Source organism: Spermophilus citellus (genome assembly GCF_964194105.1).
Source record: "Spermophilus citellus genome assembly, chromosome: 4".
In the NCBI taxonomy this organism is placed as follows: Eukaryota; Metazoa; Chordata; class Mammalia; order Rodentia; family Sciuridae; genus Spermophilus; species Spermophilus citellus.
In genome coordinates, this window is record NC_138185.1 from 228,208,734 (window position 1) to 228,280,822 (window position 72,089).

The 72,089-nt window shown below is 41.7% G+C and overlaps 2 pseudogenes across 2 annotated transcripts; both read right to left on the reverse strand.

Annotated features, from left to right (window-relative positions):
- Positions 1 to 39,776: 39,776 nt before the first annotated feature.
- Positions 39,777 to 40,237, reverse strand: LOC308647813 (putative ribosome biogenesis protein RLP24; annotated as a pseudogene). The gene has a single exon. The product of its transcript is annotated as a putative ribosome biogenesis protein RLP24 (transcript).
- Positions 40,238 to 49,983: 9,746 nt separating this feature from the next.
- LOC308648318 (regucalcin-like) lies at positions 49,984 to 55,030 on the reverse strand (annotated as a pseudogene). The gene is made up of 6 exons: positions 54,869 to 55,030; positions 52,789 to 52,971; positions 52,051 to 52,265; positions 51,484 to 51,615; positions 50,299 to 50,459; positions 49,984 to 50,034 (listed from the first exon to the last, which is right to left on the reverse strand). The product of its transcript is annotated as a regucalcin-like (transcript).
- Between the last annotated feature and the right edge of the window lie 17,059 nt (positions 55,031 to 72,089).

A 72,089-nucleotide genomic window follows, 5' to 3' on the forward strand; every position in this document is an offset into this window, starting at 1 on the left:
ACACATTCAATGCCTCCAGCTAAGCCTCTTGCAGTCAGATGTTTTCCTCACTGAGGATGTTCATAGTCATGTAATAGTGTGATTGAGGGATCTGAAACATATTATATACATTGAGTTCTTGGACATATGTATTCAACTCACTGAGAACTCAGAGACAATACCCTAGCTGATGCTCTGTATCCTTCCACTCACATTCCCCACTAGTCATTGCTATGCCAGGTTTGTATCTCCATGTAAAACACTGCAATGTATTTTACTCAATGTAGGAATGGATACTCTCAGGTGACCATCACATAACCTCCAAATCAGGACATCAGCAAGCTTATCCATGGCAATCAATCCTCACTTTCACTACCTGCTCAACTGGGGAAAAAAAGCACTCCTTTTTTACTCATACATAAAATTCTTTTCCTAAAACTCCTTTTGAGCCTGTCCCTCATTCTCATGACTTTAACAGATGGAAAGTATATACATGTACTTTTCTTTTAATACCTCCTTTCAGTTCTTAGGGGTTAAATACATAGAAATGGAGTTGTTGAGTAGTATGATAATTCTATTTTACTTTTTGAGGGAATAGCAAACTATTCCACACACAAGCTTCACATTATTTATCGTTACAGGTATATAAAAGAGTGCTGATTTCTCTTCATCCTTACCCAAAAGTAGAGCTTATCTTGGAAGAAAATCAGTAGGAAAAGTAGAGCTCATCTTAGAAGAAAATCAGACCTTCCACAATTAGAAATTAAATAGTATAATAGCATGTTGCCCCAGTGGTTGCAGGAGCTGTTGCTGAGGACCTCTGGAGTATATGTGTAGGAGGCTAGCTTGGGGGACACAACAAGAACTCCATGGATAAAAATAGACAGAGGATTGAAAATTCATGGAAGAAACAGAGAAGGAAAAGTAGAGCTTACCTTTGGATTGCCTTTTTTCTTGGAATATTTTTATGAAATATTCACAAGGTTGCCCCGAATCACTTGTTATTTTTAAATATTTTTATTATGGCTTTATTAGTAAAAGTGAGGAAATTTCACTGCAGTTTTAACTTGCATGTCTATAATGACACTAATACAATATCCTGTTAATCATCTTTCATGTTTACTAGTAAAAAGTGTATATTCAAGTTCTTTGTCAATTTGAAGCTACTTTGTGGCTTGTTGTGCCAAGAAATACATTCTTGGTTTCTGCTTCAGTTTCCTGTCTCTTAGCTCCTCATTCTTCAATCTATGAAGCAATGTGTCTGTCTGATACCAGTGAGGTGATTAATGGTCTAGGGCTCCTGGGCAACACAGGATGACCATGTTCAGTGGGAAAAAGAAAACCATCATTACAGAGTTTGAACTTGAGCCTTCCCACATATATAAGGAGAACAGAGGAACTGAAGGCTAAACTGGTAACAAATGATCAATGATTTAATGAATCATGGGTACTTAATGAAGCATCCAAAAAAAGAAAAAGATAGAGTTTTAGGACTCTCTGTTGTTGAAGGTGCTGGCAGGATGCTGCCTGGGGAGGGCATAACAGCTATAGGCCCTTTACCACTTACCTTTCCCTGTGTGTGTGGTCATATGCTTGCTCAAATATATTATTTAAAATATGTTTGAAAGATATGCTTTATGGTGAATTGATAGTACTAAATAGTTTTCTGGCTTCTGTGAGCCACTACAGCAAATGATTCAAAGAAGAGGGTCATGGAATGTCTCATTTGTGTCCATGTTAGAAGTTGTAAGCCACCTGGGCACTTGCTGCTTCCATAAGTTCAAGTGGGAACTCTGCCATATTCAGGTAGGTAGTGTTAGAGTTTATATTAAGATTGGGGTTAGGGGTTGGATTAGGGGTTTGCTGTTGGGAAAAGGGTTGGGGCTAGGTTAGGGACATGGTTAGAGGTTTATGGTGAGAATTAGACTTAAGGTTTAGGGTTAGACTTAGGGGTTAGAGTTAGAGGATTAAGGTTAATGGTTGGCTTTGTGGTTAGGATTAGCAATATGGTTAGGGATAGGGTTAAGTTAGGGTTTATGGCATGGGATAGAGGTTTAAGGTTAGTGTTAAGAGTTAAGGTTTGATTTTTATTTTTTAATTTTTTTTAAAGAGAGAGTGAGATAGAGAGAGAGAGAGAGAGAGAGAGAGAGAGAGAGAGAGAATTTTTAATATTTTATTTTTTAGTTATCGGTGGACACAACATCTTTGTTTGTATGTGGTACTGAGGATCGAACCCGGGCCGCACGCATGCCAGGCGAGCGCGCTACCGCTTAAGCCACATCCCCAGCCCAAGGTTTGATTTTTATTGCATGAAGAAAGGCATCAGGATAGAGAAATATGGAAAGTGAATGGATGGGAGAAGGAATAAAGCACCAATTGATTTGAGATACTATTAACCTGTAAAAACATTTTACAGTAAAGTGTTTCAAAATGGTTGGTGCCCCATTATTATCCAAAGTACATGTATGAAGACACAAGTTGGTGTGGATAAACTTTGTATACAACCAGACACATGAAAAATTGTGCTCTTTATGTGTAATAAGAATTGTAATGCATTCTGCTGTCTTATACAAATTTTTAAAAAATTTAAAGAATGGTGTCAGAATAAATATCAAAAGGTAATTAAGATGACAGAAATCAGGGCTGGGATTGTAGCTTGGTGCCTAGCATGTGTGAGGCCCTATGTTAGATCCTCAGCACCACATAAAAATAAAATAAAGATATTTTTAAAAAGATGACAGAAATAAAATTTTGAAAAGAAATATCATTTATGGTCAAGAAAAACAATTTAGAAGAAAATCAGACCTTTCACAAATAAAAATTAAATTGTATGTTGTTCTAGTGGTTGCAGGAGCTGTTACTGAGGACCTCTGGAGTATATTTGTAGGAGGCTAGTTTGGGGGACACAACAGGGACTCCTTGGATAAAAAAAGACAGAGAATTGAAAATTAATGGAAAAAAACAGAGAAGGAAAAGTAGAGCTTTTTGTGTTGCCATTTTTCCTGGAATATTTTCATGAAATGTTCACAAGGTTGCCCCAAATCACAATGCACATAGCATGCTCCCATTCTCCATCCTTAACGTCCCTGTCACTGAGCAGAGTTTATTTTATATAATACATGGGTAGCAAAGGAATCTAGGCTCCCTCTTTAAGCAAGATAAATTCTATGTGCCTCATGCTGTCTTTCCTTGGCTCACCTCCAGGGCTGGGAATGGAGTTCAGTTAGAACATTACCTGGCATGTGTGTTGCCTAGGAAATGATTCTGAGAAATGTAATGTAAATGTGTGAGTGAATGAACAGCAACCAAAAATAAAGTTAGGCCAAAAAAAAATATTTACAGTATGCTAGTAACATATGAACTTTTTTTTCTAATGGAGATTTTAATATTTTGATGGCATAAGAAATATCACAAAGTATTCAAGTGGACACAAGTTAAATCTTTGAAGATAAATTTTGTGCATGATTCTGACCCTCCAAAAATAAACATGGATAATTGTGGTAGCCTATGTTACAGTGATTCCAGAAGAATAGGCTGTAGGTTCACACAAGTATAGGTATACCAGGCAGCCCTGAGTGAATAGTCAGGACCATGAGGAGAGGAATAGAAAGTCATAGAAGGAACAGAGAAAAGTTGAGTTTCTCCAGAAAATAAAAGCAGCACAAAGGAGAGACATAAGAAAAAGGAGAATGAAATGATTTATTTCATGTCTATGATTGGACATAAATGCATGATACTTCACAGCCTTTGCCTGTTTTGTTTTATTTTTTTAAGAGAGAGAGAGAGAGAGAGAGAGAGAGAGAGAGAGAGAGAGAGAGAGAATTCTTTTTTTAATATTTATTTTTTAGTTCTCGGGGGACACAACATCTTTGTTGGTATGAGGTGCTGAGGATCGAACCTGGGCCTCATGCATGCCAGGTGAGCATGCTACCACTTGAGCCATATCCCCAGCCCTGTTTTGTTTTATTTTGAGATGGGTTCTGGCATTGCTTCCCTGGATCACTTTAAACATGCCATTTACGTATTCTCCAGCCTTAGCCTCTCTAGTCACTGGGCCAATTCTTTAATTACTAATGTGGGAATTAACAAAATCTGTTTCATCTTTAAGTTAAATAAACAAATTCAGTATGCATCTGGTTGTCTATCATCAGCTTATCTTTGTAGGGAAACATTGAGTACTATTAACTTAAAATGCTAATTTCCCAGGAATTGGAAGAGGACTCAGGGTAAATGACTATCTTTGGAAAGTGTCATGCCTGGGATTGGATTCCCAAGGTGCAATATAAATGAGTAAATGAATGGCAACCAAAAAACAACAGAAAAATAATAAGGCAAAACAAAAACATTTATGGGATGCTTGTAGCCTGCAACATTTTTTTTTCTAGCAGAGAAGTTAACTGTGGTTGGTATCAAAAGAAATATCAAAGTAAAAATTAGAATATAATCTGTTAATAATCAGATTAAGGCATGAGGAGAAGCTTGTGGTATCAGCAATTCCAGAAGGTTGAACTAGGAGAGTGCATGAATGCAAGTATAGAAGACTAGCTCAGAGGAACACAGCCAGGACATTGAGGAGAAAAGGAAAAGCTGAGAAGAATGGAAAGTCATGGAAGATATCATGAAGGAAAAGTTGAGGATCTCTCATGCTGATTTTCACCCTGGAAGCTTTACATTGTTGGGGAACATGGAGTCTCCTCTACCTTGAGGTGCAAAACTCCAATGGCTGAGGATGGAGCTCAGTGATAGAGCCATTCCCTGGGATTTGTTTTGCCTAGGAATAGATTTTCAGGACTGCAGTATAAATTAGTAGATGTATGAATAACAACCAGAAAACAATATAAGGCAAAAAAAATATGGGATGGGATTAACCTACAAAATTTTTTGATAGTGGAGAATTTAACGGAAGTTAGTGCCAGAAGAAATGTCTGTGTGGTAGCCTGTGGTGCCAGCAACTTCAGCCTGTGCACCAGCTTTTCCAGAAACTGAGGTTGGGGGTCATGTGAGTGCAGAAGGATAAGCCTATGATCATCCAACACAGTAGAAAACTGAGGAGAAAAAGGAGAGAAAGGAACAGAAAATCATGGACAGAGAAGAAAGTCGTTTCTCTTTCTTTTAGAATAAATACAGCATTAAACAGGGAAATAAAAGAGAGAGAAAAAGCACAAAATAATTTTATTTTTTATGAAGCTAAGAAGTGAACCCAAGTAAACAGTACCTGCAGCCCCAGCCTCTTTAATGTTTAATTTTGAGACAGGGTTTCATGAGGCTTCCCAGTGTAATATTCTCCCATCTCAGCCACCCTAGTCAAAGGAAAATTTCTTAAAAAATGAACATGGAAATCAAAGAATTCTATGATTCCTGTTTAAAGAAGAAAAACAAAATTTTTGTTCCTCAGCCTGTATTTTCTAGGGTTAGAGTTGTTGGGAAACCCAAATCCTTCTGTACCTTGAACTGTGTACTCTCCAGTGCTGGAGACCCGGAGTGTGTGATGCCTGAAGTTGAATTCCCAGAAGTGTGAAATAAATAAGTGAATGAGTGAAAGAGTAAATGGCAACCATAGAAACAAAATCAGTCAAAACAAAAACATGTATGGGATGCTAGTAACAAAAAAAAAATGTTTTCTAACTGAGATATTTACTATGGTTGGTGTCAAAAGAAACATCAAAATGCTTTCAAAAAGACAGTCAAATCTTTAACTAGAAAGTTCTTATGGATTCAGGAGGAACAACTTCCAAATCTGAAACAGGTAGGTATGGCAGCCTGTGATACCCACAAATCCAGAAGCCTAGGCTGGAATTTGACCTGAGTGCAGATGTTCTGGCCCATCCTCGGGGAACACAGCTGGGACACTGGAGAAAAGAAGGCCTGAGAGGAATTGAGATTATGGAAGAAACAGAGAAGAAAAAGTCAGGTTTCTCTCTTTAAGAAAGGCAGCACAGTATTGATAACTAAGGAAAAGATATGAGGATGGAAACCAGGGGCATGCCACTTCAGAGCCCCAGACTCTTTTTGCTTTTTTGTAAGTTGAATACTTTGTTTCTTATCTTGCTGCAAAGCTGTTCCTTTAGTATATTAAAAAAAACACCAACAAATACAGTATATTATACAATTAGGACAGTATTTTCTTCTGACACTGCATGACAAACACTTTCTTCCACTCCTAGTTTTTTCCAGTGGGAAGATAATGAAGTCTATTCACTCCAATGTAGGAATGGTTGTAAGCAAATTACAATATTACATAAGACTTATATCAAGACTCATAATTGGATTACATAATTTTTAAAAAATAGTTTTTACCACGGATAATTCCACCAGAGCCTAAAACTTACTCTAAAAATCATAAGGAATTGTAAAAATAATGCATATTATGTTTATCTGCAATTTCTGAAAAGATAAGGGGTATTTTTCTCCAGTAGCAGTATTGAAAGTAGTGTCTTTTTACTTAAGACAGCTGTGTTGAATGAGTGTACTTAGAGTGCCATTTTTACTCCCCAACAGATTTCACATACTTCTCAAATTCTTCTTCTCTCAGTGTCATCTTCCTCAACCACCCATTTTCATAACAGAATTTGTCACAAGCACTGGATTTTCTGCAAAGTGCCTCATTAATTTCACTTACTTTTCCTGATAGAAGAGAATAGAGTTCACTGGCAGCTTCACACTTTCCAAACAACCAAATTCATCTTGTTTTTTCAATTTTGTCACAACTTCAGGCAGACTACAGTAAACAATATTTCCCAGAGCTTCCTATGCAAAAGCACTGATTCCCAGTGTTCCAATACCATTTTCTTCTATTATCCACTAATGTGTCTGTGTTAATTTATGCACCAAAAACAGATTGGGTCCCATGCAAATCTGCCAGGGCACAGTGGGCATAGTTCTGCAGAAACAGAGAAGGAAAAGCTGAGTTTCTTTTTTTCTTGCTGATACTAATAGCAGTTGGAATGCTCATTGCTACTTCCACTGCCATGTTTGCAGGGTTACTGAGTGTCAGCATGCCATAATGAGTCCTTTTTATGAGACATGGTCTCATGAGTTTTCCCAGAATCATTTGCAACATGCCATCTTCCCATTCTCCAGCCTCAGCTTCCCAGGTGATTAGTTAGAGTATCCTTTGTGTTACACATGAAATAAACACACACACACACACACACACACACACACTGGTACCACAGGAAATCTGGGCTTTCTCTTGAGGCTAGCTAAATGAATTCTGTATGCCTCAGGCTTTCTCTCCTAGTCTTAGTGAAAATAAGTATTTCATAATCAATTGCTCAACTTCTAGGGCTGTGTATGGAGCTTAGTGGTGGAGGCTTTCTCTGGAATAAGTGATGCCTGGGTTGGTTTCCCTGAACTGCAGTATACATGAGTGAATGAATGATGAATGAATGGCAACCAAGGAACAAAATCAATCTAAACAAAAATGTTTATATGATGCTATAACCTACAAAATTCTTTTTCTACTTCAGAAGTTAACTACAACAAAAATATCAAAATGAATATAAAAATGTGTTCAAGGGACACAATTCAAATCTTCAAAGAAAATTTTCATGAAGAATCAGGAGGAACAAGGTAGAAGATAATTCAGATCTTCCATATCAGAAATGGTAAGTAAGGTAGCCTGAGGTACCAGCAATTTTAGAGTTAAAGGCTGAGGTTTGATGTGGATGCAAGTGCATCAGCCCAGACTCTGAAAACACATCCAGGACACCATGGAGAAAAAGAGAGTTTAATGAGGAGGGTAGAGTCATGGAAGAAAGGGTAGAAAAATCAGGTTTTCCATTTTCATGCTGCATTTATTCACCATGAAAGAGATAGATAAGGAAATAGAGAGAGTAGAAGAGAGAATAAAGGAGAAGTAAGTGAAGGACAACCAAAGAAACAATATCAAGTAAAACATAAACCCTTAAAGGAAATGAGTAACATATAAAATGTTTCTTCTGGCTGAGAAGTTAACCACAAGAGGCTACACATAAAATCTATGAAGATAAATTCTTTATGGAATCTGGAGAAACAAATTAGAAGATAATCCAGAACTTCCAAAATTATAAACAGGTGTGGAGGCCTGTGGTACCAGTGATTCCAGACTCTGAGGCTTATGGATTACATGAGCACATATTCTAGCCTAGCCAGATTTAACACAGGCTGCTGAGGAGAGAAAGAAGGCTGAGAGTAATGGAAAGTCATCAAAGAAACAGAGAAGGAAAAGCTGAGTTTCTTTTTTTCTTGCTGATACTAATAGCAGCAGCACAAATGAGAGAAACGAGGAAAGGAATGGAGACTGACTTCCATCTGCATAGGTTAATCTCTAAGTGTCCCAAGAGGCTCTGGACCTGGCAAAACCCCACATGTTCAGAGTCCTGTGCCAAGTTCTGGTTGCACTTTTATGCTCTGTGCAACTTTAAGCCAAATATACAGGTATAAAAACCCTTGCCACAAGAGCACTGGGTTTCCCCATTTGTCCAGTTGGGGCCTTAGTAACTCCAGTGGACCAGCAGAGTTGGCTTCCATCTCCTCTTTTCCTGGGATATAGGTAAGGCTGAATGATGCCAACAGTCTCCAGACACCTCTTTGCCTGATCTGCAAAGGACAACTTCTGTTCTGTCCTGCAAAGATGACTGGCCAGGTTGGACTTTGGCCATTCTGGGCAGAAAAGAAGCTATGTTTGGAATCTGGGATGAGACAGGACACAACTGGAGGGTCTGATGAAGGCCACTTCTGGCTCCCAGGAGGCTGGAAAATGAGTTTGAAGTTACCAGATGCTCTTGGTTAAGAAAGCAGCCTCCATTGTTTGGGGAGTGTGCAGCCTGACCTCAAACCCTTCCAGGCCAGGATTCTTGTGGTTAGAGCTCATAGGGATTGAAATTGATGTGGGATCCAGGCCAAAACTGAGGATCAGGTAAAGCTGAGTGAACACCCCCTCACCCTTCTTCATCACTCATCCACCACTTCTAGGACAGTATCACCTGCAACACCTGCCCCAGAGAACACTGTCTGGTCAGGGACTGAGATTCTTCCTTCCTTGTTTTGGAGATAGTGAAGATGTTAGGAGAGCTGGGTGTGAGGCTGGGGGTTGTGCACAGGACTCTAACTCTACCACTTACAAGCATATGGCACAAGGCAACCACCTCAATACACAGAGCCTGTTTTAATACCATTAATGGTATAAAAATGTCCCAGTACAATGCTGGTGTGACACTTGTGTGCAGTATTCACAATGACTGTGAAAAAGTGGCTTGATTGTCATAGGTCAAGTTCATATTAAGGGGAAGCAGGACTTGCATCTCTCCAACCTAGTCCAGAAGAATATACTCCAAGAAATGAGCAAATGTGACCAAGGTGAAGATCAGAAACAAAAATTATATGGTGAGCATTAGGGTTTGGGCAGGAATTATGGTTGGGGTTGGGCCTGAACAAATTTGTGGTCTGGGTTGGGTAGCAAATTTGTGGTCTGGGTTGTGGTCAGGTGTTGGGTACAGGATAGGTGGGGATGATTTACACAATAGATGATAAACCAGAAGTACATAGTTTGTGGACTTAGATGCAGGATTTCTTGGGTGATTAAAGAGCTAAGAAATAGGGAATAGAGTTATTGTTTTAGAGTTACAGGTAGGCAATAGAGGTCAGGATCAGGGTCAAACCAGACTTCTTAGAATTTAGCATTTCTTAGATAGCATCCTCCATACTGTGGTGTCCTTGACCACCACATTTTATGACCTACTCTGTGGTCCTACACCACTTCTCTCACAGCTTCATGTGTAGCCCTGTATTACTTCCCATATGGCTTCTAGTGTGCCCTCCACTGTCTGCTTTTACTGACCCTGTGTAGCTCTCAACCTTCTCCTCTTATCTCCTCCTGTGTAACACTCCACCAGAACATTTCATCTCTGTGTAACCTTCCACCACCTCCTCTCACAAATTTCTGTGTAGCCTTCCATCTTCTCCTCTCATCTCACCATTTAGCCCTCCACCACTTCCTTTTATCCTCTCCTATGTACTCTCTTGTCACCTCCTCTCAAGGGCTCATGTGTAGCCCTTGACCATGTCCTCTCACAGCTTCTTTGTAGCACTCCACCATCTCTTCTCATCCCATCCTCTGTAGCCCTCCACCAACACCTCTCAACTCCTGTGTTTTCCTTCACCAACTGCTCTTATCTCCTGTATATCCCTCTACCACCTCCTTTCTTAGCCCCTTATGTAACCCTGGACAATAATTTTTTACAGGTTACTGTGTAGCCCTTTACCACCTCCTCTCATGACAAAACTGTCCTTCCCAAGGATGATCAGCCAGCTTCAACTCAACTGTGTTCCTGAGACTCTGACCTATTCTAGAAGTTGTTTAAGATTCTCCATGTCTTCTAATGACTTGCCCATGTAATTGGCTTTTTAGGTATTTTTTAACATTTAATTCTATAAATTCTAAAACCCAGATTCTTCATCAACATTTGATTTTCTTCATTTGTGTTCTATTGTATTCAAAAGGCCAACTGCTTACTTCTTCAGGGTTGATTCTTAGTACTTTCCTCAGATAATGTAAAGACTACTTTTGTAAGTCTATATGGCTTTTGTTCAAGTATTCAGAAATGTCACTTACTTACTACATTATTGTCATGCCTTTGCCAACTTAGTGTTCACTTGGTCCCCCCCCCCCGTCTCTTGGCTGTTCTCAAACTTCATTACTGTTTAATGTTTACCAGGAGAACTGGGGACCATGTCTGTACTCTGCCAATCAGGTGTTCAATTCCTCCTTCATTTTGGGCAGTGGAGGTTTTGACCTTAGCTGGTCCTTTCCAGAACTGTCATGGTGGCCATCCTATTTAGGGGGCTTCATCTTCAAGTTAGTCTCATGTTCATGTGGGCACTGGGGTCAATTGCTGGTCAGAAGTTACCTTAATGTGACTGTACTACTAAAGGAATCTTCTGTAGAGGTACCCCCTCCTCCACAGAAAATCTTAACTAAGTTTCTGCAGAAATCTTCACCATAATTGATTTTAGGACTATCAGCAAACAGTCTCTAATTACAAGAGAGTTCAATGTATATCTAAAACAAATGTAATAGCTGGTCTCTAATACTAATATAGTGTGCACACTATAGCATTTAATACTAATATAATAACTGCTTTTTGGTCTTTTACAGTAATATGATATCCATAGCAAAACATCCCAATCTAATATAGTAGCTATCTCATAGCCTTTCATACTAATGTAACATACATACTGTCTCATGTAATATAATAGATATTCTGTGTAATATAATAGATCTTGTTTAATGTTAATGTAATATCAACATATAGCATCTTAAACTAATTCATGTACCTTTGCCTCTAATACTTATTGATGTTCATACTATAGCACCTAGTGCTAATATAATAGCTGACCTCTGCTCTTTAATTCAAATATGGTATATATACTATAGCCTCTAAAACTGATATAATAGTTGCACTGTGGTCTTTAATTGTAACAAAAATCCATAATACAGCATCAGAAACTGATATTATAGTGGCACTATGGCCTTACATACTAATGTAATATCCATACTGTGGACTCTAAAACTAATATAATAGCTTCCTGTGGCCTTCAACACTAACCTGTTATGCTCTCTGGTACTTAAAATAGTATAATAGTTGCCCTGTGGTCTTTAATAATAATGATATCCATAATATAGCATTTAAACCTAATAAAATAGGTGTCCTGTGACCTTTAATATTAATATAATATCTATAATTTAGCATCTAAAACTAATATAATACTTGCCCTGTGTCCTTTTAAAAATTTATTTTAGTGTATATGGACAAAACACCTTTATTTTATTTATTTACATATTTATAAGTTTATTTTTAGTTGGTGCTGAGGATTGAAACAGGGCCTCGCATGTGCTAAGTGAGTGCTCTACTGCTGAGCCACAACCCCAGCCCATAATTCATTTATTTTTATGTGGTGCTGAGGATCAAACCCAGTGCTTCACACATGCTAGGCAAGCACTCTTACACCAAGCCACAACCCCAGCCTGCCCTGTGGCCTTTTAAAAATATTTTTTAAAGTTATAGATGGACACAATACCATTTTTTAAATTAATTTATTTTTATGTGGTACTGAAGATCCAACCATTGCCTTACACATGCCAGGCAAGTGCTCTACCACTGAGTCACAGCCCTTGCCCCTGTCCCATGGCCTTTAACATTAATCTGATATAAAACTTATGGCACTTTAATTAATATAAAAGCTGTCATGTGGCCTTCTAATACTGATATTATAACCATCCTATGGCTTCCCTCTGCCTTTAATATTAATATAATAAACTTGTGATAGCATGAACTCTATAGACTTCACTATTAACATGTCATCCATATTATGACCTCTAAATCTAATATGATAGCTGTCCTGTGGCCTTTGTTACTGATACGATCACCATAATATGGCATGGAAAACTGAGAAAATAGCTGCTCTGTGGCATTTACTATTAATATGATTTTCATATTATAACATCAAAAACAAATATCAGAGCCATTAGAGGCCTTTAATACTACTATGATACCTAAACTATAGTACCTAAAATGATTATAGTAGCTGGGCTGAGGCCTTTAAATCTAATGTGATATCCATATTATGGCATCTAAAACTAATATAATAGTGCCCCTGTAGCCTTAATACTAATATGATATCCATATTATGACCTCTAAAACCAATGTAATAGATGTCCTGTGACCTTTAATATGAATGTGACACCTTTTCTACAGCCTGTGAAACCAATATAATAACTCTCTGGTGAATTTTAATATTTAATATACATGATATAGAATCTTAAACTGATAAACTGGTGCTCTGTGGCCTTTAATATTAGTATGATATTTATATTATAGTTCATTAAGCTAGTAAAATATCTGCTTTGTAGCCAGTAAACTAATGATATCCATGCTATACTATTGAAATTAATATATCAATTACCATGTTGACTTTAATACTAACATGTTATACATACTTGAACATCTAAAAATGACATAATTGTTGACCTGGGCATTTAATACTAATTTATAATATCCATGCTAGAAAATCTAAAACTGATACAATGGCTGTCCCCAGATCTTTAAAAATAACAAAATATCCATCCTATAGTATCCAAAGCTAATATAAGAGCTGCCCTGTGGCCTTTAATAATATGACATAATACATATCATACTAACATGATATTCATATCATGTCATCTTAAACTAATAAAATATCTGCCCTGTGACCTTTAATATTAATATAATATCATACTGTAGCATCTGAATTAATATAATAGATGTATTGTGGTCTTAACACTAAATAATATACATACTGTAGCACCTAAAACAAATAGTTACCCTGATACTTTTAATACTGATATGAAATCATATTAGTAGAACATCTAAAACTGCTTACTGTAGCATCTAAAACTGATATAATAGTTGCCCTGTAGCCTTGAATACAAATAAGATATATATATATATATACTTTATCATCTAAAATGGATATAATATCTCCCCTGTGGTCTTAATAGTAATATAATAGCTGTCTTGTAGTACTAATTTGATTACCTGTTTTGACATCTAAAACTGATAAGATAGCTGCCCTATGGCCATTAATATTAATAAATTCTCCATAATGTAGCATCTAAATCTGATATAATAGCTGCCAATACTATCATGATACCCATAATACTAGCAAAATATAACATAGTATCTAAAACTAATATACCAAATAACTTTGGCCTTTAATACTAATGTAGTATGTTTTTTGTAGCATCTCACTGTATTATAAAAATTTTCTTGTGGCATTTAGTATTAATATATGCATATGTGCCTGCAGAATAGGATAATATAGCTCTCCTGTAGCCTTTAATATTAGTATAATATCCATACTACAGCATTTACATTAATATAATACCTGATATGTGGCTTTAATATTGAAGTAATATCTATACTATAGTAAGTACAACTAATATAATAACTGTTCTGAGGTTTAATACCATTACTAATATAATAACTTCCCTGTAACCTCTAATGTTAATAATATATCCAAACTATAGAATCCAAAACTAAAATAATTGCTGGCCTGTAGTTTTTTAATACAAAATTAATATCCATGCTATAGCATCTCAAGCTAATATAATATCTACCCTGTGGCAACTAATGTAGTTCCCATACGATTTCTCTAAAACTGATATAATATCTGCCCTGTATCCTTTAATACCAATATGACACCTTATTATAGCATCTTAAATTGATATAATAGCTACTCTGTGGTCTTTAATATGATATCCATATAATATGATATCTATAATATATAGCATTTAAAATTGATATAATATCATCCCTATGGCCTTTAGCCTTAAATTTAAAAAAATGTCTATACTATGTCATCTAAAAGTAATATAATAGCTGCCCTGTGGACTTTAATACTATTATGATATCCATTCTATAGCATCTAAAGTTAAAATAATTTAACAAATTGCCTATAATTCTTGCACTTAATAGTAATGTGATACCCAAACTATAGTATCTAAAATGAGTATAATAGCTTAATACTAATAAGAGAACTAATATAATTACTGAAGTTTTGGCTTTAATACATTTTTTGGTAATAAGAATTGAAACTAGGGGCATTTAACCCCATCCCCAGCCCTTTTTAATTTTTTTATTTTTTTTTATTTTGACACAGGGTCTTGATAAATTACTTGGGGACTCACTAAGTGGCTGAGGCTGGACTTGAACTTGTAATCCTCCTGCCTCAGCTTCCTAACTCACTGGAATTAGTCATGTGCCACTGCCTGGCTGGGCTTTAATTATGGTGTGCATACTACAACACCTATACTAAATACTATAGGAGCTGCCTGTAACACTATTATTAATATTATAACTATACTGTGGCCTCTAAAGGTAATATTATAGCTCTTCTGTGGCCTTTTATATTAATACAATATCCACATATAGCATCTAATATACTAGCTGCCCTATGGCCTTTAATAATATCAACACTGTATCTCCTAAAAATCTGAAGTGATAGTTTCCCTGTGGCCTTTTAATACTATATAAAATCCATACTACAGCATCTAAAATGAATAAAATACCTGCTCTGTGACCTTCAATTTTTTATGATATCCACATTATAGCATTTAAAACTAATAAAATAGCAGTTCTGTGGCCTATAGTTCTGATGTAGTATCCATAGTTTATCATTATAAATAATATAACAGTTGCACTATTGTCTTTAATACCAACATAATATCCATAGTATAAACTCTAAAACTAATATTTAGCTTCCCTGTGACCTTTAATACTAATATAATATCTATACTATAACATATGAAAAAAAATATGATACATTCTCTGTGGATTTTAATATTGATGTAATATCCATCTTATTGCATCTTAAACTAATATAATAACTGCCCTGTGGTTTTCATATTATTATAGTATCCATAGAACAGTACATGTAAAATTAATATACTAGCTTCCCTTTAGCCTTTAATGTGAATATAATATTTGTGTTCTAGCTTCCAAAAGTATTAAAATAGCTGCACTGTAGCCTTTTATAATAAAATGATATCCATTAATTAATAAAATAAAATAATGGCATTTCAAGTTAATATAATAATATAATACTAATGTAATATTCATACTGTTACATCTAAAAGTGATATAATTCCTGCCCCATGGTCTTCAATACTGATATGGTATCCATACTAGAGCATCAAAAACTGATAAAGTGGCTGCCCTGTGTCCTTTAAGACTAATATAGCATTTAAAATTGATATGACAGCTGCTCCGAGGCCTCTGATATTAGTATGATATCCATAATATAGCATCTAAAACTGATATAGGGCTAGGTGTAGTGACACACACCTGTAATCCCAGTGGTTCAGGAGGCTGAGACAGGAGGATCATGAGTTTAAAGCCAGTCTCAGCAAAAGTGAGGTGCTAAGCCACTCAGTGAGACACTGTCTCTAACTAAAATATAAAATAGGGCTGGGGATGTAGCTCAGTGGTCAAGTTCTCCTGAGTTCAATCTCTGATACCAAAAAAAAAAAATAAAAATAAAAATAAAACTGATATAGTATTTGCCCTGTGGCCTTCATAGCCAATATGATTTCTATATTGCAGCATGTAAAACTAACATAATAGCTGCCTTGTTGTGTTTAACACTATTATTATGTCCATCCTATAGTATCAAAAACTGATATGGCTGCTCTATGGCCTTTTGTATTATATGTTAAACATAATATTGCATTGAAAACTGATATAATAGCTGCTCTGTGGCTTTTGGTTCTAATATGATATCCATATATAGCATCCATATATAGCATCTAAAACTGGCCTTAGAGCTATCCTGCTGCCTTTAATACTTATATAGTATCCATACCATATCATCTGAAAATAAGAAAATAACTACATGATGGTGTTTAATGCTAGTATGATATTCATAGTATAGAATATATCACTAATACAATAACTGCCCAGTAATCTTTAATACCATTATGATACCCAACTATAGCTTCAAAAATTGATATAATAGCTGCCCAGTCATTTTTTTATTTTTGGTATTTGCAATTTAAAGCAAAGCAATTCTGAGCTACATCCCCAGCCAACACCACCACCCCTATTTAAAAAAAATTTTTAGTTGTATGTAGACTCAGTGCCTTTATTTGTTTTTATGTGGTGCTAGGATTGAACTCAGTGCCTCACACTTGCAAGGCAAGTCTCTGCCACTGAGCAGCCCCACCCCACCCCCTTTTTAAAAACAAAAATTGAGACAGGGTCTCACTGAGTTGCTTAGGGCCTCCTCAGTTGTTGAGGCTGGTCTTGAACTTGTGATCAGTATTATATTTGAAACTAATACAATAGCTACCCTCTGGTGATTATATTAATATATTATTGATACTATATATTCTAAAACTAATAAAATAAAACTACTAAACTATGGCTTTTCATAGCAATGTAATATCCATATTATAGAATCTAAAACTAATATAATAGCTTCTATGTGGCCTTTTATATTAATATAATATTCATAATCTATTTATACTATAGTATCTGATAATATAATAGCTTTCTTCTAACATTTATAATTTATATGATATAGATATTATAGATTTTAAAATTAATGTAATGGGTGCTCTGTGACTTTTAATTTTAATACAATATCCATACTATGACATCTAAACTAATATAAGAACTGCCCCATGATTTTTAATTCTAACATGATATCCACACAATAGCATTGAAAATTAATATTATTAGTGTCCTGTGACTTCTAACATTAATATAACATCTTTAGTAGAGCATCTAATATTGATATAATAGCTGTCCTGTGAATTTTAGTGTTAAAAATGATGTAGATACTACTGCAAATAAAACTAATTAAATCACTGACTTTTTTCCTTTATTATTAACATATTATCCAAAGTGTGGCCTGGAAAACTAATATAATAAATTTTCTGTGGCCTTTAACATTAATATGATATCCACAGTGTGGCTTCCAGAACCAATGTAATTGCTTCAATGTCACTTTCATGCTAATATGATGCCCATAAGATGGCATCTACAACTTTTGCAATAGCTGCGCTGAGGCCTTTACCTGAATGTGATATTAATACCATAGCATCTGAAATGAATATCATACTTGGCCTGTGGCATGTAACACTAACACAATAGCTGAACTTTGCATTCAACTATATCCATACTGTGAGTTCTAAAGCAAATATAATCTGTCCTGTGGCCTTAAATATGAATGTAATATCCACACAATAGCATCTAAAACTAATATAATATCTGCCTTGTGGACTTTAATACTAATATAATGGTCATAATATAGTATTTAAAGCTTAATATAACATGTAAATTTGATATAATAGCTATGCTGTGGCCTTTATATTAATATAGCATCCATACTATAGTATCAAAAACTGATAAAACGGGTGTTCTGTGACCTATACTTATTCCTATAATATACCATGTAAAACTAATATCTGCCTTGTGGATATTATGTTAATATACATACTATAGTATCTAAAATTAATATAATATAATAAATTTATAATTATATGATAGCCACATTATAATACTTTAACAGTAACATGATATCCATATTATAGTATCCAAAATCAATATAATACCTGTCCAGTGGCTTTTAACATTGATGTAATATCCATACTGTAGCATCTTATACTAATATATTAGCTGCCCTGTGGCATTTTATACATATATAATATCTAAATGTAACTGCTAAAACTAATATAACTAATATAATAGCTACTTTTTGGTTTTCTAATTATTATAATATTAATACTATTGTATCTAAAAAATAAATAATATTGTAAATAAAAAATAAATATTGAAAAATTCTATCTCTCTATCTTATAATAAAATAAAGCAAATATAATTGCTCACTATGGCCTTTAGTGCTTATATGGTACCCACACATAGCATCTAAAATAATACGATAAATCCCTTGTGAAATCTAATACTAGAGTGTTATCCATATTGTGTCATCTAAAAATAATACAAGTAGTACTGGGGTATTCAATATTAATGTAATACCATACTCTTATCATCTTAGAGTGATAAAATAGCTGCCCTGAGCCCTTTAGTTCTAATATAATGTCCATATTATAGCATTTAAAACTAATATTATAGTTTCTCTATGGCTTTTGATCCTAATATGATACCCATACTCATATTTGGATGCCCTTAACAATAATATAATATTTATACAATAGCATCTAAAATAAATATAATAGCTGCTCTGTGGCCTTTAAATTCGATGTAATATCAATTCTATAGCATGTAAAACTAATTTAATAGCTGTTCTATGTCTGTAATACTCAATAATATCCATACTATATCATGCAAAATTAATAGCTGCCCTGTGGCCTTTAATGTTAATATAAATCCTTGTCATAGCTTAGGAAACTAATGTAATAGCCCATGTAGGTTTTTTTTTTTTTGTGGTAAATGATATTCATTATTGAGCTCAAGCTATAATATAGTTACCCTGAGTTTTCAATACTAAAGTAATATCCTTAGTATAGCATCTTAAACTAATATAATAGATGGTCTGTGAACTTTAGTATTAATTGAACATCTTAAACTAAATAGCATCTTAAACTAATATATGTCCTGTGGCTTTTAATATTAATATGACATTCTATATTAGTGAATCAAATACTAATATAATAGGTACCCAGTGGCTTCATTACTAATTGATATTTATACTATAGCATATAAAATTAATATAAAACCTGCCTGTGCCATTAATATTAATGCAATAATATTATAAATATTATATATATATATATATACTATATATATTATATATATTATATATATTCCATACAACTGTATCTGTACCTAATATAATATCTACCCTGGGGCCTTTAATATTAATATAAATGATCATACTATAGTGTCTCAAACTGATACAATAATTGCCCATTGGTTTTGCATACTAATGTAATATGCATAGTAAACCATCAAATATGAATATAATACCTGCCTGTGACGATTAATATTAATGTAATGTCCATACTACAACTGATACTAATATAATATCTGCCCTGTTGCCCTTATTATTAACGCAGATACATACTATAACATCTTTTAAATTTTAAAATATTTTTCTTAGTTGTAGATTAACACAAGACCTTTTATTTATTTATTTATTTTTATGTGGTGCTGAGGATCAAACCCAGTGCTGCACATGTGCTAGGCAAGTGCTCTACCCTGAGCTGCAAACCCAGCCTCTATAATATAATATCTTAAACTAATAAGATAGCTTTCTTGTGGCCTTTAATATTACTAATATATTAATATACATACATACATACATACATATTGTGACTTCTTATAACAATAGAATAACTTGCCTGTGGCCTTCTATATTAATATTATATCCATACACAAATATAATAGATCTCTTCTGCCCTTCAATATCAATGTAGCATTCCTACTACAGAATCTTAAAACTAATATACTTCCTGTCCTGTGCTCTTAGTACTAATATGGCATCCATAAAATAGCAACTAAATCTTATGTAATATCTGCTATATGACCTTTAATACTAATGTAGCATATAAAACTAATATAATAGTTGCCCTGTGGTCTATAATAATAAGATATTAATACTATAGCATCTAAAACTGAAAGAAGAGATGCCTTATGGCCTTTAGTACTCATATGATATTCATATTATAGCATATAAAATTCATGTGATAGCTGCCTGTGGCATTTAATGCTAATATGGTATCCATATAAGAATATCAAAAACTGATAGATTTGCTGTGGGTTTAATATTAAGATGATATCCATATGGTGGCCTCTAAAACTGAAATAATAGCTGCCTTGTGTCCTTTTAATACTAATCCAGTATCTAAACTTAGCATCTAAAACTGATATAATAGGTGCTCTGTGGCCTTCATTACTAATACATCTATAATTATAGCATCAAAATTTAATATAATAGCTGCCCTGTGGCATTTAATACTAACATGATATTCATATTGTAGCATATAAAACTGATGTAAGTGCTGTGCTGTGGCCTTCTATACTAATATGATATTCATAGTGTGGCACTAACTTGAATATAATGGCTGTTCAGTTGCCTTCAATACTAATACAGTATCAATACTGTGGCAGCTGGAACTAATAAAATATCTGCCCTGTAGCCTTAAAGACTATTATGTTATCTATATTATAGCTTCTATAGCTAGTATATTGTCTGTTCTTTAGTCTTTAATATTAATATTATATCCATATTACAGCTTCTAAAACCAATATAAAAATGGCGTGTTGCCATCTAACCCTAATATGAATATGATATCCATACTTTAACCATAAAACTAAAATAACAACTGCCCTGTAGCATTTAATATTAATATAATATGCATTATTTGGCCTACAAAACTAACATAGTAGCAGCCATGTGGCCTTTAATATTAATATAATACATACACTGTGGCCTATAATCTAATATAATGGCTGTCTCATGGCCTTTAGTACTAACATGATATTCATACCATAGTATTCACAACTAATATCATAGTTTTCCTATGACATTTACAATTTATATAATATAGGTATTATAGATTTTAAAGCTAATATAACAAGTGCCCTGTGACCTTTAATTTTAATATAATATCTATACTATAGTATCTAATACTAATATGATAGCTGCCCCATGATCTTTAATATCAACATGATATCTATACAATAGCATTAAAATTGATATACTAGTCCCCTGTGGCTTTTAACATTAATACAGCATCTTTAGTAGAGTGTCTAATACTGACATTATAGCTGCCCTGTGAACTTTCATGTTAATATGATGTAGATACTATAGCAACTAAAACTAATTAAATCACTGACCTCTTTCCTTTATTATTAACATAATATCCAAATACATTTTCTATGGCCTTTAACATTAATATGATATCCACAGTGTGCCCTCCAGAACCAATGTAATTGCCTCAATGTTGCTTTCATGCTAATATGATTCCCATAAAATAGCATCTACAACTAATGCAATAGCTGCACTAAGGCCTTGGCATGAATTTGATATTAATACCATGGCATCTGAAATGAATACAATACTTGACCTGTGGCAAGTAATACTAATATAATATTTATTACATAGTATCTAAAGCTAATATAATAGTTAATCATGTGTCCTTTAATATTACTTTGATATCCTGCTAGAATATCTAAAACTAAATGATAGCCGCACTTTTTCTTTTATTTGTACTATTCATAGTGTAGCATCTGATACTAATATATTAATATTCATGTAACATTTTTATTAGTATCTAAAATTAATATGATATCTGTACTGTGGCTTTTAAAGCTAATAGGATACTAGTATCATAAATAGGTATTATAGCATAAAAAACTAATATGTATACTGTATCATCTAAATCTGACATAATATTTGTCCAATGGCCTTTAATAGTAATATAATATCCATACTAGAGCATATACAACTAATGTATTACTGCTTTGTGCCTTGTTACTATATCCATAGCACAGTATCAAAACCTGATATCATAGCTGCACTGTGGCTTTTAACTCTAATATAATATCCATACATAGCATCTAAAATGAATGTAGTAGCTGATTTGTGGCCTTATTATTAATTTGATATCCATAGTGAAGCATGTAATACCAATATAACAGTTCTCTTATTGCCTTAATACTAACATATTTTCCACATGTAGCACATAAAACTAATAAAATAGCTATGCAGTGGTGCTAAAGACTAATCTGATGTCCATAGTATAGAATCTGTTACTAATAGATTTGATGCCCTCTAGCCTTTAATATTATTATAATGTCTTTACTATACTTTCTACAATTTATACAATAGCTTCTCTGTCACTTTTTATGTTATAGGAATATCCATAGTATTACATCTAAAACTAATTTTATATCTTCCCTGCGGCCTTTAGTACTAATATTTTATCCACAGTATAGCATCGAAAATTAATATAATAGCTGTACTGTGGACTTCAATATGAAAGCCATTCTTTAATCTCTAAAACTAATATAACAATTGACCTGAGACCTTTAATATTAACATAATACCCATACTTTTGCTCTAAAACTAATATAATAGCTGCCACATGGCTTTAATGTTAATATAATATTCATACTGTGGCTTATAAACTAATATAATGGCTGCCTTTAATACTAATGTGATATACATAGTATAGAATAAAAAAACTAATAGCTGCCTGTGGCCTTTAATATTAACATAATATCCATACTTTGGCCTCTAAAACTTACATAATATCTGCCATGTAGCCTTTAATATTAATAGAATATTCAAACTGTGACATATAAACTTATATAATGGCTGCCCTGTGGCCTTTGATACTAATATGACTTCTACATGTCATATCCAAGACTAACAAAATAGCGCCCTATTGTTTTAGTCAAATTTTTTCATTGCTGTAACTAAAAGCACAATTGTAGAAGAGTAAAGGCTCATTTGGAGGCTCACAGTCTCAGAGTTCTCAGTCCACAGACAGCTGGATCCATTCCTTGTCTTTCAGGATGAGGCAGGACATCATGGTCGAAGAGTGTGGTGGAGGAAAGCAGCTCTCATGATGACCATAAATCAGAGACAGAGAAAGAGATCTCCACTTTCCAGATACAAATATATCCCCAAAGACATGTTTCCAATGCCCCAAGTTCTCCAGCCACACCTCACCGGCCTTCAGTTACCACTCAATCAATCCCATCAGGTGATTAATTTACTGATTGTGTTAAGACTCTTACAACCCAATCTCTGAAACTTCTTGCATTGTTTTATACATGAATACTTAATTCATTCCTAAGAGTCCCCATAGTTTCAACAGTTCCAATATTGCTCAAAGTTCAAGTCCAAAGTTAAAGCAATATTGCATTTTGAGCTCCCATAAAATTAAAAGCAATTTACAAGTATCCAATATATAATGGTACAGAGCAAACACTTCCATTCAGAAAAATAGGGGCATAGAAAGAAGGGATAAAGGGGCTGGGGATGTGGCTCAAGTGGTAGTGTGCTTGCCTGGCATGCATGCGGCCCGGGTTCGATCCTCAGCACCACATACCAACAAAGATGTTGTGTCCGCCAATACTAAAAAATAAATATTAAAAATTCTCTGTCTCTCTCTCTCTCTCTCCTCTCTCACTCTCTCTTTAAAAAAAAAAGAAAGAAAGAAGGGATAAGAACAAAGACTGAAATCCAGCTGGGAAAATAAGTTCTGTAGTTCTGTGATTGGCATCTGGAGCTCATAGCATCATGATGTTCTCTCCAAAAGGCTTGTGTAGATCTGCCCCTGTGGCCTTGTGGTTTGTAGCCAAGTGGCTTTCTGTTGGCTTGTCTCTGCTTGATTCCTGCAGCTTTCTTAGGATGGTGTCCCACATTACAGGCATTTCTTAATCTTGGGGGTCTCACACCTCCACACTTTGCCCTCTTAGGGGCTGCCTGCATGGACTCCAACCCTGCTGCACTTTGCCTGGTCTCCCAGGCCTTCCTTTGAAATCTTGGTGGAAATCTCTATGACCCCCTAATTCCAGCATCCTGCATTCCTGCAGAACCAGCACCACGTAGTTGGTGCCAATGTCTATTGCCATTCAAAGCAATAAGTGGTAAAGCCTTCAGGAACCTTGGATGCAACAGCCTCAGAGTGTCTGGTGGAAACATGTTGAAAAAACTTTCTAGGCCCCCTTGTGCAAGAAGGATTCCCCAGGGCTGAGGATGTGGCTCAAGCGGTAGCGCGCTCGCCTGGCGTGCAGCCTGTGTTCGATCCTCAGCACCACATACAAACAAAGATGTTGTGTCGGCCGAAAACTAAAAAATAAATATTAAAATTCTCTCTCTCTCTCCCTCTCTCTCTTAAAAAAAAAAAGGATTCCCCATTGGTCTTCAAGAGAATTTTCACTTTTACTCCCTTGTGCCTGAGTTGGGTGTGGTCTTGCTAGCTCCTGAGATGCCCTCAAGCCATCTTTTTTATTGTCTCTGGGCAAAGTCTTTAGCATTTCATTAGTAATGGTAAAGTCTTTAAAAACTGCAACTTCCTTGGTCCCCATTTTATTCCCATCTTTCAAGTTCATGTTTTTCAAATTTGTTCTGCTTTCTGCTTCTGAATGTCAAAATAAACTTGGCTAAAAGCCACCAACAATACCCATGCCACTTCCTGAATTCTGTGCTGCCTAGACATTTCTTCTGCCAGGTTAAGATGGGTATCACTTTTAAAATCAGCCTCACAGAAAGTCTCAGGACATAAGCAAAATGCAGACAACTTCTCAGCCAGAACATAACATTAATGGCCTCTAGTCCACTTACCAATAGTATCCTCCTCTGAGCCCTCTCAAGCCCTGTCTTCACTGCTCTTGGTCCCATTGGCGTTCTGGTCTTCTGAGCTCCCACAAGAATTGGCCACTAAGTTCTGCTTACAACAGTTTAAACCGTTTTCAGCTTGCACTGTTGAGCATCTCAAAATTCCTTGCACCAATTTCAAAAGAGCTCCAAAAGCTTCTGAACCATATGGTGAGGTTAGTCACAGCAGTGACTCCTCTTCTTGGTACTAATTTATTTTACTCAGATTCTGCACTGCTCTGACTAAAAGACCCAACCAGCAAAGTTATAGAGGAAGGAAGGTGATTTGAGGGCTTATGGTTTCAGAGGTCTCAATCTGTTGCGGGTTCCATTCCTTGGAGCTCAAGGTGAAACAGGACATCATGGTGAAAGAGTGCAGTAGAGGGAAGCAGCTCTCATGATGATCAGGAAGGAGATATCTAGCTAGCTCACTAGCTCAATAGATCTCCACTTGCTGGATACAAATATATATGTCAAAGGCTTACCCCAAATGCCCCGTCTCCTCCAGTCACACCCCACTTGCCTCCAGTCACCACTCAATTAATCCAGTCAGGAGATTATTTACTGATTGAGTTAAGGCTCTTAAAGCCCCATAATTTCTTCTCTGAACCTTCTTGCATTGTCTCACACATGAACTTTGGGAGACACCTCACATCCAAATCATAACACCTGTGGTGATTATAATTAATATATTATCCTATTATAGATTCTAAAACTAATATAAGGGCTGTCCTATGGCCTTTAATACTAACATGATCTCTATTCTATACAGTCCACCACTAATATAATAGCTACCCTGTGGCCTTTAATAATAATATAATACCCATTCTATATCGTTCATATTATAGCTTCTAAAACTAATAAAATTTCTGCCCTATGACCTTTAATGCTAATATGATCTCCATATTATACAGTCTAAAACTATTGTAATAGCTTCCCTGTGACATTGAATACTAAAATGATATTTGTACTATAGCATCTAAAAGTAATAAAATTAATAAAATATGACTAATTCCCCTTACCTAAAGACATCCATATAAATATATATATTTATATATATATATATATATATATATATATATTTTTTTATTTATATATGACTCTCCTGTGGTCTTTAATAACAATGTAATATCTATACTATAGCATCTAAAACATGTAGTTACCATGTAGACTTTGATACTAATATTCATAATACACTATTTGAAATAAATATAATAGCTGTGCTTTGGCATATATATATATATATATATATATATATATATATATATATATATATATATAAATATAACAAAGTGACTCTCCTGTGGTCTTTAATAACAATGTAATATCTGTACCATAGCATCTAAAACAGAAGAGCTCCTCTATGGCCTTTAGTATTATTATAATATGCATTCTAAAGATAATAGAATAACTGTATTTTGGCCTATAATATTCTAAATATATCCATAGCACAGCCTCTAAAACTAGTATAATAACTGCCCTGTGGCTTTTAGTGCTAATATCATATGCATACTATTGCGTGTAAAGCTAATATAATAGCTGCACTATTGCCTTCATTATCAATGTAATATCAATACTATAGCATATTAAACAAATATATTACCTACCATGTGGCATTATTATTAATGTGATAACTATACTGTAGCATCTTATTGTAATATAATGGCTGATTTGTGAACTTTAATATTAATAAACTATCACTAATACAGCACTTAAATAAATATAATAGCTGCCATGCAGCCTTTAATGTTGATGTGATATCCATGCTACAGCATCATATACTAATATATTAACTTTCTTGTAATCTTTCATACTAATGATATCCAACATATAATATCTAAAATATAATAACTGCCATGTGGTTTTAAAAAATACTATAGTATCAATAATATAGAATTTAAAATTTATATAATAGTTGCCATGTGACCTGTATATTTATATGATATCCAAACTATAACATCTGATACTAAAGTAATAGCGCCTTGTAGTCTTTTACAGTAATATGATATTCATACTATAGCCTCTCAGTCTTACAGAATAGCTCTCCTGTGGCCTTTAACAATGAATATATACTGTCTTATGTAATCTAACTTAATAATAATAATCTAATATATATTCCCTGGTCCTTTAACATTAAAGTAATATCCATATATATCACTACTGTGATATCCATATTATAGACTCTAAAACTGATAAAATAGCTGCCCTGTGACCTTTAATATTGATGTACTATCTACACTATAGAATTCTGTACTAATATACTAGCTGCCTATAATTTTTTATAATAGTATATCTATTCTATCACTTCTCAAGCTAATAATAGATGTCCTGAATTTCTTAATATCAATGTAATAATTATATGGCACCATCTCTAACTAATATAATAGGTGCCTTGTGATCTTAAATATTAATATCATACTAATTAATATAATATTGATGTTATATTAATACATGTCCTGTGCCCTTAGTAATAATCACATATGATCTGACACTAGTATACTAGATATCTTATGGCCTTTAATATAATATGCTATCCATAGTATAGCATCTAAACCTAATATAATAGCTGTCTGGGTTCTTTAATATTAATATAATAAACATATTGTACTCTTAGTTTTGAATATATAATAGCTGCTCTGTGTCCTTTAATACTAAAATAATATCTACATGATAGCATCTAAAATAACAACTATCCTTTGGCCTTCATATCAATATAATATTCATAATATAGAGCCAAAAACTAATATAATGGCTTTCTTATGGACTTTAATACTTATATCCATATAATAGCATCTGAAAGTGATGCAATATCTTCTCTGTGGCCTTCAATACTAATGGTATGCATAGTGCAGTAAATAAAACTAACATAATGTCTGCCTTTACTGGACTTTACCACTAAAGTATAGCATCTAAAACTAATATGATAGTTACCATGTAGACTTTGATACTAATATTCATAATACACTATTTGAAATAAATATAAAAGCTGTGCTTTGGCCTTTAATATGATATAATATTTGTACTATAGCATCTAAAACTCATATAATAGCTGCCCTGAGTATTTAATACTATTATGAAATTCATAAGGCAGCATCTAATATTAATATAATAGTTGCTTTTGTAGCTGTTACTAGTAGTAAAATATCCATGCTATATCATCTAAAATGTAATAATTGCCCTGTAGGCTTTTTTAGTAAAATGATATCCATACTCTAGCATCTGAAGCTAATATAATAGCTGCCCTCTGGTAATTAGTAATAATGTAGTATTCATATTATTGCATCTTAAATTGATGTAATAGATATTCTGGACCTTTAACATTAATACAATATTTATGCTAGAATCTAAAACTAACATAAAATGTAACCCATGGTCTTTAATCTAACATAATATCCACTCTAAAGCATCTTAAACTAATGTAATATATCTTTGATCTTAAATACTAATGTGATATTCATATTATAGCATTCGATACTAATATAATAGCTTCCCTTTGTCCTTTAATATTAAAATAGCATTTATACTATGCCATCTTTTTTTAAAAAAAAATTTAGTTATAGTTGGACATAATGTTTTTATTTTATTTTACGTGGTTTTCAGGATAAAACCCAGTGCCTCATGCATGATAGGCAATTGTTCTACCTCTGAGCCACAACCCCAGCCCTATACTATGCCATCTTAAAATCATATAATATCTGTCCTGTGGCCTTGATTATTATATTAATATAAGTCCATATTACAGTATCTAAAACTATTATAATGGCTGCCCTGTGGCATTTACTATCAATAGTATATCCCTTACTGAGTCCTCTAAAACTTGCTTAATAGCTTTCCTATGTCTTTTGTAACTAATATAATATCAACCCTGTAGCATCTAAAACTAAAAGGACAGCTGCATTGTAGCCTTTTATATTCATATAATATCCATAGCAGCATCTAAAATTGATATAATAGCTATGGTGTATCTTTTAATATTAACATGATTTTTCACATTATAGCATCAAAAATGATATAGCTATCCTGAGGTCTTTAATACTAATGTGAGATCCATATTTTAGCATCTAAAACTGATGTAATAGTTGCTCTGTGGCCTTTAATATTAATATGATGTCCCTACCGAGTCCTCTAAAACTCATTAGTTAGCTTCCCTATGTCTTTTGTTACTAGCATAATATCCATCCTATAGAATCTCAAACTAAAACAATAGTTGCCTTGTGGCCTTTTACATTAATGTAATACCTAAAATTGATAAAATATCTGCCCTCTGGCCTTAAAAACTGATATCATATAGAAGCTATAGGCACTAACATAATTATAACTGCTGCCTTGTGGTCTCTAAAACCAAATGATGTCCACACTATAACATCTATAACTAATATAATATCTGGTATATGTCCTTTAATACTATGGAAATATTCATGCTCTAGCATCCTAAAGTAATAGCTTCCCTATCACTTTCAGCACTAATATAATATCCATACTATTTTATCTAAAGCTGATATATATATCTCACATCTAATACTAATAAAATATCTAAGTTGTGGTCTTTATAGTACTATAATATTCATAATATAGCATCTAAAATAACTATAATAGCTGCCTTGTGACCTTTTATATTAATTAATATCCATATTATAGCATCCTAAGCTAATATGATATATATCCTGTAGCCTTTAACACTAGTGTACTATTCACATATTAGTACCTAAAACTGATAAAATAACTGCCCTTTGGCCTGTAACATCGATGTAATATTCATACTTTGCTATCTCAAGCTAATGTAATAGCTAATGTAATAGACATGTGGCCTCTCATATTTATATTATGTCCATAGAATAGCATAAAAACTAATATGATAACTGACATCTGGCCTTTGAGTTAATGTAATATTAATAAAATAACATCTTAAACTAATATAATGGGTAAACTTTGGTCCTTAATACTAATAGATGTTATAACATGTATACCACAGAATCATATACTAGTATTTTATCTGCCCTTTGGCCTTTAGTTTTAATATAATATCCATAGTATAGCATTTGAAACTAATTTAAAAACTATTCTATGGACTTTGATATTAATATTATATTTGTGTTTTGGCATTATAAATTAATATAATAGCTGCATTATGATCTATAATGTAAGTGTAATATCTATACTAAATCCTTTTAAAACTGGCATAATAGCTGCTCTGTGGCCCTTAACACTGATAAGATATCTAAACTATCGTATCTAAAATTAATGTAATAGCTGTACTGTGGCCCTGAATACTAATGTGATATACATACTATAGCATCTAAAACTAATATAATAGCTGCCCTGTAGTGTTTAATACTAATATGATAGTATATTATAGCCTCTAAAACCAATGCAATAGATGTAGTGTGACTTTTAATATTAATATACCATTCTTTCTATGACCTGTATATATTTCTATGACCAATATAATAATTTCCTGGTCAATTTTCATATTTATTTATTGTCCATATTCATCTAAAACAGATAAATAGATGCCCTGTGGCATTTAATATGAACATTATATCCATACTATTGCACTTTAAACTAATATAATTTCTGCTTTATGGCTAATAACTAATATGATATTCCTATAATCTTATCTAAAATTAATATATTAACTGCCCTGTTGACTTTAATACTAATGTGGTATTCATACTCAAGGAACTAAAAGTGGTATAATTTTTACCTTTGGCCTTTAATACTAATATGGTATCTATATTAGAACATCTAAATTTGATCAAATGGCTGTAATACCAGTAACGAGTTCTGCTTCTTAACATGTTGACATATAACATTAGAGAAGCACACCAAAGCAAGCATATAAAACAGGATTTATTTAAAAAGGGGTAACAGACTTCTCCTTGGAGGGAGAACGGGGCCATAGCTGGTATCCTGGAATTCCAAGAGCCTTTTTTTTTTCATTTTTTTAAAAATTTGTTTTAATTAGTTACACATGACAATATAATGATCTTGACATATCATACATTTGAATCAGATGGGGTATAATTTCTCATTTTTCTGAGTGTACAGGTTGCAGAATCTCATTGGTCATGCAGTCAAATATATACATACAGCAATAATAATGTCTATTTTATTCTGCCACCCTTTCTTCCCCCCCTCCCCTCCCATCACTTCTCTCTACCCAATCTAATGTGACACACTTCTTTTTTTTTCTTTTTCCTCACCTGTAATGATGAGGGTCTCCTTCCATCTTCATGCAATTCCCCTTCAACCTCCCTTTCCCCTCCCACCTCTCTATCACCAAGAGCCTTTTTATATGTCTTAGGCTTCTTTTGTTCTTTTGCTGTCTTCCCTTTATCTCTTTCCTTCTTGCATACATGACTAGGCCCAGGAGATGCTCAGTGGGATGGCCAAAGGTGAGAAGCAGATGGGGTGGAGGGGCCAAAGTGGAGCATTTGGGCAGGAAGGGGGCCCAGGGTGAATTAACTAGCAACTTTTACAACTCCCTCTAGGGAAGGACAATTCCTGGGCAGGTTACCTTAGCAACAAGTTGGAGCAGGGGCAGATTATCTTGATAAGGGTGGAGGAAGGGCTCTGAAGGCATTAGCATTTTAATCCCTCTCCAACATCTGGGACTAACTATAATTGGCCTCTTTGATCTGATCTGACTCAATCTACCTATCTTTACTGACTGCCTGACTAATTTTGTGTTCAGCTGCACTTTGACCTTTGATATGAATATGATAGCCATACTATAGTATTCAAAGCTAATAATTGTACTGTGACATTTATAATTAATATCATTATTATAGATTTAATACCAATATAATAGCTTTCCTGTGACATTTAATTTTAATAAAATATTTATGCTATAGCATCCTATACTAATATTATAGCTGCTCTGTGACATTTATGATTAATATAATACAGCATTATAGATTTTAAAACTAATATTATAGGTACTCTTTGATATTTAATTTTAATATAATATCCATACCATAGCATCTAAAAGTAATATAATAGCTGACCTTTAATATTAACATGATATCTGTACAATAGATTGAAAAATCAATATATCAGTGCCCTTCATCTTTTACTGTTAATATAACATCATTAATACAATATCTAATGCAGATATACTACTACCTTGTGTCCTTAAATGTTAATATTATATAGATATTGTAGCAACTAAAATTAATACAATAACTTTCCTGTTTCCTTTATTAGTAATAATATCAATAGTGTAGCCTGGAAAAGTAATACATATCCTGTGGCCTTTAACATTAATGTAATGTACTGTGGCCTCTGAAACTAGTAATAGCTTAAATGTTGCCTTTCATGCTAATACAATGTCTATAATATAGTATCTAAAACTAATACAATAGCTTTCCTGTTGCCTTTAAAATATTATAATATTCATAGCATGACATCTCAAATTAAATAAATAGCTGGGTGCAGAGACACATACCTATCATCTCAGTGACTTGGGAGGCTAAGGCAGAAGCATCACAAATTCAAAGCCAGCCTCAACAACTTAGCAAATCCCTAAGCAACTTAGCAAGACCCTGACTCAAAATAAAAATAAAGGGCTGGGGCTGGGGCTCAGTGGTAGCATGCTCACCTGGCACGTGTGAGGAACTGGGTGTGATCCTCAGCACCACTTAAAAGTAAAATAGAGGTATTATATCCACCCACAACTAAAAAATACATATTAAAAAATAATTTTTAAAAAGGGCTGGGATTGTGGCTTAGTGGTTAAGCATCCCATGCCCAATCTCTAATACTAGAATAAAAATTAATAAATAAGCATACTGTAGCCTTTAATACTAATGAGATCAATACCATAGCATCTGAAACTAATATAATACTTGCCCTGTGTCAATTCATACTGATATGATATCCACAATATGATCTCTAAAGCTAACATAATACTTCTCCTCTGGACTTTAATATTACTGTGATATTCTACAAGAGCATATAGAAGTAAATAATAGGGGCACTTTTACCTGTAATGGATGGACTGTCCTTATTGTAGCATCTGAGATTAGAATATTAGCTGTCCTATGGCCTTTAATATTAATATAATATTTCATGTTATAGAATCTAAAAGTAATATATTAGCTGCCCTATGACCTTTAAATGTTAATGTAATATCCATATTTATCATCTAAAATTAATATAATGGCTGCCCTGTGGCCTTTAATACTAACATGATATCCTTACTATACCATCTAAATATAACAAAATAACTTCCCCTTGGTCTTTAATATTAATATAATACCAGTACTTCAGCATCAAAACCTAACACAATAGCTTTCCTGTGCCTTCTTTTCTAATAAAATATACAAAGTACAGCATCTGCCCTGTGGCTTTTACTACTAATATATGTAGTATAGCCTATAAAACTGACATGATAGTTGTTCTGTGACCTTTGATACTCATATCTAAATATAATAGTTGTGCTACAGTCATTTATATTTATGTAATATTTGTATTATGGCATCTAAACCTAATATAATGCTGCATGAGTCTTTAATACTATCACGATATCCATATGATAGTATCTAATATTAATATAATAGTGGCCTTGTAGCTGTAAATATTAATATCCATGCTATATCATTCAAAACTAATATAATAACTGTCTTGTGGCCTTTTGTAGTAAAATGATATCTGTACTATAGCATCTCAAGTTAATATGATAATTGCACTGTGGCATTTAATACTAGTTATATCACCTTAAACATAAAATACGGGCTGGGGATGTGGCCCAAGTGGTAGCGTGCTCTCCTAACATGCATGAGACACTGGGTTCAATTCTCAGCACCACATAAAAATAAAATAAAGATATTGTGTCCACCTAAAACTAAAAACTAAAAAATAATAAAAAACATATAATACATGCCCTTGGCCTTTAATGTAGTGTAATATGCATCCTATAACATCTAAAACTAATATAAAATGTGTCCTGAATTCTTTAATGTAATATACATATTAAAGCATTTTAAAGTAATGTAATATGTGTCCTGTGGCCTTTATTACTAAAATGAGATCCATTTTTAGCATCAATTCTAATATAATAGATCCTTTGAGGCCTTAAACACTAATATTATATCCATACTACAGCTCTAAAGCTAATGTTATAGCTGCTCTGTGGCACTTAACATCGATGTAATATTAATACTATAATCTGTTAAACTCATATAACAGTGGTTATGTGGCATTTATTGTTAATATGATATCCATAATATAGCATCTAAAATGAATATAATAGCTGCACTGCAGCATTTAATATAGTATCCACATGATTTCACTTAAAACTGATATAATTACTGCCCTGTTAAAATAGAGTTTCTTCCTTCTACTGGCAGAGGGGTCTGCACAAGCTCCAGCCCTCTGCAGCTGAGAAGTGTTGCAGCTCTAATGGTGGCACATACCCTCCAGTGACACAGCAGACCCCAGCAGCTCACTGTTAGTTTCTTCTTCTTTCTGAGTTCTTGTCTTGTGAATTTGAAGAATAAAATCCACAGATCAGGATGTATGAGTGTGAGAATAGGATTTGTTCACATGAGCATAGAAACAGGACTCCCCACAGTATGAGCAGTGCAAGAGGAGCCCTGAAAAGGGTTGCCATCTGATTGTGCCAGTCTAGGTTTATACAGCACTTGGGTCCACACTATTGGTCCAAACTTATGCTAATCAGCATTTGAAAAAAGTACCAATGCTGTTGGTCCAAACATTATGCTAATTAGGGTTTGGAAATGCACTAACACTATTTGTTAGCGCTGAATTTCATTCAGGTTTGTCCTACTTCCTTTATCTCCCTGCTCCTCTGGAATGACAGGTCAGTGTCATCTTGGGATGGCAGGTCAGTGCACCATGGCCTGCTTGTGGCAGTGATCCACCCCACCTCAGACCCCCAATGCCAGCTTGGCAGACTCTTTGAGGCTGTGGCCCATGCTTGGCACCTGTGTTCCAGCCCGCCCAGGTTGTTGTTTCTCTGCTTTGCTCTGCTGCTTGGCTGCTGCTTCTCAACAGAGACCAGTGCGCCAGCTGCATAGCTTGGCAGCTGGGAAGCTGTGTTGCTGGCCTGTAACACTAATAGGATATCTGTACTGTACCATACACACTTAATATAGCAATTGCTCTGCAGCCTTAAATATTAATATAATATCAATGTTGTGGCCTTCAAATCTGAAATAACAATGGCCCTGAGGCTGTTTAATTCTAATATGATATCCAAATTATAGCATCTAAAACTAAAATAATATTTGGCTTGTGGTCTCTATACTAATAAGATATTTATGCTATGTGATCTAAAATTAATATAATAGCTACCCTGTGGCCTTTAATATTATTATAATATTCATACTATAGCATCTAAAAGTAATTTAATAATTGCCTTGTGACATTTATTCTTAATGTAAAATCATACCAACACATGTAAAATCATACTAACACATCTTAAACTGATATACTAGCTGCCTTTTGGCTTTTAATTCTAATCTGATATACATATTATGGCACCTAAAATTAATAACATATGTCTCCTGTGGCCTTTGATATTTATATAATATCCATACTCTGGCCTCAAATCCTAATATAATAGTTTAAAATATTCATACTGTGACCTCTAAAATATAAGAGTAGTCCCTGTGGTCTTTATTACTGATATGATATTTATGTTAGAGCATGGAAATGTGATAATAGATGTGATCTTTAATATTAATATGATTTCTAGACTATAGAATTGAAAATTGGTATCAGAGCTGCACTGAGGTATTTAATACTAATATGATGATATCCATAGTACATATTTAAAACTAATATAATGTTGCTCTGTGGTCTTAATATTAATATGACATCCCTACTGTGTACTCTAAGACTAGTATAATAGCTTCCCTGTATCCTTTATTACTAATATAATATCCATCCTATAGCATCTAAAAGAATAGCTGCCCTGTAGCCGTTTATATTAATATAATAGCCAAAATATAACATCTCGAACTGATATAATATTTGTCCTATGGCCTTTAATAATAAAACTAATCTACATTTTTTTTAAAGAGAGAGAGAGAGCAAGCGAGCATTTTTTTTTTAATATTTATTTTTTAGTTCTCGGCGGACACAACATCTTTGTTGGTATGCGGTGCTGAGGATCGAACCCAGGCCGCACGCATGCCAGGCGAGCGCGCCACCGCTTGAGCCACATCCCCAGCCCAATAAAACTAATCTAAAACTAATATAATGTATGCCCTGTGCCCTTTAATATTGACATGTTATTTGTATTATGGCATCCAACACTAATATAATGGTTGCCCTGTGGCATTTATAATTGATATAATATCAGTAATATAGATTCTAGCCAAGTGCAGTGGTGTATGCCTCTAATCCCAGCAACTCGGGAGGCTGAGGCAGGAGAATCATGAGTTCAAGCCATCCACAGCAACTTAGTGAGGCACTTAGCAACTCAGCAAGACCTCATTTCTAAATAAAATATAAAAAAGAGCTGGGGATGTTGCTCAGTGGTTAGGTACCCCTGGATTCAATTCAATCCCTGGTATAAATATATATATATATATATATTTTTTTTTCCTAAAACTAATGTAATAGATGCTGTATGGCCTTTAATTTTAATGCAATACCATATTATTGCACCTGACACTAATATAATAGCTGATCTGTGATGTGTAACTAACATGACATCCATATTGATAGCATTGAAAACTGATATATTAATTCCCTGTGGCTTTTAATATTAATATAACATTATTAGTATAACATCTAATACTAATACAATAGCTGCCCTATGGCATTTAATATTACTATGATATCATACTATAGCTTCTAAAACTAAAATAATAGCTGAACTTTGTTTGGCCTTCATTACTGATGTAATATACATGCCATTTTACATTAATTCAGTAACTACCCTATGACCTTCAGTGTTAATTTAATAATAACTATACTATAGTGTCTAACACTAGTATAAAGCTTCCCTTTAACCCAAACATAATATCTATATTATAATGTGTAAAACTAATACTTCTGGCCTTTAATACTAATATGATTCCATACTGTACTATCTAATAATAATATAATAGATGTTTTGTGGTGTTAATACTCAAAATCTATAGTTTTGTATCTTAAAACTAATAACTTCCCTGTGGTCTTTAACAGTAACATGATATCCATAGTGTATTTCTGATACTCATGTAATAGCTATCCTGTGTCCTTGAACATTACTATAATATCCATATTATTGCATCTGAGACAGCTGGCTGTGGACTTCATTTCTAATAGAATAGTCATCTATATCATCTAAAATTAATACAATAGCAGCCCTGTGCCTTTACTAGTAACACTTTTGCATCTAAAACTAATGTAATAGGTGCCCTATGACCTTAAATATTAATGTGATATCCATGCTAGAGCCTCTGAAACTGATATAATAGTTGCCTTGTGGCCTTTAAAATTCATATCAATACTGTAGCTTCTAAAACTAAAAAAAATATAATAGCTGCACTCTGGTGACTATAATTAATATATTCCCTATATTATAGATTCTAAAACTAATACAGTTTGTGCCCTGTAGCCTTAAACACTACTATAATATCCATACTGTACAATCTACAACTAATATGATATTGCTTTGAGGATTTTAATTTTAATATAATATCCATACTATAGCATCTAAAACAAATATAATAGCTGCCCTATGACATTTAATACTAACATGCTATCCATACAGTAGCAAAAAGAAAACTGATATATTAATGTCCTGTGTCTTTTATACTGATGTAACATCTTTAATATAGCATCTAATACTAATGTAATAACTGTCCTGTGGCCTTTAATATTAATATGATGTAGATATTATAGTAACAAAAATTAATATAACTGCCTGTTATTATTAAAACAATATCCCTACTGTGGCGTATAGAACAGGCCTCTCAACTCCCATGTTTTCCTTCACCAATTGTTCTAATTTCCTGTATATTCCTCTACCACCTCCTTTCTCATCTCCCTGTGTATTGTATTAACAATATCTATCCTGAAGGCTCTAACATTAATATAATATCCTTAGTGTAGCCTCCAGAACCAATGTATTTGCTTTAATTTCACTTTTCATGCTAACATGATATCCACATATAGCATCTAAAACTAATACAATAGCTGAATTTTGGCCTTTAAAACTATTATAATATACATAGCATGATATATTTTTTAAATTTATTTTTTAGTTGTAGTTGGACACAATACCTTTATTTTATTTATTTATTTTTATGTGGTGCTGAGGATTGAACCCAGGGCCTCACACATGCTAGGCAAGTGTTCTACCACTGAGCCACAATTCTAGCCCCATAGCATGGGATATCTTAAATAAATAGGTGCCTTTAATACTAATGAGATCTCAAAACTATAGCATCTGAAACTAATATAATACTTGCCCTGGGACAATTAAAACTAATATGATATTTATAATATAGCATTCAAATAAAACAGAATAGCCAGCCAGTGGACCTTAATGTTATTGTGACATCCATAGACAACATCTAAAATTAATATTTTAATAAACTAAAACTGTATTTTAATATTAAATGCTATGGCATATATATATATATATATATATATATATATATATATATATATATTTTTTTTTTTTTTTTTTTCATTCTATGACCTTTAGTACTATTGTGATATTCACATTGTACCACCTAATATTAATATAATAGCTGCCATGTGGCTTTATATTAATAGGATATCTATCTTATGGCATGTAAAACTAATAAATAACTGCCACTTGGCTATCAATATAATATTATACTACAGTACACAAATTATAGAATTGTAAATTATAGCACAGTAATGCCCTGTCACTTTTATTACTAATATAATGTCCAAAATATAACATCTAAAACTGATGTAATACTTATCCTATGGCCTCTAATGTAACAAAATATTCATAACATAGCATCTAAAATTAGTACTTTAGTTGCCTTGTGACCTTTGATATTAATTTAATAGCCATATAAGAGCATCTAAAATAAACATAGTAACTTCTCTGTGGCCTTTAATATTTCTGTAATATCCATGCTATGGCAGTTAAATAACATAATAGCTGCCCTGTTGCATTTAACATTAATATAATATCCAAGTTATATTGTCCAAAATTAATATGACAACTTCCTGTAGCTTTTTATAGTAAAATGATATTCATACTACAGCATCTCAAGCTAATATAAAAACTGCAATGTGGCCTTGAATGCTAATGTAATATTCATAATATAGTACTTTAACTAATAAAGTGAGGCTTTCTAGGGTCTTTAATCATCTTTAATACTAATGTAATGTACATACATTAGCAAATAAAAATAATAAGAATATTCCCTGTTGCCTTTAACCTAATGTAATATTTATATTATGTATCTTTAAAATTTTTTTTGGTTGTCAGTGGACCTTTACTTTATCTATTTATATGCAGTGCTGAGAATCAAACCTAATGCCTCACACATGCTAGGCAAGCACTATACACCTGAGTTACAACCCCAGCCCCTGCATCTTTTTTTAATTGCAAAAACAATTATTTTATATATCACTGGCCATAAATTTTTGTAATTAGTTATTACATAAATGATGCCTAGTGCCATTATTCTGCCCACAATCCACTTGTGCATTTATAAACACAATTTTCATGATTTACATAAGCACATCTATCAGTGAAGATGTTACAGTGAGGTGCAATGTAACAACCATAATCTGATGCTTTGCAGGTAGCAATGCAGGAGAAAATTATTTGTAACCATCTTTCACTTCAATGACTTTATATAAAAATCAATACTTTAGAATTAAACTCTAAGTCTCCAAAGGAGATTTTCAAATGTACATATAGAAATGGTTACAGAGAGCAAGATTTATAAGAAACATGTCCACGTGTCCACATCCTATTGCAACTGCTGTACCATTTTTTTTTCCAACTTCTTTCCTTTGCCTGCAAGAGGGGCTCAGATAGGATGGAAGTTTTGCTTGACTTCTTTAATGTCCTGAACTTTCTGTAGCTCTATTTTTTTCAATATGTTCATTATAAATTTAGCTTGGTGTTTCTGTTTGATCTCTTCAACTCTCTTCATTGCATTAATAGTTTTATTCCGTAGTTCTTGCTGGCATTTGACAGGTTCATTTCTACATTTTTCAAATTCAAATGAATTATCCACTGTAAGCTCTTGACCAGCTGCTTTCCTGAATGCTTTAGTCCACCTGGCCTTGTGAGGATTATGCTTTATTTTAAAGTTCTTAGTACATTGGATTTACAGAATCTGAATACCTTGCAATAATTGAAGGTGAACACGATGCCATGGACAGGGTAGGTGGACCCTGAACAGAAATAACACTTCTTGATATGCATGTTGAGCCTTGTGGGACCCCACCAACCAGGCCATGAGCTGGGGAAGAAGTGATGTCATATTATTACATCTTAAAACTAATGTAATATATGCCCTTGGCCTCCAATAGTATTACAATATTTAAACATGCCATCTAAAACTAATATAAAAGCTGACTTGTGGCCTCTAACACTAATATTATATCCATAGCACTCCATCTGAAACTAATACAATAGCTGCCCTGTGGCAATGAATACTAATGTGATATCCATACTATAGTATTTAAAACTTAAATAATAGCTTCTCTGTGGCCTTTAACATTAATATCATGCCATAGTATCTAACACTAATATAATAGCAGCCCTGTGACATTAAATACTAAGATGATGTTAACACTATAGCATCCAAAACCAGTATAATACTTGCATGGTGGTCTTTAATACTACTTTAATATCCATACTATAGCAACTAAAGCTAATATAATAGGTGTTCTGTGTATTTAATATTAATATAATATTAATAATGTGGCCTTGAAACATAAATAACAACTGCCTTGTGCCCTTTTATTCTAATATAATATCCTACTACATCTTGTAAAATTAATATAATAGCTGCCATTTAGGCCTTCAATACTAATATGATATTTATACTATACCTTGTAAATGCCCCCTCACCCTGCTTCATTACACTTCAGCTGCTCCTGGGACAGTATCCCATCCCCAGAAGCAACATCTGCCTCAGAGAACACTGTCCCTGTGGAGAACACCCTGTCAGGGACTGAAATCCCTTCTTCTTTGTCTTAGATATGGTAAAGGTGGTAGAGGAGCTGGGAGTGGGGTTTGGGATTGTTCCCACTTACCAGCATGTGCCCCATAGAAGCCATCTGAATGCTCAGAGCCTGTTTTAATATCATTAACAGGATATAAAGATGCCCCAGTACAAGACTGGTGTGACACTCAGGTGCAATATTCACAATGACTGTGGGAAAAGTAGCTTGATTGTTTCAGGTCAAAATCACATTCAGGCAAATCAGGATCTCTCCAACCTGCTCCAGAAGAATGCATTACAAGAACAGAGCAGATGTGGCCAACCAGCCCTGGATGGAGGAACGAGGCCTACCTTCAAATGTCATCTACACTGAAACCATCTTCTTCTCAAGGTCAGCCAGGCTGAAGCCTAGCCCCTTCTCAAGATCAAAATCAGAAAAACAAAATTATGTGGTGAACATTATGGTTAGGGTGGGTATTGTGGATGGAGTTGAGCCTGAGCAAATTTGTGGTCTGGAGTGTGGTCAGATGTTGAGTACAGAGTAGGTAGGGGTTGTTTACAGAATAGATGTTAAACAGAAGCACATGGTTTGTGGGCTTATATTTAGGGTTTCTAGGGTGAGGTAAAAGCTAGGAGATAGGAAGTAGTGTTTTAGAGTTATGAATAGGTAAGAGGGGTCAGAATAAGGGTCAAACCAAGAATTCCTTAGAATTCAGCATCCCTGGGATACTATGCTTCATACTGTGTTAACATTGACCACCACTTCTTGTGACCCACTCTGTGACCCTACACCACTTATCAATTCCTGTGTAGCCCTGTATCACATCCCATATGGCTTCTAGTGTGCCTTCCACTGTCTGCTTTTACTGACCCTGTGTAGCTCTTAACCTTCTCCTCTTATCTCCTCCTGTGTAACACTCCACCAGCACCTTTCTTCTCTACCTGTGTAACCATCCATCACCTCCTCTCACAGCTTTCTGTGTAGCCCTCCATCTTCTCCTCTCATCTCAGCATTTAGCCCTCCACCACTTCCTTTTATCCGCTCCTATGTACTCTCTTGTCACCTCCTCTCAAGGGCTCATGTGTAGCCCTTGACCATGTTCTCTCATGGCTTCTTTGTAGCACTCCATCATCTCTTCTCATACCATCTTCTGTAGCCCTCCACCAACACCTCTCAACTCCTATGTTTTCCTTCACTAACTGCCCTCATCTCCTGTATATCCCTCTACCACCTCCTTTCTCAGCCCCTTATGTAACCCTTGACAATAATCTCTTACAGTTTACTGTGTAGCCCTTCACCACCTCCTCTCATGACAAAACTGTCCTTCCCAAGGATGCTCAGCCGGCCTCAACTCAACTGTGTTCCTGAGACTCTGACCTATTCTAGAAGTTGTTAAGGATTCTCCATGTCTTCTAACGACTTGTCCATATAATTGGCTTTTTAGGTATTTCCTTTATATTTAATTCTTTAAATTCTAAAACCCAGATTCTTCATCAACATTTGATTTTCTTCATTTGTGTTCTATTGTATTCAAAAGGCCAACTGCTTACTTCTTCAGGGTTGATTCTTAGTACTTTCCTCAGATAATGTAAAGACTACTTTTTTAAGTCTATGCTTTTGTTCAAGTATTCAGAAATGTCACTTACTTACTATATTGTTGTCATCTTTTGCCAACTTAGTGTTCACCTAAGTGTTCTCTCTAGTGTCTCTCTCTCTCTCTCTCTCTCTCTCTCTCTCTCTCTCTCTCTCTCTCTCTCTGTCTCTCTCTCTCTCATCCCTTGGCTGTCCCTAAACTTTATTAGTGTTTGATGTTTACCAGGAGAACTGGGGACCACCTCTGTACTCTGCCAATCAGGTGTTCACCTCCTCCTTCACATTGGGCACTGGAGGTTTTGACCTTAGCTGGTGCTCTCCAGAACTGTCATGGTGGCCATCCTATTTAGGGGGCTTCATCTACAAGTCAGTCTCATGTTAATGTGGGCACTAGGGTTAATTGCTGGTCAGAAGTTACCTTAGTGTGACTGCACTACTAAAAGAATCTTCTGTAGGGTACCCCCTCCTCCACAGAAAATCTTAACTAAGTTTCTCCAGAAATCTTCACCATAATTGATTTTAGGACTATAAGAGCATGAGTCTCTATCTACAAGAGATTTCAATGTATATCTAAAACATGTAATAGCTGACCTTTGGTCTCTAATACTAATATAGTATGCACACTATAGCATTTAATACTAATATAATAACTGCTTTTTGGTCTTTTACAGTAATATTATATCCATAGCAAAACATCCCAATCTAATATAGTAACTATCTCATAGCCTTTCATACATACATACTGTATCATCTAATAGATCTCCTGTGTTCTTTAATATTAATGTAATATCAATATATAGCATCTTAAACTAATTCATGTACCTTTGCCTCTAATACTTAATGATGTTCATACTATAGCACCTAGTGCTAATATAATAGCTGACCTATGCTTTGTAATTCAAATGTGGTCTCTGTACTATAGCCTCTAAAATTAATATAATAACTGTACTGTGGCCTTTAATTGTAACAAAAATCCATAATACAGCATCAGAAACTGATATTATAGTGGCATTATGGCCTTACATACTAATGTAATATCCATACTGTGGACTCTAAAACTAATATAATAGCTTCCTGTGGCCTTCAATACTAACCTGTTATGCTCTCTGGTACTTAAAATATTATAATAGTTGCCCTGTGGTCTTTAATACTAATGATATCCATAATATAGCATTTAAACCTAATAAAATAGGTAAACTGTGATCTTTAATAATAACATAATATCCATAATTTAGCATCTAAAACTAATATAATACGTGCCCTGTGTCCTTTTAATTTTTTTTTAGTTGTTGGTGGACATAATACCTTTATTTTATTTATTTACATATTTATTTATTTCTATGTGGTGCTGAGGATCAAACCCAGTGCCTCACACATGCTAGGCAAGCACTCTACACCAAGCCACAACCTCAGCCTGCCCTGTGGCCTTTTAAAAATATTTTTTAAAGTTATAGATGGACACAATACCTGTATTTAATTATTTATTTTAATGTGGTACTGAGGATCAAATCTATTGCCTTATGCATGCCAGGCAAGTGCTCTACCACTGAGTCACAATCCCAGCCCCTGCCCCATGGCCTTTAATATTAATATGATATAAAAATTATGGTCCCTGAAATTAATATAAAAGTTGTCCTGTGGCCTTCCAATACAGATATTATATCTATCCTATGGCTTCCTTCTGTCTTTTTATATTAATATAATAACCTTGTGATAGCATGAAATCTAATATAATAGCTTCCCTATAGATTTCACTATTAATATGTCATCCATATTATGATCTCTAAATCTAATATGATAGCTGTCCTGTGGCCTTTGTTACTGATATGATCTCCATATTTATGGCATGGAAAACTGATAAAATAGCTGCTCTATGGCATTTACTATTAATATGATTTTCATATTATAGCATCAAAAACAGATATTAGAAGCATTAGAGGCTTTTAATACTAATATGATATCTAAACTGTAGTATCTAGAATGAATATAGTAGCTGGTTTGTGGCCTTTAAATCTAATGTGATATCCATATTATGGCATCTAAAACTAATACAATAGCTCTCCTTAGCTTTTAATACTAAAATGATATCTATGTTATGGCCTCTAAAACCAATATAATAGACATGACCTTTAATATGAATGTGATACCTTTTCTACAGGCTGTGAAACCAATATAATAACTCTCTGGTGGATTTTAATATTTAATATACATGATATAGAATCTAAAAGGGATAAACAGATGCTCTGTGGCCTTTAATATTAGCATGATATTTATATTATAGTATATTAATCTAGTAAAATATCTGCTTTGAAGCCATTAAACTAATGATATTCATGCTATACTATTGAAATTAATATATCAATTGCCATGTTGACTTTAATACTAATATGTTATGCATACTTAAACATCTAAAAGTGACATAATTGTTGACCTGGGCATTTAATACTAATATGATATCCATGCTAGAACATCTAAAACTGATATAATGGCTTCCCCGAGATCTTTAAAACTAATAAAATATCCATCCTAATATAAGAGCTGCCCTGTGGCCTTTAATAATATAATATATAATACTAATATGATATTCATATTATGTCATCTTAAACTGATAAAATATCTGCCCTGTGACCTTTAATATTAATATAGTATCATACTGTAGCATCTGAATTAATGTAATGGCTGTACTGTGGTTTCAATACTAAATAATATACATACTGCAGCACCTAAAACAAATAGTTGCCATGATGCCTTTAATACTGATATGATATCATATTAGTATAACATCTAAAACTGCTTAGTGTAGCATCTAAAACTGATATAATAGCTGCCCTGTAGCCTTGAATACAAATAAGATATGCATACTCTATTATCTAAAATGGATATAATATGTCCCCTGTGGTCTTAATACTAATATAATAGCTGATCTGAAGCAATTGGTACTAGTGTGATTACCTGTTTGGCATCTAAAACTGATAAGATAGCTGTCCTATGGCTATTAATATTAATAAATTCTCCATAATGTAGCATCTAAACCTGATATAGTAGCTGCCAATACTATTATGATATTCAGAATACTATCTAAAACTAATATAGTATCTAATACTAATGTAACAACTAAACTTTTTCCTTTAATAGTAATGTAGTATATTTACTGTAGCATTTTACACTACTGTAAAAACTTTCCTTGTGGTATTTAGTATTAATATATGCACACTGTGGCTGCAGAATAGGTTAGTATAGCTCTCATATAGCCTTTCATATTAGTATAATATCCATACTACAGAATCTACATTAATATAATAGCTACTCTGTGGCTTCAGTATTGAAGTAATATCTATACTATAGTAAGTACAACTAATATAATAACTGTACTGAGGGTTTAATTCTATTACTAATATAATAACTTCCCAGTAACCTCTAATGTTAATAATATATCCAAACTATAGCATCCAAAATTAATATAATAGCTGCCCTGTAGTCTTTTATACTAAATTAATAACCATGCTATAGCATCTCAAGCTAATATAATATCTACTCTGTGGCTTAATGTAGTAGCCATATGATTGCATCTAAAACTGATATTATAGCTTCCCTGTATCCTTTAATACCAATACGACATCCTTAGTATAGCATCTTAAATTGATCTAATAGCTACTCTGTGGCCTTTAATATAATATCCATATAATATGATATCTATAATATAGCATTTAAAATGAATATAATATCATCCCTATGGCCTTTAGCCTTAAATTTAATAAAATCTCTATACTATGTCATCTAAAGTAATATAATAGCTGCCCCGTGGACATTTATACTATTATGATATCCATACTATCGCATCTAAAGTTAACATAATTTAACAAAATGCCTGTAGTTCTGGGATTTAATAAAGTAATATGATATCCAAACTACAGTTTCTAAAATGAGTATAATAGCTTAATACTAATAGGATTTACATAGTATAGCATATAGAACTAATAAAATAACTAAAGTTTTGGCTTTAATATATTTTTTGGTAATAGGAATTGAAACTAGGGGCATTTAACCCCATCCCCAGCCCTTTTTATTTTTTTTTTTAAATTTATTTTGACACAGGGTCTTGATAAATTACTTGGGGACTCACTAAGTGGCTGAGGCTGGTCTTGAACTTGTAATCCCCCTGCCTCAGCTTCCTAACTCACTGGAATTACAGGCATGTGCCACTGCCTGGCTGGGCTTTAATCCTAATATGGTGTGCATAGTACAGCACCTATACTAAGTACTATAGGAGCTGCCTGTGACACTATTATTAGTATTATAACTGCACTTTGGCCTCTTAATGTAATATTATAGCTCTCCTGTAGCCTTTCATATTAATACAATATCCACATATAGCATCTAATATACTAGCTGCCCTATGGCCTTTAATAATATCAACACTGTATCTCCTAAAATTGAAGTGATAGTTTCCCTGTGGCCTTTTAATACTATATAAAATCCATACTACAACATCTAAAATGAATAAAATACCTGCTCTGTGACCTTCAATTCTTTTATGATATCCACATTATAGCATTTAAACTAATAAAATAGCAGTCCTATGGCCTATAGTTCTGATGTAGTATCCATACTTTATCATTGTAAATAATATAACAGTTGCATATTGTCTTTAATACCAACATCATATCCATAGTATAAACTCTAAAACTACTACTTGGCTTCCCTGTGACCTTTAATACTAATATAATATCTATACTATAACATATGAAAGAAACATAATGCATGACCTGTGGTTTTTAATATTGATGTAATATCCATCTTATTGCATCTTAAGCTAATAAAATAACTGCCCTGCGGTTTTCATATTATTATGATATCCATAGAACAGTACATGTAAAATTAACATACTAGCTTCCCTTTGGCCTTTAATGTTAATATAATATTCATGCTCTAGCTTCCAAAACTATTAAAATACCTGTTGTAGCCTTTATAATAAAATTATATCCATTAATCAATAAAATAAAATAATGGCATTTCAAGATATTATAATAATATAATACTAATGCAATATCTGTATTGTTACTTCTAAAAGTGATATAATTCCTGCTCCATGGGCTTCAATACTAGTATTGAATATGATATCCTTACTAGAACATCAAAAACTGATAAAGTGGCTGCCCTGTGTCCTTTAAGACTAATATAGCATTTAAAATTGATATGACAGCTTCTCTGTGGCCTCTGATATGAAGATGATGTCCATAATATAGGATCTAAAACTGATCTAGGGCCAGGTGCAGTGACACATGCCTATAATCCCAGTGGCTCAGGAGGCTGAGACAGGAGGATTGTGAGTTCAAAGCCAGCCTCAGCAAAAGTGAGGTGCTAAGTAACTCAGTGAGACCCTATCTCTAACTAAAATATAAAATAGGGCAGGGGATGTAGCTCAGTAGTCGAGTTCTCCTGAGTTCAATTTTTGATATCAAAAAAAATTAAAAAATAAAAAATAAAACTGATATAGTATTTGTCCTGTGGCCTTCACAGCTAATATGATATCTATATTGTTGCATCTAAAAGTAACATAATAGCTGCCCTATTGTGATTAATACTATTATTATGTGCCAATGTCTTGGCTGGGCACAGAATCACGAGCCACCACACACCTTGTAGATTCAAACAGCAATTCTTTATTCCCGAACTCACACCGGCCTTCAACAAACACGTTCTGGGGAAATCCCAGTTCTGCTGCCGCCCAATTCACCTCCACCATGAGGCTTCTTTTCCAATACTTTTTGAATCTCACAAGAACTCAACGGGAACTCAAGCAGCAGGAATGCCCTATTCCCAGCAGCAATAATCTTCAACATTGAACTTCCCTAAAACCCATATTGTCTTAAACTGGGAACGCCTTGAACTTGTCTTAAACCGGGAACGCCCTAAACCCAAGGAGCAGGATACTTCCTCAAACCTGCAGGATACACCCTAATCCTGGATCCACCCTGGTCCTTGAGCAGGGTCACCTTTCTCAAACACACAAGCAAGGTCAACAGCGAAATTCCAAGGCAAGTCCATTTAACATGGGGTACGCTGGCAAGGAAATTTCGATGCGTCATTCCTACTTGGCAATGGCCCTCAGCAATTATGTCCATCCTATAGTATCAAAAACTGATGTGGCTACTCTGTGGCTTTTTGTATCAAATGTTAAACATAATATTGCATTGAAAACTGATATAATAGCTGCTCTGTGGTTTTTGGTTCTAATGTGATATCCATATATAGAAGGGGTCCCTGCAGGCCTGGGGCAGGCAGCTGGCAAGCTGTGGACACTCCCACAGAGGTGAGTGCTGGCCCAGATGACCACTCTCCTGGCTGACCGTCTGTTCAGGCAGGCATAGAGACTGCGCAGCCAGGGCGGGCAGGAGGGACAATTCAGTGAGGACCCGGCACCCCGCCCCTGGGCCTGGGGCAGCATGGGCGTCCACTGTTTTACAGATGTCCTCTCCAGCATTCTGTGTGGCATAAACCAGCACCACATAGACAGTGGACACCAGTGCTTTCCAATGTAGACAAGGCAAAGCCCAGTTGTCTCCTGGACTCCCAGCCCCTGAGCAGACAGTGGTGGTCAGCAGGAGGATGCCCACTTCCTGGGCCCCTGCTTGGCCTCCCTAAGGTCCCCGCCTGGCCCCTCAGCACCCTGTATCAGGGGCTGCACCTGAGACCAGGTCTCTCCCTCTTCCCAGGCCAGCCGCCCCTCTCCAGGACTGACTGACCACACAGGACTGACACGTGCTGCAAGTGGGACAGACTTTGAGACATGGGGCTCAGTGAGAGAAGCCAATACAGAGGGTCACTCAGTGTGGACTCTGTGGGCAGGTCCTATCCACAGCAGGCCATCCAGACACAGGCAGTGGGCAGGTGCTAAGGCTGGGCCGGGTACTGGGTCACTGCTGGAGTGCGAGTGCCTTTCAGGGGTAAATAGGCTGTTTTGGAAGTAAAGGCACTGGGCGCCCAGTGCTGTGAAGGCACCTGATGTCTGGCTCTATCCCTAGCAGATGAACTTGTGCACGTCCAGCACAGCTACAGCCCATGCTCAGGTTCCTGCTCTCAGTGACCCATAACCAAGTGGAGGCAGAGAGGCCAACCTCAGAGATACCAGTGTGGCCACATGCTCTGCAGAGTGCAGGTGACTCGTGGGGACCTTGGAGAACACATGGGGGCATTACAAGCTGAAGCTGGGTGACACTGGACATAACATGGGGCAGTCCTGGGGGGGACCACATCCCAGGGCAGCAGCTGCAGAGATGACATTGAGGTGGCCACATTTATTGTCAGCTGTTAGCAGTGGTCAGGTGGGAGCACCCCGCCAGAGCTGAGCCTGGCCCGACCCAAGAACGGAGGCCTGGTGTGAACTGCATTGGACGGTGGGGTTCCTCAGCCAGTGAAGTGGCAGAACGCAAGGCCTCTCACCCCCAGGCCCATGACCTGCAGGAGGAGAGGGTGGAGGTGAGTCCCTGGGCGCGGCTGAGTCTCCTGGCAGTGATAGTCACACCAGCTTCTTAAACTTCCTGTAAACGTCTCTGTGCACAGCAGGGCACGTGAGGCCTCGGGAGGGCTGTTTTCCAGGTGGACAGATGTCCCCATGGATGCTGCCAAGCCTGCTCCAGTCCCTGAGGTCAAGATGCGTTACACCTGGCTGAGCAGACGTGGCTGGGACCAAGCTGACCCTGGCAGGGAGACCCCACTGACCTTGAAGACGTGTCCTGCCTGCAGCTCCCGCAACAGCTGCTCTGGACTCAGGCTGTCTGCTTCAGAGGTCACGCAAAAGCCAGGGTAATCAGCCCCCCCACCCTGGAAGCAGCAGGACATCAACCTGAACACTGGCATCTCCAGGGTGCACAGCCGCATCCCTGTGAGTAAAGCTCAAGTACGTCCCTGAAGCCCAGCCACCCGCCTGCTGTAGGACCCCAGGTGGCCTGACAGTGCCCACTCCCCAGTAGGGTCCTGGGCCTACTGGTTCTGCCTGGCACCTGCAGCACTTGATCCCCAACTCTGCCCTGACTCATGGACTGCAGGGGTCAGCAAGGACACCTGGAGCCCAGGAGCTGGAGAGGCCAGGCTCCTGGAGGGAGCTGGACACCATTGTAAGAGGTGAGTCCTGTCTACATTTGAACCCCAGAACCTGTGAGTGGGACCTGGTGTGGTAACCGGGTCTCTGCAGAGGTCATTAGTGAAGGGTCCTGAGATGGACTCCTCCTGGGTCAAGTGGCCCTCATGCAATGGCCGTGTACTCCCAAGAGACAGAAGAGGGGACACAGACCCTGAAGATGGGTGACACTGGACAGAGCATGGGGCAGTCCAGGGGGGGCACATCCCAGGGCAGCAGCTGCAGAGATGACATTGAGGTGGCCACATTTATTGTCAGCTGTGAACAGCGGTCAGGCGGGGAGTGCCCTGCCAGAGCTGAGCCTGGCCCGACCCCAGGGACGGAGGCCTGGCTTGAGCTGCATTGGAAGGTGGGGTTCCTCAGCCTGTGAAGGAGGAGGAGCCCCGTGGAGATGGAGGCAGAGACTGGACTGAGGGGGCACCAGCCAGGGCCATCTGGAGCCCAGAAGCTGGGAGATGCAGGAGGAGTCTCCTTAGAGCCTGTGCAGGGAGCTCAGCCTGGGACCCTGGTCCAGCCTCCACCCTCCAGGGTGGGATAGGAAAAGGTCCTGTGGTTTTCAACGCTGGTTTGTGGTCATTTTCTATATCAGCCCCAGTGTTCCCTACACTGGCCAAGTGCTGAGCGGCCATCCTGGCACTCCCGCCATCTGCACAGGTCACCCTGTAGCTGGACAAGCATGTGGTGCTGCCTTCCCACTCCTGGACCCTGAACACCATAGCACAGAGCACCCCATGGCCCCTCCTTGACTGACTGCCATGTGCACACACCTGTCTCGGGGTCCATGCGGATCACCTTGCCTCCTTCAATGCAGGCCACCCAAAGTGTCCCTGTGGTGTCCATGCACAGCCCATCTGGCATTCTTTGCTCTGGCTCCAGCTGGCACACCAGCCATGGGTTTGCTGCAGCAGGACAGAGGCACGTGGCCCCTCACAGCCCAGACCAGGAGGTCATGTTGCATGGCCTCAACCATGGGAAGGAGTTACAGACCTGGTGGTGCATCTGGGACCCCAGGAGGGGACTCAGGAGGATGTGGGAGGACTGGCCACAAAGGCTCCCCCCCGGGGAGGGTGTTGGGGGCTGGCCACGGGAGGCCCCACCCAGGGAGGGCTTGTGGTGCTGGCCACGGAGGCCCCTACTCCAGGGAGGACGTGGGGGTCTGGCCACGGAGGACCCCACCTGGGGAGAGTGTGGGTGGCTGGCCATAGAGGCTCCTACCCCAGGGAGGGTATGGGTGGCTGGCCAAGGAGGCCCATACCTGAGGGAGGGTGTGGGGAACTGGCCATGGAGGCCTTAGCCTGGGGAGTGTGTGGGGGACTGGCCAGGGAGGCCCCTACCCAGGCCTCCTGTCTGCACGTTGTAGTCATAGGCCCACACAGAGTAGACCAGGCTGTCCACATAGTAGAGAGTGAGGTGGTCCAGGGACCAGTCCAGCCCATTGGGATGCCCAGCTGATCCAGCTGTCTGATCACAGAGCGGTCAGCGTAGAGTGTATACAGGGAGCCCTGCCCCGGCTCCCACACTCCTGGAGTGGACACCTCTGGCATGGTGCCTGAAGAGAGTGAAAGGTCAGTGGGCAGCACCCCAACCTGCCTTGTCCACCCCACAGAGACCCGCTGTGCAGAGAGCTGTGGTCACCCTCAGTTGGGGGACAACAGGCAGGATGGCCCTCAGGCAGTATCTGTGAATGAGCCTCTGTGCTGGGCGAAGAGGGACCCCAGAGATGTTCCACCTGGGTAGAGGCCTGCTCAGGCAGAGGTGCAGGGCCCTCAGCTGCACGTGAATGGCCTCTGGCCAGCAGCCCTGGCCGCTGCTCCACCCTGGCGGCTTCGACCCTCCCAGGGTCCTCTCTGGGCATGGACCCAGGAAGAATTACATGAAAGCCGTGGGCTTTGGAGCAGGAGGAAACCTGTGGGCTGCCCAGCACCTGCATAACCTCGGGTGCTGCTTGCCACAGCCTGGGGAGAGCTCCTGAGGTCCCCAAAAAGCCAGCACCCACCATGACGACAGACTCTCCAGGTGGCCTGGGACACCTTTGGCTAACTAGGCCACAGCCAGTCCTTTCAGCAGCTCACCTGCCTCAAACCTCCCAGTGGGGTCCACCTTCCCATTGTTGAACATGTTGTGGGGCTTGTCATGGTCCAGCCAGGCCACCCACTCCTCGTGCCCCGTCTCCCAGTCCAGGAGGCCAAGGCAGGTACCAGAAGCCACCATGTAGCTGCCCTCTCTGCACAGAGCCACACAGCCACCAGGGTCTCCTGGGAGGACAGAGGATACAGGACAGCAGGGTGGCCCAGCTGCTGCTTTTCCAGGAGACAGTGCCACCCCACCCATGGGGCTTGTGCTGGGAGGCACCATCAGGGCACAGAGCACGTCTCAGCACAGGACCAGTCCTGCTGGGCCTGCGTGGACCACTTCTCTGCGCCCCCCTCCCCACAACGGCCACCATAGGGCCTCTAGATGGGACTGGAGGCTGCTGAGCCTGCCTGCAGGCCACCAGGACTGCAGAAATGGAGAGCGCTGGCGTCTCCTCACATCAACGCCAGTGTGAGATCCGCGGGTGCCCCTGAGCCCTCGGGTAGGACCGCTGGACCTGGGGCTGGCTCCACAGGAGCATACCTGAGGCCAGACACAGACTTTGGGCCAGCCCTGATCTGCAAGGGGGACAGTGGCACTTGCCCTTGGGGAGGGTGAGTGTGAGTGGAGGACGCTCCCAGAGTGCTGCTTCTGCTCCTCAGAAGGCCCACAGGGGTCATCAGCCACACAGGTGTGCAAGCCCCAGAGACACACAGGTAACTCTCAGGTGTGTGAGCCCATAGGGGTCATCAGCCACACAGGTGTGTGAGCCTACAGGGGTCGTCAGCCACATAGGTGTGCAAGCCCCACAGACACAGATACCACCCAGGTGTGTGGGTCCACGCACACACATGAGCCTGGAAAAAGCACAGTCACCCCCACCCTGGCTCCTGAGTCAGGACAGGTGCGTGTGTGGCACAACCTGGGGTCAGAGCCAGGCGAAGGCTCCACACAGCCGCCAGGAGGATGTCAGCATTTCTAGGACTTTGTCTGGAGGACAGCTAGCCCATCTTTGGTCCATCCTGTACACCAGGACTTCCCACCCCCACAGTCTGTCCTGTGCCCAGGGTGTGACAGCCCACACTCCAGGGGCTCCAGAGCAGGCAGCCAGGTGCTGAGCAAGCAGGTGCCCCGGCTGGGCCCCTGCAACCCTCAGGCCACGAGTGATGCTGGACACCTATGACAAAGGTACCAAGAAGCCCTAGGACCTCAGGGGACACGGGCCATGGGCAGGCAGGACAGCTTCATAGCTAAAGGAGCCCCAGGACCTCAGGGGAATGGGCCCCTGGGTACATAGGATGGTCTCACAGCTCCCTCCCCAGGAACAACTGGAGCTCCAGGGGACCCACACTTCCTCAGGACCACGTTCTGCAGCCCCCAGACCCACATTCTGCAGACCCCAGACCCACATTCTGCAGCCCCCAGACCCACTTCCTCTGGCCCTCCATCTGCAGCCCCATCCCCACTTCCTCTGGCCCTCTGTCTGCAGACCCCAGGCCCACTTCCTCAGGCCCTCCATCTGCAGCCCCATCCCCACTTCCTCTGGCCCTCTGTCTGCAGACCCCAGGCCCACTTCCTCAGGCCCTCCATCTGCAGCCCCATCCCCACTTCCTCTGGCCCTCTGTCTGCAGACCCCAGGCCCACTTCCTCAGGCCCTCCATCTGCAGCCCCATCCCCACTTCCTCTGGCCCTCTGTCTGCAGACCCCAGGCCCACTTCCTCTGGCCCTCCATCTGCAGCCCCATCCCCACTTCCTCTGGCCCTCTGTCTGCAGACCCCAGGCCCACTTCCTCAGGCCCACCATCTGCAGCCCTCAGGCCTACTTCCTTTGATCCACCATCTGCAGCCCCCAGGCCCACTTCCTCAGGCCCACAGTCTGCAGCCCCCAGACTCACTTCCTCAGGTCCACTGTCTGCTGGTCCCAGACCTACTTCCTCAGGCCCACTGTCTGCATCCCTCAGACCCACTTACACTGGCCCAACATCTCCAGCCCCCAGACCCACACTTACTGTGGCCCACAGTGTGTAGCCCCAGGCCCACTTCCTCAGGCCTACCATCTGCAGCCCCCAGGTCCACTTACTCAGGCCTATGGCCTACACCTCCCCAGAGTTGGGTTCCACCGGCACACAGTCCTGGCGTTGATGTCCACATACACCAGCTGCCTGGTCTCCTCTTCCCACACGGGACACTCCCCCATCCTGTACCTCTCCCTGATGACAGCCTCAATCCTGGGGGACGCCATGGCCTGGGAGGACGACAGGGCTGTGAGTGCCCTGTTCCCTGTCCCATGCTCCTGGTCATCGGGTGAGGGCTGCTGCACTGTGCAGGCTGGGCGCTCCCAGATGTGTGACACATCCTGTGGTCTCAAGGACAGCCTCTTCTGCTCATGAAGCCTTACCCAGGCAGACATGGTGATGCAGAGAAGGACCCAGCCAAGCCCGTGCCCCTCCTGGCTCCTCTGCCACCTGGCACCCTGCATGACCCAAGATATTGATAGAACATGCAGGTGCCCTGTCACTTGAAAAGGCACTCCCTGACAAGGTTCCAGGAGTCCCTGTGCCCTTTCCTTCTGGTGGCACAGTGTGCCCACCACTTCTTCACCTTCCAGGACCCCTAGCTACAGCCTGGGAAGCAGGGGCTGCTAAGCTGAGCCACTGTCCAGGTGGGCCCGGCTCAGAGGCTGGGGTGGGGTGCGATCTGCAGGTGGCTGGCTCCCAAGCACACACCCTGGCCTCTCTGCCCAGGAGACCTCTCCCCCAGAAGGGCTCACTTCTAATGCTCCTGTTAATCGGGTTGCTGTGCCACGCCTGCCCTTGGTGGGACTCAGTTCACAGGGCCCTTCCTGGATGGCACCAGGAGGCCCAGCAGCCCAGGGCTCCCATACTGGGGCGGCTCACATGCTCCTCAGCCCTCATCCTGTCCTGCTCCCTCAGCTCCTTGGGACTCCACTGCACTCAGGCTGAAGGGTCCACCAAGTGAGGGCAGCAACTGTCTTCCGCCCTCCCCTCCCTCATCCCTCCCTCCGTGCTTCACCAAACCAACAGAGCCCTAGGCGGTGGCATGTCACTTGTTCTGTCCTGCAGAGCCAAGGTAGCAGTTGCAGGAGTTGTCCTGTACTCTCTGCACTAGAGTAGGAGAAGCAGCAGCCCTTAGGACCTTGCTTCCATAGAGAGCCTCCCAGGTCGCGGCCAGAGCCCCACCAGGCATCCCTGAGACTTCCCCTTAGGGCCGACCATTCGACCCAGCCCTCCTGGGTTCTCACCTGGCACAGGTGCTTCCCTGGGCAGAGGGACACTGTGCTCCTGTCCTACTGCAGAAGAGCGCCCTCTTGCAACTGGGAGTCCACAGGGCTCACCCAGGCAGGCTCACAGGGAGCACAGTCTTGGCCCAGCAGGCCTAGAGGGGGCGCTGAGGAGGCACGGGGATCCCTGGGCAGGCAAATGGGGCGCTGGGCAGGGCTCTACCCACAGGCATCCTGTAAAGAACGGACTGCTGATCTCCGAGCTTCACTTGCTGACCCTACCCGGCCTCACACACCTGGCCATGGCACCCAAACTTTCACAGGCACCAGAGTCCCTCCCCGTGTCTTCCTCCGCCCTCTGAGATGATCTGGGCGTCACTCCGCCAGCCTCCTGTAGGCTCCTTCAGCAGCCTCTGCCCACGTGCCACTCCAATGAGTACAGTGGTGCCAGGGACCCTGCGCCTCTCCTGCCACCACCGCTTTCTGCCAGCAGGATTGCCAGGGTACTCCCCAAGGAGAGAATTTTGGCAGGAGGTGCTGCTCTCTTGCAGGCCCACACCAAGGGTTCCTCCGGCTGCAGACAGGGTAGTGGCCTCTATGCAGCCAAGACCTAGCTCTCCCTGAGACACACTGTGGGGGCACAGAGCCCCACACGCCCTTTGCTCCCACATTCCAGGGGCCCTGGCACCAAACCAGTTGTCATGTCCCCATGACTCCACAACAGGACGCCAGGCACTCACCCTTCTCCACTTCCCTTGGTCCAGCTGTCCTATCTCCAGAATGCTCCTCCTCCACCTGCCAAATGCTAGCCCTTTCCCAGGTCCTGCCTAGATTCCCAGGGCAGCCTCCTTCTGCACCTGGGGCGGATGATCTCATCTGACTCATGACTTACACACTCCAACCTGTGGATGACTCCCCCATTTGTAGATGAGCACACACCAGCTCCCAGAATAGATTTCTGCCTACCACCCTGCTTGGAAGTCTATCAGGCATCCCACATGGGCTTGCCCATACACCCCTGCTCCCCACCTGGGATGCCTCCCCATGTCCAACCCCAGTGGGCTGAATAGCACCCCAAGTGCACTGGGACCTCGGGATAGGGCTTCTTTTGCATTTAGGGTCTCTGCAGATATAATTAGGTAATGATCTCAAGATGAAACCATCCTGGGTAAGGGTGGCCCTATGCAATCGCAGTGTGCCCACTAGAGACAGAGAAGGGGACGCAGGCACAAAGGAGTAGCACCTGGACACAGAAGCAGAGACTGCAGTGAGGGGCCACCAGCCCAGGGCCACCTGGAGCCCCAGGAGCTGGAGAGGCAGGAAGAGCCTCCCTGGAGCCTATGCAGGGATCTCAGCCTGGGACCCCTGGTCTTGGCCTCTGCCCTCCAGGGCTGGCAGAGGACAAGTTCCTGTGGTTTTCAACTGCTGGTTTGTGGTCATTTCCTACATCAGCCCCAGTGTTCCCCTGCACTGGCCAAGTGCTGAGGGGCCACCTTGGCACTCCCGCCATCTGTAAAGTTCCCCTCTGTAGCTGGACAAGACATGACTGGAGTCTACCCTGGAGCCTGGGGAGGTAGCTAAGCCCTGTGACCCCTGGTCTCAGCCTTCTGCCCTCTAAGCCTGGAGGAGAAGATCCCACTGGACTGGGAAAATGGTTTAAGCCCCTGTGACACTTTGTTTCTAAGTTCAGGACATTTACAGGGCCATGAAATTGCATCCAAAGTTGGCCCCTCATCCCTGCCTTCGAGATATCCTGTCCACCGGGCTCCTCCCTCCCTCCCCTCTGCTCAACTCTGCAGCTCCCTGGGCCTCAGGGCTCCTTCCTGCCTCCCCTCTGCTCAGCTCTGCAGCTCCCTGGGCCCTGGGGCTCCTCACCCCCCCTCAACTCTGCAGCTCCCTGGGCCTCAGGGCTCCTTCCTGCCTCCCCTCTGCTCAGCTCTGCAGCTCCCTGGGCCCTGGGGTTCCTCACCCCTCCCCTCTGCTCAGCTCTTCGGATCCCTAGGTTTGGGAGCCTCTTCAACCAGGTCTCCCTGGCACTACCCTCTCCCTGTCTGCTCCCCCAGAGCAGGAGCCTTGTGCCAAGTCAGTGTGAGCCTGTGTCCCCTGCAGTGACTCCTCTGATGTCCTGTTGCCACCCTGCTGGCATAGTGTGGGCTCCCCCACCAGAGCATGGCTCAGTCAAATGGATAGTGTCCAGTTCTTACTCTCCTGGTGACACTTCTCCCTCCCTGTGGGACAGCTGGAGACAGTGTGCTGCACTCAGCCTGCTGGCCCCACATCCCACTTGGCTGTCCAGAGAAGCTGTGGTGGCCCTGGGGCACCTTGGGAGCCGCAATGGCCTGTGTGCTTATGGTGATCCCACCAGGTGATACTCCCTGTGGGAGACCTGCTGGAGTGACTCCCTAGACCCTGACACAGACCTAGGCCCAGGGGTCATACACCTTGCCCCCTGGTGGGCCAGCTGGCTCCCTCTGACCAGGAGCATGAGACCCTGCCCTCCTCTCTTTGGGTCTGTGAGTGGTGGCACTGCTCCATCATGTCTCCTGACTAGGAGTGGCCTCCTCTGGGGCTCAGCTGAATACCCCCTGTCCCAACTCCTTCCTGATGGGGTTGTCGCCCAGGGGCCTTGTGACAGGAAAGCACCATGGGTCTGCCAGAGCCTCAGGTCACCTCGCCTTAGGCTGCTTCCTGGGAGAGGCACAGGGGCAAGGTGGGGTTCAGATTGTGGGTCTGCTTGGGGACAGACTTCTCCCTGAGAGGCTCAGCACTCCTCCATCACCAAATCAGGCAGCCTGGGGACCTGAGCTTCCCTCCTCCTGCACCCAGCACACCATGTCCCTCGTGAGCCCATGCTTGGCCTCAGGGTCCCACAGGAGCACTTTCCTCTCCCATGAGTGACAGGCTGACTTCTTTCCCAGGCTGTGGCCTGAACCTCCACCTGAGCCTTTCCTGAGTGACTCCTGGTCCTGCACAGGGCTCAAAGCACCTCCTGCTCTGGTCCACATAACTGGGGTTAGGATCCTGAAGGGCAGGCCATCCTCAGCAGGGTCTTGGGAAGCTCCTTCCTGCATCTTCCCACCCCTGAGGACCCAAGGCCCCCTGTACCCCTCCTTCCCTCTCCCTGCTCACAGCTCCCCTGTAACCCTGCCTCCCTCTCCCTGCTGACAGTCCCCCTGTACCCCTCCATCCCTCTCCTTGCTCACAGCCCAATGTACCCCATCCTCCCTGTCCCTGCTCATACCCCCTGTACCCCTCCCCTGTCCTGTCCCTGCTCACAGGCCCCTGTACCCCTCCATACCTGTCCCTGATCACACCCCCTGTACCCCTCCCTCCCTGTCCCTGCTCACAGGTCCCTATACCCCTCCCTCCATCTCCCTGCTCACAGCCCCTGTAGCCCTCCCTCCCTCTCCCTGCTCAAAGGCCCCCTGTACCTCTCCCTCCCTCTCCCTGCTCACAGCCACATGTAAACCTCCCTTCCTGTCCCTCCTCAAATGCCCCAGTACCCCTCCCTCCCTGTCCCTGCTCACAGCCCCTGTACCCCTGATCCCTGTGCCTGCTCACAGGTCCCAATAACCCTCACACCCATTCCCTGATCACAACCCTTGTACCCCTCCCTCCCTCTACCTGTTCACAGCCCCTGTACCCCTCCCTCCCTGTCCCTGCTCATAGGTCCCTGTACCCCTCCCTCCCTCTCCCTGCTCACAGCCCCCTATACCTCTCCCTCCCTCTCCCTGCTCACAGCCACATGTAAACCTCCCTTCCTGTCCCTCCTCAAATGCCCCTGTACCCCTCCCTCCCTGTCCCTGCTCACAGCCCCTGTACCCCTGATCCCTGTGCCTGCTCACAGGTCCCAATACCCCTCACACCCATTCCGTGATCACAACCCTTGTACCCCTCCCTCCCTCTACCTGTTAACAGCCCCTGTACCCCTCCCTCCGTGTCCCTGCTCATAGGTCCCTGTACCCCTCCCTACCTCTCCCTGCTCACAGCCCCCTGTACCCCTCCCTCCCTCTCCCTGCTCACAGCCCCCTGTACCCCTCCCTCCCTCTCCAGACTCACAGCCTCATGTACCCCACCCTCCCTGTCCCTACTCTCATGCCCCTGTACACCTCCCTTCCTGTCCCTACTCACAGCCCCTGTACCCCTTGCTCCATATCCCTGCTCAGAAGTCCCTGTACTCCTCCCTCCCATTTCCTGATCCCACCACCCTGTACCCCTACCTCCCTCTCCCTGCTCACAGGCCCTGTACTTTTCTCCCTGTCCCTGCTCACAGGTCCCTGTACCCCTCCCTCTCTGTCCCTGCTCACAGGCCACTGTACCCCTCCCTCCATCTGCCAGCTCACAACACTTTGTACCTCTCCTTCCCTCTCCTGGCTCACAGCCCCCTGTACCCCTCCCTCCCTGTCCTTCCTCACAAGTCCCTGTAACCCTACCTCCCTCTCCCTGCTCACAGGTCCTTCTACCCCTCCCTCCCTATCCCTGCTCACAGGCCCTGAACCCCTGGTTCATTCTCCCTGCTCACAGGCCCTATAACACTCACTCCCTCTCCCTGCTCACACCCCCTGTACTCCTCCCTCCCTCTCCCTGCTCAGAGCTCCTGTACTCCAGGCTCCTTGTCCTGGCTCACAGATCCCTGTCCCCCTCCCTCCCTCTCCCAACTCAAAGGTCCCTGTACCCCTCCCTCCCTCTCCCTGCTCACAGCCCCCTGTACCCCTCCCTTTTTCTCCCTGTTCATAGCTCCCTGTACCCCTCCCTCCATCTCCCTGCTCACAGCCCCATATCCGTCTCCCTCCATGTCCGTACTCACACACCCCTGTACTCCTCCTTCCCTGTCCCTACTCACAGCCCCCTGTACCACTCCCTCCCTGTCCTGTCCCTGCTCTAAACCCTGTGTGCCCCTTCCTACCTGTACCTGCTCACAGTCCCCTGTACACCTCACTCCCTGTTTCTTCTCTCACCCATCTGTATCACCCCTCCCTGTCCCTGCTCACAGGGCACCTGTAGCCCTCCATCCCTCTCCCTGCTCACACCCCCCTGTACCCCTCACTCCCTCTCCCTGTTCACAGGCCCACTGTACCCTCCCTCCCTCTCCCTACTGACATCCTTATGTACCCCACCCTCTCTGTCCCTGATCCCATGCCCCTGTACCACTCCCTTCCTGTCCTTGCTCACAGCCCTTGGACCCCTCCCTCCTTCTTCCTGCTCACAGGTCCTGTACCCTCCCTCCCATTCCCTGATTCCACCCCCTGTACCCCTCCCTCCTTCTCCCTGCTCACAGGCCCTGTACCCCTCCCTCCCTGTCCCTGCTCACAGGTCCCTGGACCACTCACTCCCTGTCTCTGCTCACAACCCAGTGTACCCCTCCTTCCCTCTCCCTGCTCACAACCTCCTGTACCCCTCTTCCTCTCCCTGCTCACAGCCCCCTGTACCTGTCCATCCCTGTCCCTCCTCACAGGTCCCTGTACCCCTCCCTTCCTCTCCCTGCTCACAACACACTGAACCACTCCCTCTCCCTACACACACACCCCTGTACCCCTCTTCATCTCCCTGCTCACAGCCCCCCGTACCCCTCCCTCCCTGTCCCTCCTGACAGGTCCCTGTAGCCCTCCCTCCCTCTCCCTGCTCACAGCCCCTGTACACCTCCTTCCCTCTATCTGCTCACAGGCCCCCTGTAACCCTCCCTCTCTCTTGTTGCTCAAGCCCCTGTACCTCTCCCACCCTCTCCCTGCTCACAGCCCCTCTACCCCTCCTTCATTCTCCCTGCTCACAGGCCCCTGTACCGCTCCCTCCCTTCCATGATCAAAGCCCCAGAACCCCTCCCTCACTCTCCCTTCTCATAGCTCCCTGTACTCCTCCTTCCATCTCCCTGCTCATAGCCCCTGAAACCCTCACTCCCCCTCCCTGCTACAGACCCCTGTACCTCTCCATCCCTCACTCTGCTCACACCCCCCTGTACCCCTCCCTCCCTTTCCCTGCTCACAGGCACTGTACCCCTCCTTCATTCTCCCTGCTCAAGGCCCATTTACCCCTCACTCCCTCTCCCTGCTCACAGCCCCCCTCTACCTCTCCCTCCTGTTCCCTGCTCAAATGCCCCTGTACCCCTCCCTCCCTCTCCCTGCTCAGAGCCCCCTGTACCCCACACTCCCTGTCCTGGCTCACAGGTCCCTGTACCCGTCCCTCCCTCTCCCAGCTCACAGCCCCTGATACCCTCCCTCTCTCTCCCTGCTCAAAGCTCCCTGTACCCCTCCCTCCATCTCCCTGCTCACAGCTTCTGTACCCCTCACTCCCTCTCCCTGCTCACAGCCTCTGTACCCCTCACTCCCTCTCTCTGCTCACAGCCTCTGTACCCCTCACTCCCTCTCTCTGCTCACAGCCCCCCTGTACCTTTCCATCCCTCTCCCTGCTCACACCACCTGTAAACCTCCCTCCCTCTCCCTGCTCACAGGCCCTGTACCCCTCCTTCAATCTCCCTGCTCAAGGCCCCTGAACCCCTCACTCCCTCTGTCTGCTCACAACCCCCCCCCGTACCTCTCCATTCCTCTCCCTGCTCACACCCCACTGTACCCCTCCCTCCCTCTCCCTGCTCACAGGCCCTTTACCCCTCCTTCAATCTCACTGCTCAATGCCCCTGTACTCCTCACTCCCTCTCCCTGCTCACAGCACCCCTGTACCTCTCCATCCCTCTCGCTGCTCACACCCCCCCTGTACCCCTCCCTCCCTCTCCCTGCTTACAGGCCCTGTATCCTTCCTTCATTCTCCCTGCTCAACCCCCCTATATCCCTCACTCCCTCTCCCTGCTCACAGCCTCCCTGTACCTCTCCATCTTTCTCCCTGCTCACAGCCTCCTATACCCCTCCCTCCCTCTCAATGCACACAGCCCCTTTTTACCTCTCCATCCTTCTCCCTGCTCACAACCCCCTGTACCCCTCACTCCCTCTCCCTGCTCACAGGCCCCTTTTTACCTCTCCATCCTTCTCCCTGCTCACAGCCCCTGTACCCCTCGCTCCCTCTCCCTGCTCACAGGCCCTGTACCCCTCCTTCATTCTCCCTGCTCAAGGCCCCTAGACCCCTCACCCCTTCTCCCTGCTCACAGCCCCTCTGTACCTCTCACTCACTTTCCCTGCTCACACCACCCTGTACCCCTCTCTCCCTCTCCCTGCTCAGAGACCCCTGTACACCTCCATCCCTGTCCTGGCTCACAGGTCCCTGTACCTCTCCCTCCCTCTACCTGCTCACAGCCCCTGAACCCCTCCCTCCCTCTCAATGCTCATAGCTCCCTGTACCCCTACCTCCATCTCCCTGCTCACAGCCCCTGAACCCCTCCCTCCTTCTCCCTGCTCATAGCTCCCTGTAACCCTCCCTCCGTCTCCCTGCTCACAGACTCCTGTACCTCTCCATCCCTCTCCTTGCTCACAGTTCCCCTGTACCCCTCCCTCCCTCTCCCTACTACAGCCTCATGTACCCCACCCTCCCTGTCCCTGCTCCCATGCCCCTGTACCCCTCTCTCCCTCTCCCTGCTCAGAGACCCCTGTACACCTCCCTCCCTTTCCCTGCTCACAGCCCCCTGTATGCCTCTCTCCATCTCCCTGCTCACAGCCCCTGTACCCCAAACTCTCTCTCCCTGCTCACACCCCCTGTACCCCTCCATCACTCTCCTTGCTCACACCCCCCTGTACTTCTCCCTCCCTCTCCCTGCTCATAGGCCCTGTACCTCTCCTTCATTCTCCCTGCTCAAGGCCCCTATATACCTCCCTCCCTCTCCCTGCTCACAGCCCCCCTGTACCTCTCCATCCCTCTCCTTGCTAACACCCCCCTGTACCCCTCTCTCCCTCTCCCTGTTCACACCCCCTTTACCCTTCCTTCCCTCTCCCTGCTCACCACCACCTGTACCTCTCCCTCCCTGTCCCTGCTCACAGGTCCCTGTACTCCTCCCTCCCTCTCCCTGGTCACAGCCCTATGTACCCCTCCTCCCTGTCCCTACTCACACCCCCCTGTAACCCTCCCTCCCTGTCCCTACTCACACTCCCCTGTACCCCTCCCTCCCTGTCCCTACTCACACCCCCCCTGTACTACTCCTTTCATGTCCTGTCCCTGCTCACACCCCCCTGTACCCATTCCTACCTGTCCCTGCTCACAGGTCCCTGGACCCCTCACTCCCTGTCTCTGCTCACATGCCCCTATACCCCTCCCTCCCTCTCCCTGCTCACAATCCACTGTACCCCTCCTTCCCTCTCCCTGCTCACAGCCCCCTGTACCCCTCCCTCCCTGTCCTTCCACACAGGTCCCTGTAACCCTCCCTCCATCTCCCTGCTCACAGGTCCTTGTACCCCTCCTCCCTCTCCCTGCTCACAGCCCCTGTACCCCTCCCTCCCTCTCCCTGCTCTAAGCCCTGAACCCCTCCCTCCATCTCCCTGCTCACAGCCCCTGAACACCTCACCCCTCTCCCTGCTCACAGCCCCCCTGTACCTCTCCATCCCTCTCCCTACTCACACCCCCCTGTATCCCTCCCTCCCTCTCCCTGCTCACAAGCCATGTATCTCTCCTTCATTCTCCCTGCTCAAGGCCTGTTTACCCCTCACCCTCTCTCCCTGCTCACAGCCCCCCTGTACCTCTCCCTCCCTTTCCCTCCTCACACCCCCCTATACCCCTCCCTCCCTCTCCCTGCTCAGAGCCCACTGTACCCCTCCCTCCATCTCCCTGCTTACAGCCCCTGTACCCCTCCCTCCCTTTCCCTCCTCACACCCCCCTGTACCCCTCCCTCCATCTCCCTGCTCACAGCCCCTGTACCCCTCACTCCCTCTCCCTGCTCACAGACCCTCTGTACCCCTCCCTTCCTCTCCCTGCTCACAGTCCCTGAACCCCTCCCTCCCTCTCCCTGCTCAAGGCCCCTGTTCCTCTCACTCCCTTCTCTGTCACAGCCCCCCCCCCCGTACCTCACCTTCCCTCTCCCTGCTCACACCCCCCTGTACCCCTCCCTCCCTCTCTATGCTCACAGGCCCCTGTACCCCTTCTTCATTCTCCCTGCTCAATGCCACTGTACCCCTCACTCCTTCTCCCTGCTCACACCCCCCTGTACCCCTCTCTCCCTCTCCCTGTTCACACCCCCTTTACCCTTCCTTCCCTCTCCCTGCTCACCACCACCTGTACCTCTCCCTCCCTGTCCCTGCTCACAGGTCCCTGTACTCCTCCCTCCCTCTCCCTGGTCACAGCCCTATGTACCCCTCCTCCCTGTCCCTACTCACACCCCCCTGTAACCCTCCCTCCCTGTCCCTACTCACACTCCCCTGTACCCCTCCCTCCCTGTCCCTACTCACACCCCCCCCTGTACTACTCCTTTCATGTCCTGTCCCTGCTCACACCCCCCTGTACCCATTCCTACCTGTCCCTGCTCACAGGTCCCTGGACCCCTCACTCCCTGTCTCTGCTCACATGCCCCTATACCCCTCCCTCCCTCTCCCTGCTCACAATCCACTGTACCCCTCCTTCCCTCTCCCTGCTCACAGCCCCCTGTACCCCTCCCTCCCTGTCCTTCCACACAGGTCCCTGTAACCCTCCCTCCATCTCCCTGCTCACAGGTCCTTGTACCCCTCCTCCCTCTCCCTGCTCACAGCCCCTGTACCCCTCCCTCCCTCTCCCTGCTCTAAGCCCTGAACCCCTCCCTCTGTCTCCCTGCTCATAGCTCCCTGTACTCCTCCCTCCATCTCCCTGCTCACAGCCCCTGAACACCTCACCCCTCTCCCTGCTCACAGCCCCCCTGTACCTCTCCATCCCTCTCCCTACTCACACCCCCCTGTATCCCTCCCTCCCTCTCCCTGCTCACAAGCCATGTACCTCTCCTTCATTCTCCCTGCTCAAGGCCTGTTTACCCCTCACCCTCTCTCCCTGCTCACAGCCCCCCTGTACCTCTCCCTCCCTTTCCCTCCTCACACCCCCCTATACCCCTCCCTCCCTCTCCCTGCTCAGAGCCCACTGTACCCCTCCCTCCATCTCCCTGCTTACAGCCCCTGTACCCCTCCCTCCCTTTCCCTCCTCACACCCCCCTGTACCCCTCCCTCCATCTCCCTGCTCACAGCCCCTGTACCCCTCACTCCCTCTCCCTGCTCACAGACCCTCTGTACCCCTCCCTTCCTCTCCCTGCTCACAGTCCCTGAACCCCTCCCTCCCTCTCCCTGCTCAAGGCCCCTGTTCCTCTCACTCCCTTCTCTGTCACAGCCCCCCCCCCGTACCTCACCTTCCCTCTCCCTGCTCACACCCCCCTGTACCCCTCCCTCCCTCTCTATGCTCACAGGCCCCTGTACCCCTTCTTCATTCTCCCTGCTCAATGCCACTGTACCCCTCACTCCTTCTCCCTGCTCACACCCCCCTGTACCCCTCTCTCCCTCTCTGCTCACAGCCCCTATACCCCTCACTCCCTCTCCCTGCTCACAGCCCCCCTGTACCTCTCCATCCCTCTCCCTGCTCACACCCCCCTGTACCCCTTCCTCTGTCTCCCTTCTCACACCCCCTTGTGCCCTTCCTTCCCTCTCCCTGCTCACAGCCATGTGTACCTCTCCCTTCCTGTCCCTGCTCACAGGTCTCTGTACCCCTCCCTCTATCTCCCTGCTCACAGGCCCTGTATCCCTCCTTCATTCTCCCTGGTCAATGCCCCTGTACCCCTCACTCCCTCTCCTAATTTGGTTAAGCCTGTCTAAATTAGCAATAGCCAGAAAGGGTGGTCCAGTGAGCAGGGCCCAATTTACCTGATGGAAGGCTTCACTTTTAGCAGTAAGGTTTGCACACAGTAGGACCACCATCATTGGCCCATGGATGTGGTTGCCACAAGGCAAAGGGGCAAATCTACTGGCTTTGTCAACAAGACCTTTAAGATCGCCCCAGTTACTTTACATGAGGTCTGCTTGTGTTGTTGAGATCTTTGCCTGTGAGGATTTTCCTCCAGAGTTAGTTCCTTCATCTCCTTGGTTGGTAGTTCTGGGTGTGCAGGGCTTGACTTTTTGGCAGGCACCAGCTGGGGTGAGGCTCCTGTTAACATATGTAAACCCTCCACCGGTGGTTAGGAGGGACCCCAGACCATCCCATGCACTTGTTATTGGATCCTTCCATGAGACCATTAGTAGAGGGAGGGCCCCGTGGTGGGGGGGATGTTTATTGGCTGCTGTAACTGTAGAACATTTGACATTGAAAGAAAACTTGAATCAAGTAAGGTTCTTTTCAAGGCATCATGAGGGGACTTGGTATAGCTTCCCCCTCTGTTTTGTAGCATGATCTTTAATTCCTTGTGTGTTCTTTCTATGATGCCTTGAGCCTAAGGGTTGTAGAGGATCCCAGTTAAGTGCTGTATATGCCACAAATGCCCTGCTAGTACAGGCTGGCCCATTGTCAGCTTTAATAGAAATGGAAACATTTGTGATTCCAAAAACATTGAAGTATGTTTGTGATGTCCCCTTTTTTAAAATTTCTCCTGTGGAGGCTGTGGCCATTACACAGCCTGAATAGATAGCAATGATTATACAAATATATTTTACATTTTCAAAGGTGCACAAATGAGAGACATCCATTTGCCATAAAGTACTATATGTTAACCCTCAGGGATTCACTCCAGCAGGTTGTAAAGGGCCAATGGGGAGAAAGGTGCACATTTTTTGCAGTCTCTGACTAGCTGTCTGCAAGCCTCCTTAGTCCTGCTTTCATATAACTGCCATGGCTGAGGCCAGCAGAGAGGCTTGAGCTGCTTGTGTCCCTGTATCTTGGGTGACCAAAATTCAGTCATCCAGTGTGCCATTATGTGCTGGTGCCACTCATGCTCTGTGTTCCTTCTTTAGTCCATCCCAGATCAACTCCTTGGTAGTGCAGCCCTAGGTCCTTCAGGAGACTCCTTCCCTTCTACACCTTGTTTACTCTCTCAGTAAATTGGCAAGTCCTCCATGGCTGTCTACCTTAAGCCCTGTATAGAGACAGTACCTGCCCCAGCTGGTGACTTCCCCAGGCTCTCAGAGCACAGAGCCACACCTGATTGAAATACTTTGGTGGGCCTGTGGCCTCTACCCCAGGGGAATTGTAGATTCCCTCTCCCTGCAAGCACTCAGCTGGGAGGATAACATTTGTGGTGTGGTTAGGATCCCCTGCTGTTCACATCATCATAGAAGAATGCCTTCCACTTGAAAAGTGTCATGGGCTCAAGAGCTGCTCTGTCTAGGTCTTTCCAGTCTTGAGGGCAATTAAGTTCAAGACAGAGTGATTCCAGAATTTGCTCTGCAAATGGCCCCCCAGGGGGCTAGGGATGTGGCTCAACAGGTAATATGCTTGCCTGGCATGAGCGGGATGCTGGGTTTGATCCTCAGCACTACATAAAAATAAAAAGATGTTGTGTCCACCAAAACTAAAAAATAAAATATTATTAAATATTAAAAATTCTCTCTCTCTCTCTCTCTCTCTCTCTCTCTCTCTCTCTCTCTCTCTCTCTCCAGGCCCATCTTTACCTCTTTCTGGACACCAAATGCATGTGGATACCATGTGGCAGGGTGCTATGGGGTGGGGGCCATGTTGACTGGGAAGGCTTGTGCTCCCTTACCCCACTTCTCATCTCTTATCCTCCCTGGCTGGTGACTTCCCCAGGCTCTCAGAGCACAGAGCCACATCTGGTTGCAATGCTTTTGTGGGCCAAATTATTGATCTTCAAAAGGATCTCTGCCTCCTGGAATGAGTTTCTGGGAGACCATGGCTTGGGCCTGCCTGGTGGCCTGGACATTTCCGAACTGTTATAGTACCTTGCTGGCTTGGGCATTGCCTCATAAGGAAGCAGTTGCCATGGACTCAGGGAAGGATATAACCTTTGCCTGTCAGTAGAAGGTGCACCTGCATATTTGTGGCCACCTCTTCCTGCACATGAAGGCCAGCAGCACCATGTCCTGCCTCTCTCCCTCCTGCAGCTGTGGGGTTGCTGGAGCATTTTTCCATGTTTGTTGATTGATTGTATATCCTCTCCGGAGAAATGTCTGTTCAGTTCCTGAGCCCCTTTATTGATTGGGTTATTTGTTTCTTTGGTGTTTAGAGTTTTGGGTTCTTCATATATCCTTGAGATCCACACTCTATCTGATATGTGTGTGGTAAAAATTTGCTCCCAAAATGTAGGCTCACTATTCACCACACTGATTGTTTCTTTTGGTAGGAAGGAGATTTTTAGTTTGAACCCACCCCATTTATTGATTCTTTTTTTTTTTTTTTTTGAAGAGAGAGAGAGAGAGAGAGAGAGAGAGAGAGAATTTTTTAATATTTATTTTTAGCTTTCGGTGGACACAACATCTTTATTTGTATGTGATACTGAGGATCGAACCAACGCTGCATGCATACCAGGCGAGTGTGCTACCGCTTAAGCCACATCCCTAGCCCCTGTTTATTGATTCTTGATTTTAATTCTTGCACTATAAGAGTCTTATTAAGGAAGTTGAGGCCTATCAGACATGATGGAAACTTGGGAGACTTGGGCCTACTTTTTCTTTTGTTAGATGCACTGTCTCTGGTTTAATTCCTAGGTCCTTGATGCACTTTGAGTGGAGTTTTGTGAATAGTGAGAGATAGGGGTTTAATTTCATTTTGTTGCATAGTGTTTCCAGTTTTCCCAGCACCATTTGTTGAAGACAATGTCTTTTCTCCAATGTATGTTTTTGTGCCATTGTCTAATTTTAGATAACTGTAATTATGAGGGTTAGTCTCTATGTCCTCTATTCTGTACCATAGATCTACAGGTCCATTTTGGTAACAATGCCACTAAAGCCCCTTCCCAGGGGCCTGGCAGAACCAGTCCATGTAGTAATCACTGAAGGTGAATCCAGAGGCTACACAGGAGAGTCGCAGGGAACCCCCAGGCTGCACCAGGCCTCCCCCAGACTCCACCAGCTGCACCTCACACTGGACACCTGCAAACACGGAGGCAGCCTGGTCAGGACACTGGCACTTACCCACTCTTCCTCTCACTCCTGTCCACTCACACACTCAGGATCTCTGTTCTCCATTCATTACCTTTGAAAACAGCCACCAGGAAAACCCAGCTGAGCACACTCTCCATGGTGAGCAGCTGTGTTCAGTCCTGATCACTGAGTGGGCTGAGCTGGGAGTCCAGGGCTGGTCTCCTGTGCAGAGCTGCAGGGTCAGGTGGGCTGGTTTTCATGGGCAGAGGGAGGCCCTATTTGCATGTCCTCCTGCTATATAGCAGCTCTGGATGGAGGCCCAGGAAGAGCAGCACAGAGAGCAGATCAGAGGGTCATGGAGCTGCATGGTGGATAGATTAGCTTTCAGGAAGGGAAAATTTCTTCTGTGATCTTTTCTGTTTTCAATTATGGATTTATTTTTACACACCCACTAAAATATATATTTGAGATGGTAACTCCATGATGCAAGTGTGAAGTCATACACAAAAGCATGAGTGCTGGTTCACTGGCCTAACAGCTCATGTCTGGCAAGAGGAACCGCTATACAGCAATCTGTATTTGGAGGCCTCAAATAGAGCTCAGCCCCAGCAGACATGAGCTTGCTTCTTAGCTGTGGCAGCCATCACATTCCCTTCAATAGGATGACCTACCATTACAGGGGCCTTACGGGTCAAGAACCCTTCCTAATGTTTCATTTGCTGTATGTGCACATATCACCTGATGGAAGCTCTATTGTGCTGCCCATTGTTTTATGGAAAAGTGCAGACTGAGTCATAAATGGTTGATTTCTGTGTGCAGAGCTCATTCTTTCTGAGCCTTTTCCCTAGTGTCTGAGCTGGTGCTCTCCATCACCAGAGGAGGAGAACTGTGTGCACAGCCTGGGATCCATCATGCCACCTAGAACCCATGTGTCAAGGTGCTGTCTTCTGCCTCACTAGAGCTCGGTTTCACACAGCTGTCCCAAATCAGTCAGTGACCATGTCCCTGGGAGTTACCTGAACAAATTCAAGCAGGACAATCCACAAGTGCAGCAGAGGAGAGCTGAGGAGAGGGATGCTGCTGCACACCCCTCCCCTGAGCAAGGCCTCCTGGTGCTGAGGATCCTGGACGCTGCCCTGAGTCTAGTCAGGCTGTCCTTCCTGCTCCCTCCAGGCAGAGGGGCTGTCCAGGGTGATGGGGAGAAGCCAGGGGACCAGGACTTTTGTGTGGTGCAGCAGAAGGATTGGAAGTCCTCAGACCACGAGGACAGGCATAAAGCCCTCATTGTTAATCAGAGTCCTGCATGCAGCTGTCCCTCTTGATGACACCATCAGCAGACTGACCTTCATATGAGGGTAATGATGCTTTCATTCTTTAAAGACCCTTGAGTTGTGCAGACTGCAGTCTACTTTCAGGTGTGTTCAAGGTGTGTTTGCTTCTTAGAGAAATTCATAAGAATGAGATTAAGAAAATATGTACTTATAAATGCAGAAAATTTAACAGAGTGTGTTCACTGCTAGGGGCTTGGACATTCCCCAGGTCCTCTACAGCAGGTGCAAAGAAGGTGTAAAGCAGGTGTAAAGAAGGAGAGGAAACCCCACAGGCTTACAGGAAGCCCTTCACTCCCAGCTTCCTCTCTGCACCTGCTCCTTGGTCCCTTTCTGTCCCTCATGGATTCCCAGAGCACCTGATTTCCCTGAGCTTCACCCCTGTTGGTCCCTGAGATTCCCTTGAAAGTCCTGATTTTCTTCTAATGATTCTGATCCCCATGCTGGTCCTGAGCTCCCTGCTGGTCTTAGTGCCCTGTTTGTACTTAGCTACCATGCAGGGAGGCTTGTGCCTGGGGTTCCCCTTAAGTCCTAAACTGTGTGTCCTGCACAGTAACACACAGCTTCATTCTCACGGGTCATAGAACTCAACAGTAGGGACAACTGGTCACTGATGGAGATGGTGGCAGACCTGGGAGCCAACCCCAAGGTGCAGGTTCTGCAGGATTGCTGGATACTGGATGTAGGGACAGGTCTTCCAACAAGACTCCAAGGAAGGTGGGGAAGGCCAGAGATTGGAGGGTCACAGTCCCTGTGGTCTGCCCTTGAGAGGACAGTGCATGGAGATGTGAGGAGAAAGGTGAAACTCCAGGGGCACAGTCTCCAATA